The sequence below is a fragment of the Oncorhynchus nerka genome, linkage group LG14 (assembly GCF_034236695.1).
Source record: "Oncorhynchus nerka isolate Pitt River linkage group LG14, Oner_Uvic_2.0, whole genome shotgun sequence".
NCBI lineage: Eukaryota > Metazoa > Chordata > Actinopteri > Salmoniformes > Salmonidae > Oncorhynchus > Oncorhynchus nerka.
In genome coordinates, this window is record NC_088409.1 from 92,110,038 (window position 1) to 92,176,720 (window position 66,683).

General features: G+C 42.3%; 1 protein-coding gene across 1 annotated transcript; it reads left to right on the top strand.

Annotated features, from left to right (window-relative positions):
- Positions 1-45,166: 45,166 nt before the first annotated feature.
- On the top strand, positions 45,167-45,955 carry LOC135575071 (salivary glue protein Sgs-3-like). Its single transcript, XM_065027228.1, has one exon. The coding sequence runs from the start codon at positions 45,167-45,169 to the stop codon at positions 45,953-45,955; it is 789 nt and encodes a 262-aa protein (XP_064883300.1).
- The last annotated feature ends 20,728 nt before the right edge of the window (positions 45,956-66,683 follow it).

Here is a 66,683-nt window from a genome sequence, read left to right on the forward strand (position 1 = left end):
CTGTGTAGTTTCACACACTACAGAGGGTAAAGAGTGTGAGAAATGCGGGAGACAGTCAGACAGACAGGTTCTTGGTGCTATGTTGAAACTGCAGGCCCAGGGAGGAGGAAAACAGACGGGCAGACAGACAGGTTCTTGGTGCTATGTTGAAACTGCAGGCCCAGGGAGGAGGAAGACAGAGTGAAGGCACACAGCAAACCTTTTTGTTTTATTTTTACTTGTTTTCACCTACACACACACTTTTCCACAATTTTATTACCCTCTGGTCCAGTGGACCCAAACAACATGTGTTTAAGGGAGTGCACAGTGTCCACTCAATGAACGTTAGTTATTTACATTTTCTTCACAGAAAATGAGCCAAGGCCAATGAGTCTCGGGTTGAAATAATAATTTATTGAATAATTCTTATTTTAGTTTGCATTGAAAAGGGGTTCCACAGACACCGAACACCACACAAGGGTTAAAAATATATTTCATATGGATCAGATCACTCTCACCTGCACCACCCGCCTGGATCAAAGTCTTCACACCACAAATTAACCGGCTGCAAAGAGTCCAGGACCGAGTAATACATTTGGCATTCAGTCTACCCATGTAATCAACAAACAATACATCTATCAGATATTCAGAATCAAGACCATCAGAGACAGACAAGCAATTATAGGAAGAAATAACTGAACAGAACCATTCACAACCCATCATTCAAGAAAACGGTACAAGAAGCATAATAGAGCACAGAAACACCTCTGTCAATCATTCTCCAGTCAAAGCCAGACTGATGCAAATACAACCTCACTTCCCACACAACATCAACATACCTCACTTATGCTAATAACTCAAGATAACCCCATTTAACACACTGTGTATACAAAACATGAGGAACATATTACTAAAATTGAGTTTGTACCATACTTCTTATCATTCTTCTTTAGCTTGTTTAAGTTTGGTTTAATTAAAATCATGTTGAGAAATAAGTTTGCCTGTTGCGTTTTGATCCTGACCCACGAGCGCCTCCTAATGCACAAGTAAACCAAGCCTTGATTTAACCAGGACCTTACTCCTTGCCCCATGCCTGCCTCCAGAAGCTCTGAACTATCCAATCAGTTTCCCGTCCTATCTACCTACCTACAGGTTAAAGGAAATACCAGAAGCTCTAAACTATCCAATCAGTCTCCAGTCCTATCTACCTACCTACAGGTTAAAGGAAATACCAGAACCTCTGAGCTATCCAATCAGTCTCCAGTCCTATCTACCTACCCACAGGTTATAGAAATACCAGAAGCTCTGAACTATCCAATCAGTCTCCAGTCCTACCTACAGGTTACAGGAAATAAAAGAAGCTCTGAACTATCCAATCAGTCTCCAGTCCTATATACCTACCTACAGGTTACATAAAATACCAGAAGCTCTGAACTATCCAATCAGTCTCCAGTCCTACCTACAGATTACAGGAAATACCAGAAGCTCTGAGCTATCCAATCAGTCTCCAGTCCTATCTACCTACCTACAGGTTACAGAAATAGCAGAAGCTCTGAACTATCCAATCAAACCCTAGTCCTACCTACAGTCTGCAAAAACACTACAGTAAATACTTCACGTTCTGACCTTAGTTCTTTCATTTATGTCTTTGTTTTAGTATGGTCAGGGCGTGAGATGGGTGGGTTGTCTATGTTCGTTTTTCTATGTAGTGTTTTGAGTTTGGCCTGGTATGGTTCTCAATCAGAGTCAGGTGTCGTTAGTTGTCTCTGATTGAGAATCATACTTAGGTAGCCTTTTTCCACCTGTGTTGCGTGGGTGTTTATTTTCTGTTCTGTGTTTTATTTCACATTACAGGACTGTTTCGGTTTCATTTCCTTCTCTTTGTTGTTTTATTATTTAGTGTTCCCAGTTATAAATAAATATAATGAACACTTACCACGCTGCGCATTGGTCCTCCGATCCCTCTTACTACTCCTCGAGAACGAGAATCGTTACAACAATATACTACATTCCACAAAAACACTACATTACTTACATAATACATACAACAGTTTTCTTTCAATACAGTATTTATTCTATAGTTAAGTGTAAATCCTACAGTATACTACAGTAAATATTGTAATATTAACTGTTGTGTTTTTACAGACTTGTACAGTGAATTCCACAATGAAGTCCGCAAAAATAGTACAGCCAATACTATAGTATTCATACCATGGTATACTAAAGTATTTTTTTTATGTGGGATAGCCTATGTGTGTCTGAGGATATGTGGTATGTGTGTGTGAGTAATGACTTTCCTTCACTTGCCCTCGTTCCTAATGCTGACATCCACCAACCATTACTACTCTGTAATAGACATCCACCAACCATTACTACTCTGTAATAGATATGCACCAACCATTAGACATCCCCCAACCATTACTACTCTGCATTAGACATCCAACAACCATTAGACATCCACCAACCATTACTACTCTGTAATAGACATCCACCAACCATTACTACTCTGTAATAGACATCCACCAACCATTAGACATCCGCCAACCATTACTACTCTGTATTAGACATCCACCAACCATTACTACTCTGTAAGAGACATCCACCAACCATTACTACTCTGTAAGAGACATCCACCAACCATTAGACATCCACCAACCATTACTACTCTGTAATAGACATCCACCAACCATTACTACTCTGTAAGAGACATCCACCAACCATTAGACATCCACCAACCATTACTACTCTGTAATAGACATCCACCAACCATTACTACTCTGTAATATACATCCACCAACCATTACTACTCTGTAATAGACATCCACCAACCATTACTACTCTGTATTAGACATCCACTACCATTACTAATCTGTAATAGACATCCACTACCATTATTACTCTGTAATAGACATCCACTACCATTACTACTCTGCATTAGACATCCACCAACCATTAGACATTCACCAACCATTACTACTCTGTAATAGACATCCACCAACCATTAGACATCCGCCAACCATTACTACTCTGTAATAGACATCCACCAACCATTAGACATCCGCCAACCATTACTACTCTGTATTAGACATCCACCAACCATTACTACTCTGTAAGAGACATCCACCAACCATTACTACTCTGTAAGAGACATCCACCAACCATTAGACATCCGCCAACCATTACTACTCTGTAATAGACATCCACCAACCATTACTACTCTGTACGAGACATCCACCAACCATTACTACTCTGTAATAGACATCCACCAACCATTACTACTCTGTAAGAGACATCCACCAACCATTACTACTCTGTAAGAGACATCCACCAACCATTAGACATCTGCCAAACATTACTACTCTGTAATAGACATCCACCAACCATTAGACATCCACCAACCATTACTACTCTGTAATAGACATCCATCAACCATTAATACTCTGTAATAGACATCCACCAACCATTAGACATCCACCAACCATTAGACATCCCCCAACCATTACTACTCTGTAATAGACATCCACCAACCATTACTACTCTGTAATAAACATCCACCAACCATTAATACTCTGTTTTAGACATCCACCAACCATTACTACTCTGTAATAAACATCCACCAACCATTACTACTCTGTATTAGACATCCACTACCATTACTAATCTGTAATAGACATCCACTACCATTATTACTCTGTAATAGACATCCACTACCATTACTACTCTGCATTAGACATCCACCAACCATTAGACATCCACCAACCATTACTACTCTGTAATAGACATCCACCAACCATTAGACATCCGCCAACCATTACTACTCTGTAATAGACATCCACCAACCATTAGACATCCGCAAACCATTACTACTCTGTATTAGACATCCATCAACCATTACTACTCTGTAAGAGACATCCACCAACCATTACTACTCTGTAAGAGACATCCACCAACCATTAGACATCCGCCAACCATTACTACTCTGTAATAGACATCCACCAACCATTACTACTCTGTACGAGACATCCACCAACCATTACTACTCTGTAATAGACATCCACCAACCATTACTACTCTGTAAGAGACATCCACCAACCATTACTACTCTGTAAGAGACATCCACCAACCATTAGACATCTGCCAAACATTACTACTCTGTAATAGACATCCACCAACCATTAGACATCCACCAACCATTACTACTCTGTAATAGACATCCACCAACCATTAATACTCTGTAATAGACATCCACCAACCATTAGACATCCACCAACCATTACTACTCTGTAATAGACATCCACCAACCATTAATACTCTGTAATAGACATCAACCAACCATTAGACATCCACCAACCATTAGACATCCCCCAACCATTACTACTCTGTAATAGACATCCACCAACCATTACTACTCTGTAATAAACATCCACCAACCATTAATACTCTGTTTTAGACATCCACCAACCATTACTACTCTGTAATAAACATCCACCAACCATTAATACTCTGTATTAGACATCCACCAACCATTACTACTCTGTAAGAGACATCCACCAACCATTAGACATCCGACAACCATTACTACTCTGTAATATACATCCACCAACCATTACTACTCTGTAAGAGACATCCACCAACCATTAGACATCCACCAACCATTACTACTCTGTAATATACATCCACCAGCCATTACTACTCTGTAATAGACATCCACCAACCATTACTACTCTGTATTAGACATCCACTACCATTACTGATCTGTAATAGACATCCACTACCATTATTACTCTGTAATAGACATCCACTACCATTACTACTCTGTAATAGACATCCACCAACCATTAGACATCCACCAACCATTACTACTCTGTAATAGACAACCATTACTACTCTGTATTAGACATCCACCAACCATTACTACTCTGTATTAGACATCCACCAACCATTACTACTCTGTAATAGACATCCACCAACCATTACTACTCTGTAATAGACATCCACCAACCATTACTACTCTGTAATAGACATCCACCAACCATTACTAATCTGTAATAGACATCCACCAACCATTACTACTCTGTAATAGACATCCACCAACCATTAGACATCCGACAACCATTACTACTCTGTAATAGACATCCACCAACCATTACTACTCTGTAAGAGACATCCACCAACCATTAGACATCCGCCAACCATTACTACTCTGTAATAGACATCCACCAACCATTACTACTCTGTAATAGACATCCACCAACCAGTACTACTCTGTAATAGACATCCACCGACCATTACTACTCTGTAATAGACAACCATTACTACTCTGTAATAGACATCCACCAACCATTAATACTCTGTAATAGACATCCACCAACCATTACTACTCTGTAATAGACATCCACTACCATTACTACTCTGTAATAGACATCCACTACCATTACTACTCTGTAATAGACATCCACCAACCATTAGACATCCACCAATCATTAATACTGTAATAGACATCCACCAACCATTACTACTCTGTAATAAACATCCACCAACCATTACTACTCTGTAATAGACATCCACCAACCATTACTACTCTGTAATAGACATCCACCAACCATTAGACATCCACCAACCATTACTACTCTGTAATAAACATCCACCAACCATTAGACATCCGCCAACCATTACTACTCTGTAATATACATCCACCAACCATTACTACTCTGTAATAGACATCCACCAACCATTACTACTCTGTAATAGACATCCACCAACCATTAGACATCCACCAACCATTACTACACTGTAATAGACATCCACCAACCATTACTACTCTGTAATAGACATCCACTACCATTACTACTCTGTAATAGACATCCACCAACCATTAGACATCCACCAACCATTACTACTCTATAATAGACATCCACCAACCATTACTACTCTGTAATAGACATCCACCAACCATTACTACTCTGTAAGAGACATCCACCAACCATTACTACTCTGTAAGAGACATCCACCAACCATTAGACATCTGCTAAACATTACTACTCTGTAATAGACATCCACCAACCATTAGACATCCACCAACCATTACTACTCTGTAATAGACATCCACCAATCATTAATACTCTGTAATAGACATCCACCAACCATTAGACATCCACCAACCATTAGACATCCCCCAACCATTACTACTCTGTAATAGACATCCACCAACCATTACTACTATGTAATAAACATCCACCAACCATTAATACTCTGTTTTAGACATCCACCAACCATTACTACTCTGTAATAAACATCCACCAACCATTAATACTCTGTATTAGACATCCACCAACCATTACTACTCTGTAAGAGATATCCACCAACCATTAGACATCCGCCAACCATTACTACTCTGTAATAGACATCCACCAACCATTACTACTCTGTAAGAGACATCCACCAACCATTAGACATCCACCAACCATTACTACTCTGTAATAGACATCCACCAACCATTACTACTCTGTATTAGACATCCACTACCATTACTAATCTGTAATAGACATCCACTACCATTATTACTCTGTAATAGACATCCACTACCATTACTACTCTGCATTAGACATCCACCAACCATTAGACATCCACCAACCATTACTACTCTGTAATAGACATCCACCAACCATTAGACATCCACCAACCATTACTACTCTGTAATAGACAACCATTACTACTCTGTATTAGACATCCACCAACCATTACTACTCTGTATTAGACATCCACCAACCATTACTACTCTGTAATAGACATCCACCAACCATTACTACTCTGTAATAGACATCCACCAACCATTACTACTCTGTAATAGACATCCACCAACCATTACTACTCTGTAATAGACATCCACCAACCATTACTACTCTGTAATAGACATCCACCAACCATTACTACTCTGTAATAAACATCCACCAACAATTAATACTCTGTTTTAGACATCCACCAACCATTACTACTCTGTAGTAAACATCCACCAACCATTAATACTCTGTATTAGACATCCACCAACCATTACTACTCTGTAAGAGACATCCACCAACCATTAGACATCCGCCATCCATTACTACTCTGTAATAGACATCCACCAACCATTACTACTCTGTAAGAGACATCCACCAACCATTAGACATCCACCAACCATTACTACTCTGTAATAAACATCCACCAACCATTAGACATCCTCCAACCATTACTACTCTGTAATATACATCCACCAACCATTACTACTCTGTAATAGACATCCACCAACCATTACTACTCTGTAATAGACATCCACCAACCATTAGACATCCACCAACCATTACTACACTGTAATAGACATCCACCAACCATTACTACTCTGTAATAGACATCCACTACCATTACTACTCTGTAATAGACATCCACCAACCATTAGACATCCACCAACCATTACTACTCTATAATAGACATCCACCAACCATTACTACTCTGTAATAGACATCCACCAACCATTCCTACTCTGTACGAGACATCCACCAACCATTACTACTCTTTAATAGACATCCACCAACCATTACTACTCTGTAAGAGACATCCACCAACCATTTCTACTCTGTAAGAGACATCCACCAACCATTAGACATCTGCCAAACATTACTACTCTGTAATAGACATCCACCAACCATTAGACATCCACCAACCATTACTACTCTGTAATAGACATCCACCAATCATTAATACTCTGTAATAGACATCCACCAACCATTAGACATCCACCAACCATTAGACATCCCCCAACCATTACTACTCTGTAATATACATCCACCAACCATTACTACTCTGTAATAAACATCCACCAACCATTAATACTCTGTTTTAGACATCCACCAACCATTACTACTCTGTAATAAACATCCACCAACCATTAATACTCTGTATTAGACATCCACCAACCATTACTACCCTGTAAGAGACATCCACCAACCATTAGACATCAACCAACCATTACTACTCTGTAATAGACATCCACCAACCATTACTACTCTGTAAGAGACATCCACCAACCATTAGACATCCACCAACCATTACTACTCTGTAATAGACATCCACCAACCATTACTACTCTGTATTAGACATCCACTACCATTACTAATCTGTAATAGACATCCACTACCATTATTACTCTGTAATAGACATCCACTACCATTACTACTCTGCATTAGACATCCACCAACCATTAGACATCCACCAACCATTACTACTCTGTAATAGACATCCACCAACCATTAGACATCCACCAACCATTACTACTCTGTAATAGACATCCACCAACCATTACTACTCTGTATTAGACATCCACTACCATTACTAATCTGTAATAGACATCCACTACCATTATTACTCTGTAATAGACATCCACTACCATTACTACTCTGCATTAGACATCCACCAACCATTAGACATCCACTACCATTACTAATCTGTAATAGACATCCACTACCATTATTACTCTGTAATAGACATCCACTACCATTACTACTCTGCATTAGACATCCACCAACCATTAGACATCCACCAACCATTACTACTCTGTAATAGACATCCACCAACCATTAGACATCCACCAACCATTACTACTCTGTAATAGACAACCATTACTACTCTCTATTAGACATCCACCAACCATTACTACTCTGTATTAGACATCCACTACCATTACTAATCTGTAATAGACATCCACTACCATTATTACTCTGTAATAGACATCCACTACCATTACTACTCTGCATTAGACATCCACCAACCATTAGACATCCACCAACCATTACTACTCTGTAATAGACATCCACCAACCATTACTACTCTGTATTAGACATCCACTACCATTACTAATCTGTAATAGACATCCACTACCATTATTACTCTGTAATAGACATCCACTACCATTACTACTCTGCATTAGACATCCACCAACCATTAGACATCCACCAACCATTACTACTCTGTAATAGACATCCACCAACCATTAGACATCCACCAACCATTACTACTCTGTAATAGACAACCATTACTACTCTGTATTAGACATCCACCAACCATTACTACTCTGTATTAGACATCCACCAACCATTACTACTCTGTAATAGACATCCACCAGCCATTACTACTCTGTAATAGACATCCACCAACCATTACTACTCTGTAATAGACATCCACCAACCATTACTACTCTGTAATAGACATCCACCAACCATTACTACTCTGTAAGAGACATCCACCAACCATTACTACTCTGTAAGAGACATCCACCAACCATTAGACATCTGCCAAACATTACTACTCTGTAATAGACATCCACCAACCATTAGACATCCACCAACCATTACTACTCTGTAATAGACATCCACCAATCATTAATACTCTGTAATAGACATCCACCAACCATTAGACATCCACCAACCATTAGACATCCGCCCAACCATTACTACTCTGTAATATACATCCACCAACCATTACTACTCTGTAATAAACATCCACCAACCATTAATACTCTGTTTTAGACATCCACCAACCATTACTACTCTGTAATAAACATCCACCAACCATTAATACTCTGTATTAGACATCCACCAACCATTACTACCCTGTAAGAGACATCCACCAACCATTAGACATCCGCCAACCATTACTACTCTGTAATAGACATCCACCAACCATTACTACTCTGTAAGAGACATCCACCAACCATTAGACATCCACCAACCATTACTACTCTGTAATAGACATCCACCAACCATTACTACTCTGTATTAGACATCCACTACCATTACTAATCTGTAATAGACATCCACTACCATTATTACTCTGTAATAGACATCCACTACCATTACTACTCTGCATTAGACATCCACCAACCATTAGACATCCACCAACCATTACTACTCTGTAATAGACATCCACCAACCATTAGACATCCACCAACCATTACTACTCTGTAATAGACATCCACCAACCATTACTACTCTGTATTAGACATCCACTACCATTACTAATCTGTAATAGACATCCACTACCATTATTACTCTGTAATAGACATCCACTACCATTACTACTCTGCATTAGACATCCACCAACCATTAGACATCCACTACCATTACTAATCTGTAATAGACATCCACTACCATTATTACTCTGTAATAGACATCCACTACCATTACTACTCTGCATTAGACATCCACCAACCATTAGACATCCACCAACCATTACTACTCTGTAATAGACATCCACCAACCATTAGACATCCACCAACCATTACTACTCTGTAATAGACAACCATTACTACTCTCTATTAGACATCCACCAACCATTACTACTCTGTATTAGACATCCACTACCATTACTAATCTGTAATAGACATCCACTACCATTATTACTCTGTAATAGACATCCACTACCATTACTACTCTGCATTAGACATCCACCAACCATTAGACATCCACCAACCATTACTACTCTGTAATAGACATCCACCAACCATTAGACATCCACCAACCATTACTACTCTGTAATAGACAACCATTACTACTCTGTATTAGACATCCACCAACCATTACTACTCTGTATTAGACATCCACCAACCATTACTACTCTGTAATAGACATCCACCAACCATTACTACTCTGTAATAGACATCCACCAACCATTACTACTCTGTAATAGACATCCAGCAACCATTACTAATCTGTAATAGACATCCACCAACCATTAGACATCCACCAACCATTACTACTCTGTAATAGACAACCATTACTACTCTGTATTAGACATCCACCAACCATTACTACTCTGTATTAGACATCCACCAACCATTACTACTCTGTAATAGACATCCACCAGCCATTACTACTCTGTAATAGACATCCACCAACCATTACTACTCTGTAATAGACATCCACCAACCATTACTACTCTGTAATAGACATCCACCAACCATTACTACTCTGTAAGAGACATCCACCAACCATTACTACTCTGTAAGAGACATCCACCAACCATTAGACATCTGCCAAACATTACTACTCTGTAATAGACATCCACCAACCATTAGACATCCACCAACCATTACTACTCTGTAATAGACATCCACCAATCATTAATACTCTGTAATAGACATCCACCAACCATTAGACATCCACCAACCATTAGACATCCCCCAACCATTACTACTCTGTAATATACATCCACCAACCATTACTACTCTGTAATAAACATCCACCAACCATTAATACTCTGTTTTAGACATCCACCAACCATTACTACTCTGTAATAAACATCCACCAACCATTAATACTCTGTATTAGACATCCACCAACCATTACTACCCTGTAAGAGACATCCACCAACCATTAGACATCCGCCAACCATTACTACTCTGTAATAGACATCCACCAACCATTACTACTCTGTAAGAGACATCCACCAACCATTAGACATCCACCAACCATTACTACTCTGTAATAGACATCCACCAACCATTACTACTCTGTATTAGACATCCACTACCATTACTAATCTGTAATAGACATCCACTACCATTATTACTCTGTAATAGACATCCACTACCATTACTACTCTGCATTAGACATCCACCAACCATTAGACATCCACCAACCATTACTACTCTGTAATAGACATCCACCAACCATTAGACATCCACCAACCATTACTACTCTGTAATAGACATCCACCAACCATTACTACTCTGTATTAGACATCCACTACCATTACTAATCTGTAATAGACATCCACTACCATTATTACTCTGTAATAGACATCCACTACCATTACTACTCTGCATTAGACATCCACCAACCATTAGACATCCACTACCATTACTAATCTGTAATAGACATCCACTACCATTATTACTCTGTAATAGACATCCACTACCATTACTACTCTGCATTAGACATCCACCAACCATTAGACATCCACCAACCATTACTACTCTGTAATAGACATCCACCAACCATTAGACATCCACCAACCATTACTACTCTGTAATAGACAACCATTACTACTCTCTATTAGACATCCACCAACCATTACTACTCTGTATTAGACATCCACTACCATTATTACTCTGTAATAGACATCCACTACCATTACTACTCTGCATTAGACATCCACCAACCATTAGACATCCACCAACCATTACTACTCTGTAATAGACATCCACCAACCATTAGACATCCACCAACCATTACTACTCTGTAATAGACAACCATTACTACTCTGTATTAGACATCCACCAACCATTACTACTCTGTATTAGACATCCACCAACCATTACTACTCTGTAATAGACATCCACCAACCATTACTACTCTGTAATAGACATCCACCAACCATTACTACTCTGTAATAGACATCCAGCAACCATTACTAATCTGTAATAGACATCCACCATCCATTACTACTCTGTAATAGACATCCACCAACCATTAGACATCCGACAACCATTACTACTCTGTAATAGACATCCACCAACCATTACTACTCTGTAAGAGACATCCACCAACCATTAGACATCCGCCAACCATTACTACTCTGTAATAGACATCCACCAACCATTACTACTCTGTAATAGACATCCACCAACCAGTACTACTCTGTAATAGACATCCACCGACCATTACTACTCTGTAATAGACAACCATTACTACTCTGTAATAGACATCCACCAACCATTAATACTCTGTAATAGACATCCACCAACCATTACTACTCTGTAATAGACATCCACTACCATTACTACTCTGTAATAGACATCCACTACCATTACTACTCTGTAATAGACATCCACCAACCATTAGACATCCACCAACCATTACTACTCTGTAATAGACATCCACCAACCATTAGACATCCACCAACCATTAATACTGTAATAGACATCCACCAACCATTACTACTCTGTAATAAACATCCACCAACCATTACTACTCTGTAATAGACATCCACCAACCATTACTACTCTGTAATAGACATCCACCAACCATTAGACATCCACCAACCATTACTACTCTGTAATAAACATCCACCAACCATTAGACATCCGCCAACCATTACTACTCTGTAATATACATCCACCAACCATTACTACTCTGTAATAGACATCCACCAACCATTACTACTCTGTAATAGACATCCACCAACCATTAGACATCCACCAACCATTACTACACTGTAATAGACATCCACCAACCATTACTACTCTGTAATAGACATCCACTACCATTACTACTCTGTAATAGACATCCACCAACCATTAGACATCCACCAACCATTACTACTCTGTAATAGACATCCACCAACCATTACTACTCTGTATTAGACATCCACTACCATTACTAATCTGTAATAGACATCCACTACCATTATTACTCTGTAATAGACATCCACTACCATTACTACTCTGCATTAGACATCCACCAACCATTAGACATCCACCAACCATTACTACTCTGTAATAGACATCCACCAACCATTAGACATCCACCAACCATTACTACTCTGTAATAGACATCCACCAACCATTACTACTCTGTATTAGACATCCACCTACCATTACTAATCTGTAATAGACATCCACTACCATTATTACTCTGTAATAGACATCCACTACCATTACTACTCTGCATTAGACATCCACCAACCATTAGACATCCACTACCATTACTAATCTGTAATAGACATCCACTACCATTATTACTCTGTAATAGACATCCACTACCATTACTACTCTGCATTAGACATCCACCAACCATTAGACATCCACCAACCATTACTACTCTGTAATAGACATCCACCAACCATTAGACATCCACCAACCATTACTACTCTGTAATAGACAACCATTACTACTCTCTATTAGACATCCACCAACCATTACTACTCTGTATTAGACATCCACTACCATTACTAATCTGTAATAGACATCCACTACCATTATTACTCTGTAATAGACATCCACTACCATTACTACTCTGCATTAGACATCCACCAACCATTAGACATCCACCAACCATTACTACTCTGTAATAGACATCCACCAACCATTAGACATCCACCAACCATTACTACTCTGTAATAGACAACCATTACTACTCTGTATTAGACATCCACCAACCATTACTACTCTGTATTAGACATCCACCAACCATTACTACTCTGTAATAGACATCCACCAACCATTACTACTCTGTAATAGACATCCACCAACCATTACTACTCTGTAATAGACATCCACCAACCATTACTAATCTGTAATAGACATCCACCAACCATTACTACTCTGTAATAGACATCCACCAACCATTAGACATCCGACAACCATTACTACTCTGTAATAGACATCCACCAACCATTACTACTCTGTAAGAGACATCCACCAACCATTAGACATCCGCCAACCATTACTACTCTGTAATAGACATCCACCAACCATTACTACTCTGTAATAGACATCCACCAACCAGTACTACTCTGTAATAGACATCCACCAACCATTACTACTCTGTAATAGACAACCATTACTACTCTGTAATAGACATCCACCAACCATTAATACTCTGTAATAGACATCCACCAACCATTACTACTCTGTAATAGACATCCACTACCATTACTACTCTGTAATAGACATCCACTACCATTACTACTCTGTAATAGACATCCACCAACCATTAGACATCCACCAACCATTACTACTCTGTAATAGACATCCACCAACCATTAGACATCCACCAACCATTAATACTGTAATAGACATCCACCAACCATTACTACTCTGTAATAAACATCCACCAACCATTACTACTCTGTAATAGACATCCACCAACCATTACTACTCTGTAATAGACATCCACCAACCATTAGACATCCACCAACCATTACTACTCTGTAATAAACATCCACCAACCATTAGACATCCGCCAACCATTACTACTCTGTAATATACATCCACCAACCATTACTACTCTGTAATAGACATCCACCAACCATTACTACTCTGTAATAGACATCCACCAACCATTAGACATCCACCAACCATTACTACACTGTAATAGACATCCACCAACCATTACTACTCTGTAATAGACATCCACTACCATTACTACTCTGTAATAGACATCCACCAACCATTAGACATCCACCAACCATTACTACTCTATAATAGACATCCACCAACCATTACTACTCTGTAATAGACATCCACCAACCATTACTACTCTGTACGAGACATCCACCAACCATTACTACTCTGTAATAGACATCCACCAACCATTAGACATCCACCAACCATTACTACTCTGTAATAGACATCCACCAATCATTAATACTCTGTAATAGACATCCACCAACCATTAGACATCCACCAACCATTAGACATCCCCCAACCATTACTACTCTGTAATAGACATCCACCAACCATTACTACTATGTAATAAACATCCACCAACCATTAATACTCTGTTTTAGACATCCACCAACCATTACTACTCTGTAATAAACATCCACCAACCATTAATACTCTGTATTAGACATCCACCAACCATTACTACTCTGTAAGAGATATCCACCAACCATTAGACATCCGCCAACCATTACTACTCTGTAATAGACATCCACCAACCATTACTACTCTGTAAGAGACATCCACCAACCATTAGACATCCACCAACCATTACTACTCTGTAATAGACATCCACCAACCATTACTACTCTGTATTAGACATCCACTACCATTACTAATCTGTAATAGACATCCACTACCATTATTACTCTGTAATAGACATCCACTACCATTACTACTCTGCATTAGACATCCACCAACCATTAGACATCCACCAACCATTACTACTCTGTAATAGACATCCACCAACCATTAGACATCCACCAACCATTACTACTCTGTAATAGACAACCATTACTACTCTGTATTAGACATCCACCAACCATTACTACTCTGTATTAGACATCCACCAACCATTACTACTCTGTAATAGACATCCACCAACCATTACTACTCTGTAATAGACATCCACCAACCATTACTACTCTGTAATAGACAACCACCAGCCATTACTACTCTGTAATAGACATCCACCAACCATTACTACTCTGTAATAGACATCCACCAACCATTACTACTCTGTAATAGACATCCACCAACCATTACTACTCTGTAATAGACAACCACCAGCCATTACTACTCTGTAATAGACATCCACCAACCATTACTACTCTGTAATAGACATCCACCAACCATTACTACTCTGTAAGAGACATCCACCAACCATTAGACATCTGCCAAACATTACTACTCTGTAATAGACATCCACCAACCATTAGACATCCACCAACCATTACTACTCTGTAATAGACATCCACAAATCATTAATACTCTGTAATAGACATCCACCAACCATTAGACATCCACCAACCATTAGACATCCCCCAACCATTACTACTCTGTAATATACATCCACCAACCATTACTACTCTGTAATAAACATCCACCAACCATTAATACTCTGTTTTAGACATCCACCAACCATTACTACTCTGTAATAAACATCCACCAACCATTAATACTCTGTATTAGACATCCACCAACCATTACTACCCTGTAAGAGACATCCACCAACCATTAGACATCCGCCAACCATTACTACTCTGTAATAGACATCCACCAACCATTACTACTCTGTAAGAGACATCCACCAACCATTAGACATCCACCAACCATTACTACTCTGTAATAGACATCCACCAACCATTACTACTCTGTATTAGACATCCACTACCATTACTAATCTGTAATAGACATCCACTACCATTATTACTCTGTAATAGACATCCACTACCATTACTACTCTGCATTAGACATCCACCAACCATTAGACATCCACCAACCATTACTACTCTGTAATAGACATCCACCAACCATTAGACATCCACCAACCATTACTACTCTGTAATAGACAACCATTACTACTCTGTATTAGACATCCACCAACCATTACTACTCTGTATTAGACATCCACCAACCATTACTACTCTGTAATAGACATCCACCAACCATTACTACTCTGTAATAGACATCCACCAACCATTACTACTCTGTAATAGACAACCACCAGCCATTACTACTCTGTAATAGACATCCACCAACCATTACTACTCTGTAATAGACATCCACCAACCATTACTACTCTGTAATAGACAACCACCAGCCATTACTACTCTGTAATAGACATCCACCAACCATTACTACTCTGTAATAGACATCCACCAACCATTACTACTCTGTAAGAGACATCCACCAACCATTAGACATCTGCCAAACATTACTACTCTGTAATAGACATCCACCAACCATTAGACATCCACCAACCATTACTACTCTGTAATAGACATCCACCAATCATTAATACTCTGTAATAGACATCCACCAACCATTAGACATCCACCAACCATTAGACATCCCCCAACCATTACTACTCTGTAATATACATCCACCAACCATTACTACTCTGTAATAAACATCCACCAACCATTAATACTCTGTATTAGACATCCACCAACCATTACTACCCTGTAAGAGACATCCACCAACCATTAGACATCCGCCAACCATTACTACTCTGTAATAGACATCCACCAACCATTACTACTCTGTAAGAGACATCCACCAACCATTAGACATCCACCAACCATTACTACTCTGTAATAGACATCCACCAACCATTACTACTCTGTATTAGACATCCACTACCATTACTAATCTGTAATAGACATCCACTACCATTATTACTCTGTAATAGACATCCACTACCATTACTACTCTGCATTAGACATCCACCAACCATTAGACATCCACCAACCATTACTACTCTGTAATAGACATCCACCAACCATTAGACATCCACCAACCATTACTACTCTGTAATAGACAACCATTACTACTCTGTATTAGACATCCACCAACCATTACTACTCTGTATTAGACATCCACCAACCATTACTACTCTGTAATAGACATCCACCAACCATTACTACTCTGTAATAGACATCCACCAACCATTACTACTCTGTAATAGACAACCACCAGCCATTACTACTCTGTAATAGACATCCACCAACCATTACTACTCTGTAATAGACATCCACCAACCATTACTACTCTGTAATAGACAACCACCAGCCATTACTACTCTGTAATAGACATCCACCAACCATTACTACTCTGTAATAGACATCCACCAACCATTACTACTCTGTAAGAGACATCCACCAACCATTAGACATCTGCCAAACATTACTACTCTGTAATAGACATCCACCAACCATTAGACATCCACCAACCATTACTACTCTGTAATAGACATCCACCAATCATTAATACTCTGTAATAGACATCCACCAACCATTAGACATCCACCAACCATTAGACATCCCCCAACCATTACTACTCTGTAATATACATCCACCAACCATTACTACTCTGTAATAAACATCCACCAACCATTAATACTCTGTTTTAGACATCCACCAACCATTACTACTCTGTAATAAACATCCACCAACCATTAATACTCTGTATTAGACATCCACCAACCATTACTACCCTGTAAGAGACATCCACCAACCATTAGACATCCGCCAACCATTACTACTCTGTAATAGACATCCACCAACCATTACTACTCTGTAAGAGACATCCACCAACCATTAGACATCCACCAACCATTACTACTCTGTAATAGACATCCACCAACCATTACTACTATGTAATAAACATCCACCAACCATTAATACTCTGTTTTAGACATCCACCAACCATTACTACTCTGTAATAAACATCCACCAACCATTAATACTCTGTATTAGACATCCACCAACCATTACTACTCTGTAAGAGATATCCACCAACCATTAGACATCCGCCAACCATTACTACTCTGTAATAGACATCCACCAACCATTACTACTCTGTAAGAGACATCCACCAACCATTAGACATCCACCAACCATTACTACTCTGTAATAGACATCCACCAACCATTACTACTCTGTATTAGACATCCACTACCATTACTAATCTGTAATAGACATCCACTACCATTATTACTCTGTAATAGACATCCACTACCATTACTACTCTGCATTAGACATCCACCAACCATTAGACATCCACCAACCATTACTACTCTGTAATAGACATCCACCAACCATTAGACATCCACCAACCATTACTACTCTGTAATAGACACCATTACTACTCTGTATTAGACATCCACCAACCATTACTACTCTGTATTAGACATCCACCAACCATTACTACTCTGTAATAGACATCCACCAACCATTACTACTCTGTAATAGACATCCACCAACCATTACTACTCTGTAATAGACACCACCAGCCATTACTACTCTGTAATAGACATCCACCAACCATTACTACTCTGTAATAGACATCCACCAACCATTACTACTCTGTAATAGACATCCACCAACCATTACTACTCTGTAATAGACAACCACCAGCCATTACTACTCTGTAATAGACATCCACCAACCATTACTACTCTGTAATAGACATCCACCAACCATTACTACTCTGTAAGAGACATCCACCAACCATTAGACATCTGCCAAACATTACTACTCTGTAATAGACATCCACCAACCATTAGACATCCACCAACCATTACTACTCTGTAATAGACATCCACCAATCATTAATACTCTGTAATAGACATCCACCAACCATTAGACATCCACCAACCATTAGACATCCCCAACCATTACTACTCTGTAATAGACATCCACCAACCATTACTACTCTGTAATAAACATCCACCAACCATTAATACTCTGTTTTAGACATCCACCAACCATTACTACTCTGTAATAAACATCCACCAACCATTAATACTCTGTATTAGACATCCACCAACCATTACTACCCTGTAAGAGACATCCACCAACCATTAGACATCCGCCAACCATTACTACTCTGTAATAGACATCCACCAACCATTACTACTCTGTAAGAGACATCCACCAACCATTAGACATCCACCAACCATTACTACTCTGTAATAGACATCCACCAACCATTACTACTCTGTATTAGACATCCACTACCATTACTAATCTGTAATAGACATCCACTACCATTATTACTCTGTAATAGACATCCACTACCATTACTACTCTGCATTAGACATCCACCAACCATTAGACATCCACCAACCATTACTACTCTGTAATAGACATCCACCAACCATTAGACATCCACCAACCATTACTACTCTGTAATAGACATCCACCAACCATTACTACTCTGTATTAGACATCCACTACCATTACTAATCTGTAATAGACATCCACTACCATTATTACTCTGTAATAGACATCCACTACCATTACTACTCTGCATTAGACATCCACCAACCATTAGACATCCACTACCATTACTAATCTGTAATAGACATCCACTACCATTATTACTCTGTAATAGACATCCACTACCATTACTACTCTGCATTAGACATCCACCAACCATTAGACATCCACCAACCATTACTACTCTGTAATAGACATCCACCAACCATTAGACATCCACCAACCATTACTACTCTGTAATAGACAACCATTACTACTCTGTATTAGACATCCACCAACCATTACTACTCTGTATTAGACATCCACTACCATTACTAATCTGTAATAGACATCCACTACCATTATTACTCTGTAATAGACATCCACTACCATTACTACTCTGCATTAGACATCCACCAACCATTAGACATCCACCAACCATTACTACTCTGTAATAGACATCCACCAACCATTAGACATCCACCAACCATTACTACTCTGTAATAGACAACCATTACTACTCTGTATTAGACATCCACCAACCATTACTACTCTGTATTAGACATCCACCAACCATTACTACTCTGTAATAGACATCCACCAACCATTACTACTCTGTAATAGACATCCACCAACCATTACTACTCTGTAATAGACATCCACCAACCATTACTAATCTGTAATAGACATCCACCAACCATTACTACTCTGTAATAGACATCCACCAACCATTAGACATCCACAACCATTACTACTCTGTAATAGACATCCACCAACCATTACTACTCTGTAAGAGACATCCACCAACCATTAGACATCCGCCAACCATTACTACTCTGTAATAGACATCCACCAACCATTACTACTCTGTAATAGACATCCACCAACCAGTACTACTCTGTAATAGACATCCACCGACCATTACTACTCTGTAATAGACAACCATTACTACTCTGTAATAGACATCCACCAACCATTAATACTCTGTAATAGACATCCACCAACCATTACTACTCTGTAATAGACATCCACTACCATTACTACTCTGTAATAGACATCCACTACCATTACTACTCTGTAGTAGACATCCACCAACCATTAGACATCCACCAACCATTACTACTCTGTAATAGACATCCACCAACCATTAGACATCCACCAACCATTAATACTGTAATAGACATCCACCAACCATTACTACTCTGTAATAAACATCCACCAACCATTACTACTCTGTAATAGACATCCACCAACCATTACTACTCTGTAATAGACATCCACCAACCATTAGACATCCACCAACCATTACTACTCTGTAATAAACATCCACCAACCATTAGACATCCGCCAACCATTACTACTCTGTAATAGACATCCACCAACCATTACTACTCTGTAATAGACATCCACCAACCATTAGACATCCACCAACCATTACTACTCTGTAATAGACATCCACCAACCATTACTACTCTGTAATAGACATCCACCAACCATTAGACATCCACCAACCATTACTACACTGTAATAGACATCCACCAACCATTACTACTCTGTAATAGACATCCACTACCATTACTACTCTGTAATAGACATCCACCAACCATTAGACATCCACCAACCATTACTACTCTGTATTAGACATCCACCAACCATTACTACTCTGTACGAGACATCCACCAACCATTACTACTCTGTAATAGACATCCACCAACCATTAGACATCCACCAACCATTACTACTCTGTAATAGACATCCACCAATCATTAATACTCTGTAATAGACATCCACCAACCATTAGACATCCACCAACCATTAGACATCCCCCAACCATTACTACTCTGTAATAGACATCCACCAACCATTACTACTATGTAATAAACATCCACCAACCATTAATACTCTGTTTTAGACATCCACCAACCATTACTACTCTGTAATAAACATCCACCAACCATTAATACTCTGTATTAGACATCCACCAACCATTACTACTCTGTAAGAGATATCCACCAACCATTAGACATCCGCCAACCATTACTACTCTGTAATAGACATCCACCAACCATTACTACTCTGTAAGAGACATCCACCAACCATTAGACATCCACCAACCATTACTACTCTGTAATAGACATCCACCAACCATTACTACTCTGTATTAGACATCCACTACCATTACTAATCTGTAATAGACATCCACTACCATTATTACTCTGTAATAGACATCCACTACCATTACTACTCTGCATTAGACATCCACCAACCATTAGACATCCACCAACCATTACTACTCTGTAATAGACATCCACCAACCATTAGACATCCACCAACCATTACTACTCTGTAATAGACAACCATTACTACTCTGTATTAGACATCCACCAACCATTACTACTCTGTATTAGACATCCACCAACCATTACTACTCTGTAATAGACATCCACCAACCATTACTACTCTGTAATAGACATCCACCAACCATTACTACTCTGTAATAGACAACCACCAGCCATTACTACTCTGTAATAGACATCCACCAACCATTACTACTCTGTAATAGACATCCACCAACCATTACTACTCTGTAATAGACATCCACCAACCATTACTACTCTGTAATAGACATCCACCAACCATTACTACTCTGTAATAAACATCCACCAACCATTAATACTCTGTTTTAGACATCCACCAACCATTACTACTCTGTAGTAAACATCCACCAACCATTAATACTCTGTATTAGACATCCACCAACCATTACTACTCTGTAAGAGACATCCACCAACCATTACTACTCTGTAATAGACATCCACCAACCATTACTACTCTGTAATAAACATCCACCAACCATTAATACTCTGTTTTAGACATCCACCAACCATTACTACTCTGTAGTAAACATCCACCAACCATTAATACTCTGTATTAGACATCCACCAACCATTACTACTCTGTAAGAGACATCCACCAACCATTAGACATCCGCCAACCATTACTACTCTGTAATAGACATCCACCAACCATTACTACTCTGTAAGAGACATCCACCAACCATTAGACATCCACCAACCATTACTACTCTGTAATAAACATCCACCAACCATTAGACATCCGCCAACCATTACTACTCTGTATTATACATCCACCAACCATTACTACTCTGTAATAGACATCCACCAACCATTACTACTCTGTAATAGACATCCACCAACCATTAGACATCCACCAACCATTACTACACTGTAATAGACATCCACCAACCATTACAACTCTGTAATAGACATCCACTACCATTACTACTCTGTAATAGACATCCACCAACCATTAGACATCCACCAACCATTACTACTCTATAATAGACATCCACCAACCATTACTACTCTGTAATAGACATCCACCAACCATTACTACTCTGTACGAGACATCCACCAACCATTACTACTCTGTAATAGACATCCACCAACCATTACTACTCTGTAAGAGACATCCACCAACCATTTCTACTCTGTAAGAGACATCCACCAACCATTAGACATCTGCCAAACATTACTACTCTGTAATAGACATCCACCAACCATTAGACATCCACCAACCATTACTACTCTGTAATAGACATCCACCAATCATTAATACTCTGTAATAGACATCCACCAACCATTAGACATCCACCAACCATTAGACATCCCCCAACCATTACTACTATGTAATAGACATCCACCAACCATCACTACTCTGTAATAAACATCCACCAACCATTAATACTCTGTTTTAGACATCCACCAACCATTACTACTCTGTAATAAACATCCACCAACCATTAATACTCTGTATTAGACATCCACCAACCATTACTACTCTGTAAGAGACATCCACCAACCATTAGACATCCGCCAACCATTACTACTCTGTAATAGACATCCACCAACCATTACTACTCTGTAAGAGACATCCACCATCCATTAGACATCCACCAACCATTACTACTCTGTAATAGACATCCACCAACCATTACTACTCTGTAATAGACATCCACCAACCATTACTACTCTGTATTAGACATCCACTACCATTACTAATCTGTAATAGACATCCACTACCATTATTACTCTGTAATAGACATCCACTACCATTACTACTCTGCATTAGACATCCACCAACCATTAGACATCCACCAACCATTACTACTCTGTAATAGACATCCACCAACCATTAGACATCCACCAACCATTACTACTCTGTAATAGACAACCATTACTACTCTGTATTAGACATCCACCAACCATTACTACTCTGTATTAGACATCCACCAACCATTACTACTCTGTAATAGACATCCACCAGCCATTACTACTCTGTAATAGACATCCACCAACCATTACTACTCTGTAATAGACATCCACCAACCATTACTACTCTGTAATAGACATCCACCAACCATTACTACTCTGTAAGAGACATCCACCAACCATTACTACTCTGTAAGAGACATCCACCAACCATTAGACATCTGCCAAACATTACTACTCTGTAATAGACATCCACCAACCATTAGACATCCACCAACCATTAGACATCCACCAACCATTACTACTCTGTAAGAGACATCCACCAACCATTACTACTCTGTAAGAGACATCCACCAACCATTAGACATCTGCCAAACATTACTACTCTGTAATAGACATCCACCAACCATTAGACATCCACCAACCATTAGACATCCACCAACCATTAGACATCCCCCAACCATTACTACTATGTAATAGACATCCACCAACCATCACTACTCTGTAATAAACATCCACCAACCATTAATACTCTGTTTTAGACATCCACCAACCATTACTACTCTGTAATAAACATCCACCAACCATTAATACTCTGTATTAGACATCCACCAACCATTACTACTCTGTAAGAGACATCCACCAACCATTAGACATCCGCCAACCATTACTACTCTGTAATAGACATCCACCAACCATTACTACTCTGTAAGAGACATCCACCATCCATTAGACATCCACCAACCATTACTACTCTGTAATAGACATCCACCAACCATTACTACTCTGTAATAGACATCCACCAACCATTACTACTCTGTATTAGACATCCACTACCATTACTAATCTGTAATAGACATCCACTACCATTATTACTCTGTAATAGACATCCACTACCATTACTACTCTGCATTAGACATCCACCAACCATTAGACATCCACCAACCATTACTACTCTGTAATAGACATCCACCAACCATTAGACATCCACCAACCATTACTACTCTGTAATAGACAACCATTACTACTCTGTATTAGACATCCACCAACCATTACTACTCTGTATTAGACATCCACCAACCATTACTACTCTGTAATAGACATCCACCAGCCATTACTACTCTGTAATAGACATCCACCAACCATTACTACTCTGTAATAGACATCCACCAACCATTACTACTCTGTAATAGACATCCACCAACCATTACTACTCTGTAAGAGACATCCACCAACCATTACTACTCTGTAAGAGACATCCACCAACCATTAGACATCTGCCAAACATTACTACTCTGTAATAGACATCCACCAACCATTAGACATCCACCAAGCATTAGACATCCCCCAACCATTACTACTCTGTAATAGACATCCACCAACCATTACTACTCTGTAATAAACATCCACCAACCATTAATACTCTGTTTTAGACATCCACCAACCATTACTACTCTGTAATAAACATCCACCAACCATTAATACTCTGTATTAGACATCCACCAACCATTACTACCCTGTAAGAGACATCCACCAACCATTAGACATCCGCCAACCATTACTACTCTGTAATAGACATCCACCAACCATTACTACTCTGTAAGAGACATCCACCAACCATTAGACATCCACCAACCATTACTACTCTGTAATAGACATCCACCAACCATTACTACTCTGTATTAGACATCCACTACCATTACTAATCTGTAATAGACATCCACTACCATTATTACTCTGTAATAGACATCCACTACCATTACTACTCTGCATTAGACATCCACCAACCATTAGACATCCACCAACCATTACTACTCTGTAATAGACATCCACCAACCATTAGACATCCACCAACCATTACTACTCTGTAATAGACATCCACCAACCATTACTACTCTGTATTAGACATCCACTACCATTACTAATCTGTAATAGACATCCACTACCATTATTACTCTGTAATAGACATCCACTACCATTACTACTCTGCATTAGACATCCACCAACCATTAGACATCCACTACCATTACTAATCTGTAATAGACATCCACTACCATTATTACTCTGTAATAGACATCCACTACCATTACTACTCTGCATTAGACATCCACCAACCATTAGACATCCACCAACCATTACTACTCTGTAATAGACATCCACCAACCATTAGACATCCACCAACCATTACTACTCTGTAATAGACAACCATTACTACTCTGTATTAGACATCCACCAACCATTACTACTCTGTATTAGACATCCACTACCATTACTAATCTGTAATAGACATCCACTACCATTATTACTCTGTAATAGACATCCACTACCATTACTACTCTGCATTAGACATCCACCAACCATTAGACATCCACCAACCATTACTACTCTGTAATATACATCCACCAACCATTAGACATCCACCAACCATTACTACTCTGTAATAGACAACCATTACTACTCTGTATTAGACAACCACCAACCATTACTACTCTGTATTAGACATCCACCAACCATTACTACTCTGTAATAGACATCCACCAACCATTACTACTCTGTAATAGACATCCACCAACCATTACTACTCTGTAATAGACATCCACCAACCATTAGACATCCACCAACCATTACTACTCTGTAATAGACATCCACCAACCATTACTACTCTGTATTAGACATCCACTACCATTACTAATCTGTAATAGACATCCACTACCATTATTACTCTGTAATAGACATCCACTACCATTACTACTCTGCATTAGACATCCACCAACCATTAGACATCCACTACCATTACTAATCTGTAATAGACATCCACTACCATTATTACTCTGTAATAGACATCCACTACCATTACTACTCTGCATTAGACATCCACCAACCATTAGACATCCACCAACCATTACTACTCTGTAATAGACATCCACCAACCATTAGACATCCACCAACCATTACTACTCTGTAATAGACAACCATTACTACTCTGTATTAGACATCCACCAACCATTACTACTCTGTATTAGACATCCACTACCATTACTAATCTGTAATAGACATCCACTACCATTATTACTCTGTAATAGACATCCACTACCATTACTACTCTGCATTAGACATCCACCAACCATTAGACATCCACCAACCATTACTACTCTGTAATATACATCCACCAACCATTAGACATCCACCAACCATTACTACTCTGTAATAGACAACCATTACTACTCTGTATTAGACAACCACCAACCATTACTACTCTGTATTAGACATCCACCAACCATTACTACTCTGTAATAGACATCCACCAACCATTACTACTCTGTAATAGACATCCACCAACCATTACTACTCTGTAATAGACATCCACCAGCCATTACTACTCTGTAATAGACATCCACCAACCATTACTACTCTGTAATAGACATCCACCAACCATTACTACTCTGTAATAGACATCCACCAACCATTACTACTCTGTAATAGACATCCACCAACCATTACTACTCTGTAATAGACATCCACCAACCATTACTACTCTGTATTAGACAACCATTACTACTCTGTAATAGACATCCACCAACCATTACTACTCTGTAATAGACAACCATTACTACTCTGTAATAGACAACCATTACTACTCTGTATTAGACAACCATTACTACTCTGTAATAGACATCCACCAACCATTACTACTCTGTAATAGACATCTACTACCATTACTACTCTGTAATAGACATCCACCAACCATTACTACTCTGTAATAGACATCTACTACCATTACTACTCTGTAATAGACATCCACCAACCATTACTACTCTGTAATAGACATCCACTACCATTACTACTCTGTAATAGACATCCACCAACCATTACTACTCTGTAATAGACATCCACCAAGCATTACTACTCTGTAATAGACATCCACCAACCATTAGACATCCGCCAACCATTACTACTCTGTAATAGACATCCACCAACCATTAGACATCCACCAACCATTAGACATCCCCCAACCATTAGACATCCCCCAACCATTAGTACTCTGTAATAGACATCCACCAACCATTACTACTCTGTAATAGACATCCACCAACCATTACTACTCTGTAATAGACATCCACCAACCATTAGACATCCACCAACCATTACTACTCTGTAATAGACATCCACCAACCATTACTACTCTGTATTAGACATCCACTACCATTACTAATCTGTAATAGACATCCACTACTATTATTACTCTGTAATAGACATCCACTACCATTACTACTCTGCATTAGACATCCACCAACCATTAGACATCCACCAACCATTACTACTCTGTAATAGACATCCACCAACCATTAGACATCCACCAACCATTACTACTCTGTAATAGACAACCATTACTACTCTGTATTAGACATCCACCAACCATTACTACTCTGTAATAGACATCCACCAACCATTACTACTCTGTAATAGACATCCACCAGCCATTACTACTCTGTAATAGACATCCACCAACCATTACTACTCTGTAATAGACATCCACCAGCCATTACTACTCTGTAATAGACATCCACCAACCATTACTACTCTGTAATAGACATCCACCAACCATTACTACTCTGTAATAGACATCCACCAACCATTACTACTCTGTATTAGACAACCATTACTACTCTGTAATAGACATCCACCAACCATTACTACTCTGTAATAGACAACCATTACTACTCTGTAATAGACAACCATTACTACTCTGTATTAGACAACCATTACTACTCTGTAATAGACATCCACCAACCATTACTACTCTGTAATAGACATCCACTACCATTACTACTCTGTAATAGACATCCACCAACCATTACTACTCTGTAATAGACATCCACTACCATTACTACTCTGTAATAGACATCCACCAACCATTACTACTCTGTAATAGACATCCACTACCATTACTACTCTGTAATAGACATCCACCAACCATTACTACTATGTATTAGACATCCACCAACCATTACTACTCTGTAATAGACATCCACCAACAATTACTACTCTGTAATAGACATCCACCAACAATTACTACTCTGTAATAGACAACCATTACTACTCTGTATTAGACAACCATTACTACTCTGTAATAGAAAACCATTACTACTCTGTAATAGACATCCACCAACCATTACTACTCTGTAATAGACAACCATTACTACTCTGTATTAGACAACCATTACTACTCTGTAGTAGACATCCACCAACCATTACTACTCTGTAATAGACATCGACCAACCATTACTACTCTGTAATACACATCCACCAACCATTACTACTCTGTAATAGACATCCACCAACCATTACTACTCTGTAATAGACATCCACCAACCATTACTACTCTGTAATAGACATCCACCAACCATTACTACTCTGTAATAGACATCCACCAACAATTACTACTCTGTAATAGACATCCACTACCATTACTACTCTGTAATAGACATCCACCAACCATTACTACTCTGTAATAGACAACCATTACTACTCTGTAATAGACATCCACCAACCATTACTACTCTATAATAGACATCCACCAACCATTACTACTCTGTAATAGACATCCACCAACAATTACTACTCTGTAATAGACATCCACTACCATTACTACTCTGTATTAGACATCCACTACCATTACTACTCTGTATTAGACAACCATTACTACTCTGTAATAGACATCCACCAACCATTACTACTCTGTAATAGACATCCACCAACAATTACTACTCTGTAATAGACATCCACCAACCATTACTACTCTGTAATAGACAACCATTACTACTCTGTAATAGACATCCACCAACAATTACTACTCTGTAATAGACAACCATTACTACTCTGTAATAGACATCCACCAACCATTACTACGCTGTAATAGACATCCACCAACCATTACTACTCTGTAATAGACAACCATTACTACTCTTTAATAGACATCCACCAACCATTACTACTCTGTAATAGACATCCACCAACCATTACTACTCTGTAATAGACATCCACCAACCATTACTACTCTGTAATAGACATCTACTACCATTACTACTCTGTAATAGACATCCACCAACCATTACTACTCTGTAATAGACATCTACTACCATTACTACTCTGTAATAGACATCCACCAACCATTACTACTCTGTAATAGACATCCACCAACAATTACTACTCTGTAATAGACATCCACCAACCATTACTACTCTGTAATAGACAACCATTACTACTCTGTAATAGACATCCACCAACAATTACTACTCTGTAATAGACAACCATTACTACTCTGTAATAGACATCCACCAACCATTACTACGCTGTAATAGACATCCACCAACCATTACTACTCTGTAATAGACAACCATTACTACTCTTTAATAGACATCCACCAACCATTACTACTCTGTAATAGACATCCACCAACCATTACTACTCTGTAATAGACATCCACCAACCATTACTACTCTGTAATAGACATCTACTACCATTACTACTCTGTAATAGACATCCACCAACCATTACTACTCTGTAATAGACATCTACTACCATTACTACTCTGTAATAGACATCCACCAACCATTACTACTCTGTAATAGACATCCACTACCATTACTACTCTGTAATAGACATCCACCAACCATTACTACTCTGTAATAGACATCCACCAAGCATTACTACTCTGTAATAGACATCCACCAACCATTACTACTCTATAATAGACATCCACCAACCATTACTACTCTGTAATAGACATCCACCAACAATTACTACTCTGTAATAGACATCCACTACCATTACTACTCTGTATTAGACATCCACTACCATTACTACTCTGTATTAGACAACCATTACTACTCTGTAATAGACATCCACCAACCATTACTACTCTATAATAGACATCCACCAACCATTACTACTCTGTAATAGACATCCACCAACAATTACTACTCTGTAATAGACATCCACCAACCATTACTACTCTGTAATAGACAACCATTACTACTCTGTAATAGACATCCACCAACAATTACTACTCTGTAATAGACAACCATTACTACTCTGTAATAGACATCCACCAACCATTACTACGCTGTAATAGACATCCACCAACCATTACTACTCTGTAATAGACAACCATTACTACTCTTTAATAGACATCCACCAACCATTACTACTCTGTAATAGACATCCACCAACCATTACTACTCTGTAATAGACATCCACCAACCATTACTACTCTGTAATAGACATCTACTACCATTACTACTCTGTAATAGACATCCACCAACCATTACTACTCTGTAATAGACATCTACTACCATTACTACTCTGTAATAGACATCCACCAACCATTACTACTCTGTAATAGACATCCACTACCATTACTACTCTGTAATAGACATCCACCAACCATTACTACTCTGTAATAGACATCCACCAACATTACTACTCTGTAATAGACATCCACCAACCATTACTACTCTATAATAGACATCCACCAACCATTACTACTCTGTAATAGACATCCACCAACCATTACTACTCTGTAATAGACATCCACCAACCATTACTACTCTGTAATAGACATCCACTACCATTACTACTCTGTATTAGACAACCATTACTACTCTGTAATAGACATCCACCAACCATTACTACTCTATAATAGACATCCACCAACCATTACTACTCTGTAATAGACATCCACCAACCATTACTACTCTGTAATAGACATCCACCAACCATTACTACTCTGTAATAGACAACCATTACTACTCTGTAATAGACATCCACCAACAATTACTACTCTGTAATAGACAACCATTACTACTCTGTAATAGACATCCACCAACCATTACTACTCTGTAATAGACATCCACCAACCATTACTACTCTGTAATAGACAACCATTACTACTCTTTAATAGACATCCACCAACCATTACTACTCTGTAATAGACATCCACCAACCATTACTACTCTGTAATAGACATCCACCAACCATTACTACTCTGTAATAGACATCTACTACCATTACTACTCTGTAATAGACATCCACCAACCATTACTACTCTGTAATAGACATCTACTACCATTACTACTCTGTAATAGACATCCACCAACCATTACTACTCTGTAATAGACATCCACTACCATTACTACTCTGTAATAGACATCCACCAACCATTACTACTCTGTAATAGACATCCACCAACCATTAGACATCCGCCAACCATTACTACTCTGTAATAGACATCCACCAACCATTAGACATCCACCAACCATTAGACGTCCCCCAACCATTAGACATCCCCCAACCATTAGTACTCTGTAATAGACATCCACCAACCATTACTACTCTGTAATAGACATCCACCAACCATTACTACTCTGTAATAGACATCCACCAACCATTAATACTCTGTAATAGACATCCACCAACCATTAGACATCCACCAACCATTAGACATCCCCCAACCATTACTACTCTGTAATAGACATCCACCAACCATTACTACTCTGTAATAAACATCCACCAACCATTAATACTCTGTTTTAGACATCCACCAACCATTACTACTCTGTAATAAACATCCACCAACCATTAATACTCTGTATTAGACATCCACCAACCATTACTACTCTGTAAGAGACATCCACCAACCATTAGACATCCGCCAACCATTACTACTCTGTAATAGACATCCACCAACCATTACTACTCTGTAAGAGACATCCACCAACCATTAGACATCCACCAACCATTACTACTCTGTAATAGACATCCACCAACCATTACTACTCTGTATTAGACATCCACTACCATTACTAATCTGTAATAGACATCCACTACTATTATTACTCTGTAATAGACATCCACTACCATTACTACTCTGCATTAGACATCCACCAACCATTAGACATCCACCAACCATTACTACTCTGTAATAGACATCCACCAACCATTAGACATCCACCAACCATTACTACTCTGTAATAGACAACCATTACTACTCTGTAATAGACATCCACCAACAATTACTACTCTGTAATAGACAACCATTACTACTCTGTAATAGACATCCACCAACCATTACTACGCTGTAATAGACATCCACCAACCATTACTACTCTGTAATAGACAACCATTACTACTCTTTAATAGACATCCACCAACCATTACTACTCTGTAATAGACATCCACCAACCATTACTACTCTGTAATAGACATCCACCAACCATTACTACTCTGTAATAGACATCTACTACCATTACTACTCTGTAATAGACATCCACCAACCATTACTACTCTGTAATAGACATCTACTACCATTACTACTCTGTAATAGACATCCACCAACCATTACTACTCTGTAATAGACATCCACTACCATTACTACTCTGTAATAGACATCCACCAACCATTACTACTCTGTAATAGACATCCACCAACCATTAGACATCCGCCAACCATTACTACTCTGTAATAGACATCCACCAACCATTAGACATCCACCAACCATTAGACGAAATATTCCCCAACCATTAGACATCCCCCAACCATTAGTACTCTGTAATAGACATCCACCAACCATTACTACTCTGTAATAGACATCCACCAACCATTACTAGTTTTTCTGTAATAGACATCCACCAACCATTAATACTCTGTAATAGACATCCACCAACCATTAGACATCCACCAACCATTAGACATCCCCCAACCATTACTATTCTGTAATAGACATCCACCAACCATTACTACTCTGTAATAAACATCCATGTAAACCATTAATTTTACTCTGTTTTAGACATCCACCAACCATTACTACTCTGTAATAAACATCCACCAACCATTAATACTCTGTATTAGACATCCACCAACCATTACTACTCTGTAAGAGACATCCACCAACCATTAGACATCCGTCAACCATTACTACTCTTAATAGACATCCACCAACCATTACTACTCTGTAAGAGACATCCACCAACCATTAGACATCCACCAACCATTACTACTCTGTAATAGACATCCACCAACCATTACTACTCTGTATTAGACATCCACTACCATTACTAATCTGTAATAGACATCCACTACTATTATTACTCTGTAATAGACATCCACTACCATTACTACTCTGCATTAGACATCCACCAACCATTAGACATCCACCAACCATTACTACTCTGTAATAGACATCCACCAACCATTAGACATCCACCAACCATTACTACTCTGTAATAGACAACCATTACTACTCTGTATTAGACATCCACCAACCATTACTACTCTGTAATAGACATCCACCAACCATTACTACTCTGTAATAGACATCCACCAGCCATTACTACTCTGTAATAGACATCCACCAACCATTACTACTCTGTAATAGACATCCACCAGCCATTACTACTCTGTAATAGACATCCACCAACCATTACTACTCTGTAATAGACATCCACCAACCATTACTACTCTGTAATAGACATCCACCAACCATTACTACTCTGTATTAGACAACCATTACTACTCTGTAATAGACATCCACCAACCATTACTACTCTGTAATAGACAACCATTACTACTCTGTAATAGACAACCATTACTACTCTGTATTAGACAACCATTACTACTCTGTAATAGACATCCACCAACCATTACTACTCTGTAATAGAAAACCATTACTACTCTGTAATAGACATCCACCAACCATTACTACTCTGTAATAGACAACCATTACTACTCTGTATTAGACAACCATTACTACTCTGTAGTAGACATCCACCAACCATTACTACTCTGTAATAGACATCGACCAACCATTACTACTCTGTAATAGACATCCACCAACCATTACTACTATGTAATAGACATCCACCAACCATTACTACTCTGTAATAGACATCCACCAACCATTACTACTCTGTAATAGACATCCACCAACCATTACTACTCTGTAATAGACATCCACCAACAATTACTACTCTGTAATAGACATCCACTACCATTACTACTCTGTATTAGACATCCACTACCATTACTACTCTGTATTAGACAACCATTACTACTCTGTAATAGACATCCACCAACCATTACTACTCTATAATAGACATCCACCAACCATTACTACTCTGTAATAGACATCCACCAACAATTACTACTCTGTAATAGACATCCACTACCATTACTACTCTGTATTAGACATCCACTACCATTACTACTCTGTATTAGACAACCATTACTACTCTGTAATAGACATCCACCAACCATTACTACTCTATAATAGACATCCACCAACCATTACTACTCTGTAATAGACATCCACCAACAATTACTACTCTGTAATAGACATCCACCAACCATTACTACTCTGTAATAGACAACCATTACTACTCTGTAATAGACATCCACCAACAATTACTACTCTGTAATAGACAACCATTACTACTCTGTAATAGACATCCACCAACCATTACTACGCTGTAATAGACATCCACCAACCATTACTACTCTGTAATAGACAACCATTACTACTCTGTAATAGACATCCACCAACCATTACTACTCTGTAATAGACATCCACCAACCATTACTACTCTGTAATAGACATCCACCAACCATTACTACTCTGTAATAGACATCCACCAACCATTAGACATCCACCAACCATTAGACATCCCCCAACCATTAGACATCCCCCAACCATTACTACTCTGTAATAGACATCCACCAACCATTACTACTCTGTAATAGACATCCACCAACCATTACTACTCTGTAATAGACATCCACCAACCATTACTACTCTGTAATAGACATCCACCAACCATTACTACTCTGTAATAGACATCCACCAACCATTAGACATCCGCCAACCATTACTACTCTGTATTAGACATACACCAACCATTACTGCTCTGTATTTAATATAAGCCAACCATTAATATTTTGCACATGAAATATTCCCAACCATTCCAGTTTTCAGGAGCAGCCAAGGTTAAGAGCCATGCCAGAGGGGAAGACCAAAACTGTCCCATCAGGGATTCAATCTTCCTATCCTCTAACCTCTCCACTTCTATCCCTCATGCCATCCTCACCTCTCTTTGTGGTCTGCAGTTTTTATGTAAAGCTTTGCAATGAACCGAATGACATAGTTGAGAGGATGGAGAATGGAGAGAAAGGGGAAAGAGGATGGACGTTGACTAGACTAGAACTAAAAGGACATAAGAAGAAAACAACTAGATTAAGCTAAGAAAACATTTTTATTTATTTAAATAATATATTTTTCATATAGAGTTTTTGCCTCTAGTGAGACAGAAAAATGCTTTAATGTAAAGCAAGAGGATTTTTTTCAACGGGAAATCTGAATAACGTAATCTGTAGATCTTAAATGAAACAAGTCGCGAGAACAGGGGAAGTGGGACTTGAACCAGTGACCTTCGGTTGGCACACTATGGTGTGGCTAAAGAGATCATATCATAAGGCAGCGTCGTAGAGAGCTGTGACGACTCTTGATCCTGCAATACTTCCAAATATAATTCTCTATAAGGATTAGATCACATAAACTACAGTGCAATGTGATTGGACAGTTTCATTCTCTTCAGTCTCCTGAATGCTTCTATACATAACTGATATTTGGTCATTTGGTATTTTATCAGGATCCCCATTAGCTGTTGCAGAAGCAGCAGCTACTCTTCCTGGGGTCCAACACAAAACATGAACCATGAAACATAATACAGAACATCAATAGACAAGAACAGCTCAAGGACAGAACTACATACTGTACACGTAGCCTAGATATCAACGCATACACACACATTATCTAGGTCAAAGAGGAGAGAGGTGTTGTGTTGCTTTACCTGTTTTTTTTAAACTAAGTTTGCTGTTTATTTGAGCAATATGAGATGGAAGTAAGTTCCATGCAATAAGGGCTCTATATAATACTGTACGCTTTCTTGAATTTGTTCTGGATTTTGGGAACTGTGAAATGACCCCTGGTGGCATATCTGGTGGGATAAGTGTGTGTGTCAGAGCTGTGTGTAAGTTGACCTTGCAAACAAATTGGGATTTTCAACACATTAATGTTTCTTATCAAAAGAAGAAGTGATGCAGTCTCTCCTCAACTCTGAGCCAAGAGAGACTGGCATGTATAGTATTTACATCAGCCCTCGTGTTACAATGAAGAACATAATGTGTCGCTCTGTTCTGGGCCAGCTGCAGCTTAACTAGGTCTTTCCTTGCCACACTGGACCACACGACTGGACAATATTCTCGATTAGACTAAACTAGAGCCTGCAGAACTTGCTTTTTGGAGTGTGGTGTCAAGGAAAATGTACTGTGTGGAAACGTGTGCTCTGTGGACTAAAGGATGGCTTTGGAAGCTTCCTCAGGGAAAATAGTCTGATTGAAAGAGGGAATGAGTCTGGATGTTATGACACTGCCGTATATTTTAGTTTCTATGACAGGGGTAGGCAGCCCTGGTTCTGGAATGCTGCAGGTACTGTAGTATTTTGTTCAAACCTAGGCACCTCTCCTGACCAACTGAGTTAATTGGTCAGTCCATACATTGTCTAAATTCAACACACCTGGTCTTCCGGGTCTGTTAAATCAGAAACAGTATGTAGTCCTCCAGGACCAGGGTTGGCCCTACCTGTCACGCCCTGGCCTTGGTTATCTTTGTTTTCTTTATTATTGTGGTTAGGCCAGGGTTGGCCCTACCTGTCACGCCCTGGCCTTTGTTATCTTTGTTTTCTTTATTATTGTGGTTAGGCCAGGGTTGGCCCTACCTGTCACGCCCTGGCCTTTGTTATCTTTGTTTTCTTTATTATTGTGGTTAGGCCAGGGTTGGCCCTACCTGTCACGCCCTGGCCTTGGTTATCTTTGTTTTCTTTATTATTTTGGTTAGGCCAGGGTTGGCCCTACCTGTCACGCCCTGGCCTTTGTTATCTTTGTTTTCTTTATTATTGTGGTTAGGCCAGGGTTGGCCCTACCTGTCACGCCCTGGCCTTGGTTATCTTTGTTTTCTTTATTATTTTGGTTAGGCCAGGGTTGGCCCTACCTGTCACGCCCTGGCCTTGGTTATCTTTGTTTTCTTTATTATTTTGGTTAGGTGACACTACCGCTGGTCTCTATGATAGATACTGAGTTAATGGTGACATTTGATTTACTGTCTATATGATAGGTACTGAATGAACACTGACATTTCCTTTACTGTCTATATGATAGGTACTGAGTGAACACTGAGTATTTTCATCTCATTCCGACTATCTGACTGTAAAGTAGTGTATGATGTTAAACCATTCTGAAGGCTCAGTGTCCATTGACAGAAGGAAATATGCTTGAAATTGCCCCCCTGCCTGGCATTTGAGTGTGTCTGAATTTGTGTGAATGTGTGCCCTGCTCGAGTGTCCTCCTGTGCCACAATATCCAGGTCTCGTATCTCAGGGAATGAATTGACTAAGCTAACCTGGTCTGGAGTCTCCAGTGGATGGCGTGACTAAGCTAACCTGGTCTGGAGTCTCCAGTGGATGGCGTGACTAAACTAACCTGGTCTAGAGTCTCCAGTGGATGGTGTGACTAAACTAACCTGATCGGGAATCTCCAGGGCAGAATACAAAGTACTGGATCCTAGACCCTGGACCTCTGGACTCCAGTCTGTGGAGATGTTCTGTCCAGGTTGGGCCCAAGGCTGTGGTTTTCCAAAGCTCCACTGAACATGACACGACCCAGATTGTGAACTCATGGGCTGAGTTGGCAGTTTGTCGCCCCTATCTGACCTGGATGTTCAGAGTGTGTGTGTGTGACTGGTGAGGGAGTGGAGGAGGGGGGTTCCATTGGGGGATCAACAGCAGTGGCTGATCTAAGGACTCTGCTCAGCAGATGAGTTTTGGCTCTGGGTAGCAGATAGCGATGCCTGGAGGGACACAAACACAAGCACACATCAACATAAACATAAACATACACACACAAATACAGGTGAGCCAAACATGATTTAGAACCTATGAGTAAAGTGTCAATTAGGAAAAGTGTCAATTGTAAAAACATTTCCCATCTGGGCTGACAAATAGATCATCTCATTTTAATAAATCAGTAAACCAATACAATCAATCTATCAAATCTACCAATCACATGATGTCTTTGACTGTAAAAACCGTAATCACCTAATTTCCATGTGATTACTGACAACACAGTAAATATAAATCCAGGCACAGGTAAGAATTAAGCAAAAAACAGCATTGCCACACGCCAGATATATAGGAATCAGCATATCTAATAACTGTCTCCTCAAGATGTAGTGTAACCAGATGTCTCATTAATAACTGTCTCATCAAGATGTATTGTAACCAGATGTCTCATTAATAACTGTCTCATCATGATGTAGTGTAACCAGATGTCTCAATAATAACTGTCTCATCATGATGTATTGTAACCAGATGACTCATTAATAACTGTCTCATCATGATGTTGTGTAACCAGATGTCTCATTAATAACTGTCTCGTCATGATGTAGTGTAACCAGATGACTCATTAATAACTGTCTCGTCATGATGTATTGTAACCAGATGACTCATTAATAACTGTCTCATCATGATGTAGTGTAACCAATCTTTAGACCTCCAGCCTTCTCTTATGCACAGCCAAGTCACAGCCAGAGACAATAAGAATGCCTCATTATCTCCACATGGCTTTCACATGTTTGATCTGTGTGATCAAATCGCATACAGATATTTAGCAGGTGTTATTGTAGCGAAACGCTTGTGTTCTTGGCTCCAACAGTGCTGCAAAAATATCTAACATTCCACAACGATAAAAACACACCTCAAATTTAAATAATGGAATTATGAAATATAGAAACATTAGGATGAGCAATGTCAGAGTCTGAAGTATAAATGTATATATATGATTGGATGTTACATTTGGGGTTGTAGACATCCTGGATGTGTTGGGCAGGTCGTACCACCCTCTGGAGAGCCCTACGGTTGCCGTAGCAGCCTGTGATACAGCCCGAGGTTGAAGAGGGGCTGTTGTGCCTTTTTCACCACACTGTCTGATTGGGTGGAACATTTCAGATTGTCAGTCGTGTGTACGCCGAGGACCTCGAAGCTTTTCACCTTCCCCACTGCGATTCCGTCGATGTGGATGGGGGCGTGCTCTCTCTACTGTCTCCTGAAGTCCACGATCAGCCCCTTCGTTTGGTTGACGTTCAGGGAATCATACTGGTTTCAGCAAGTACGGCAGCCAAATGTGTTCTAAGTGCTGGTAGAGAATGTGAGAGTGAGCGTGACCATAGAGTGTGTGTAACGGGGCTATTATGGCAAGGACAATGCTTGATAATGAGAGAATAATAACTCTTGGCATTATGTCTGCTTTGCATTCCAACAAGCGAGTGTGTGATGAGTGTTCTTTTTGTGTGTGTGTGTGTGAATGTAAATGTGTTGGAATAATTGCAGATGTTCCCTCTGGCATGAAGCTGTGAAAAAGAGAGTGAATGGGTGAAAGAGAAAGACAGACAGAGGTGGAGAGACAAAGAGAGAGAGAGAGAGAGAGAGAGAGAGGGGTGGCGAAGCAGAGAGAGAGTGAGGTGGAGAGGCAGAGAGAGAGAGAGAGAGAGAGAGATGTACAGAGAGATAGAGAGAAGAGGAGAGGCAGAGAGAGAGAGAAAGAGAGAGAGGGGGAGAGGTGAAGAGGCAGATAGAAATCGAAAGGTGGAGAAGCAGAGAGGGGGAGAGAGAGAGAGAGAGAGAGAGAGAGAGAGAGAGAGAGAGAGAGAGAGAGAGAGACAGTGGTGGAGAGGCGGAGAGAGAACGCAGAGCAGACTAGAATGCTATTTTGCCCTAAACGGAGTACACAGTGGTAGAATACGCAACCACTTTGACTGACCCAAACATAAGGAAAGCTTTGACTATGTACAGACTCATTGAGCATAGTCTTGCTATTGAGAAAGGCAGCCGTAGGCAGACATGGCTCTCAAGAGAGACAGGCTTTGTGCACACTGCCCACAAAATGAGACAGAGAGAGAGAGAGAGAGAGAGAGAGAGAGAGGCAGAGGCAGAGGCAGAGGAAGAGAGAGGTGACTGAAGCGTTAACTTCTATATATAAACAATCACATGTCATTTTAGATATTCAGTCCTTGCATCCACAGCTCTGTCTATGAATTTGAGAGTGGTTACGCTTTTACAAAATAGAGTTGGGGTGACCACTTCATTATTGTTTCAATTAAAGATTTTAGCTTCATAAGCATTGATTGCAAAGCCTCCTGCCTGGCAGCACTCATACAATAATTGTTTGCTTTGCATGTGTGTGTGTGTGTGTGTGTGTGTGTGTGTGTGTGTGTGTGTGTGTGTGTGTGTGTGTCAGCAGCCTCCAGTGGTCGATTCCCTTCACTAGATTGCAATACAGTATAACCATTGTTGGGGAAGCTACCCAGAAAATATAGTTTACCAAAGCTACCAATTACTTCTCACTGAAAGAAGTTAAGATAAGATTCAAATATTTTCACTTTGAATTTTTTATTTTATATATCCTTTATTTAACTATTAAGAATACATTTTTATTTACAATGATGGCCAACCCCTGTCAAACCACAACCCGGATGACGCTGGGCCAATTGTAAATATGAATTTGTTCTTAATTGACTTGCCTAGTTAAATAAAGGTAAAAAATTAAAATAAAATTGTGGGATTCCCAATCACGGCCGGTGGTGATACAGCCTAAAATCAAACCAGGGTCTGTAGTGATGCCTCTAGCATTGAGATGCAGTGCCTTAGTCTGCTGCGCCACTTGGGAGCCCCACACATACACTGTTGTTCACTACACGTTTAGAAAAAAAGGTTTTATCTAGAACCTAAAAGAGTTATTTGGCTGTCCCCATAGGAGAACCCTTTGAAGAACCCCTTTCGGTTCCAAGTAGAATCCTTTTGCATTCCATATAAAACCCTTTCAACCGAGGGTTCTACATGGAACTCAAAAGGGTTCTACCAAAAGGATGTTCCTATGGGGACAGCCAAAGGAGCCGTTTGGAACCCTTGTTTGAAAGAGTGTAAATCCAAACTACTTCTTGAAAAAGTATCATATCTAAATCAGAAAGGTCATGGACTACAAATTGCAAGAATAGAGATCACTCGGGAGTCAGATGTTAGCATAATGTCTGTCACGTTGTTTTTCCTACCTGACTGTTCCTTGAGGATTCCACTCAATTAGCTTCCCATCAAATCAACTGTACAGTGAAATGCTTACTTACAAGCCCCCAACCACCAAAGAAGTTTCAAAAAATATGGACAAGAATAAGAGATAAAAGTAACAAGTAATTAAAGAGCAGTAGTAAAACAACAATAGCGAGACTATGTACTGTGGGGAACCGGTACAGAGTTAATTAGTTGAGGTAGTATGTATTCGGTAGAGTTATTGAAGTGACTATGCATAGATGGTATTAAACAGAGAGTAGCAGCAGTGTAAAGAGGGGGAGAGGGAGGGGGTCAATGCAAATAGTCTGGGGAGCCATTTGATTAGCTGTTCAGAAGTCTTGTGGCTTGGGGGTAGAAGCTGTTTTATAAGCCTCTTGGACCTAAACTTGGTGCTCCGGTACCGCTTGCCGTGCGGTAGCAGAGAGAACAGCCGTTGACTAGGGTGGCTGGAGTCTTTGAAAATTTTTACGGCCTTCCTCTGACACCGCCTGGTATAGAGGTCCTGGATGGCAGGAAGCTTGGCCCCAGTGATGTACTGAGCCGTACGCACTACACTCTGTAGTGCCTTGCGGTCGGAGTCCGAGCAGTTTCCGTACCAGGGAGTGATGCGACCAGCTCTCGATGGAGCTGTAGAACCTTTTTGAGGTTCTGAGGACACATGCCAAAATCATACATGGATTCACACGCTACAACGGTACACTAGCAGGTTGTAACTGGAGACAGTATCTCTCTGTGTTTCAGTCAATGGTAAATTGATTCCACTCCATTGACTTGTCTGTATATTGCTTCTTCTACACAAATCATTCCTTTCCTTTCTCTTTTACGAGTGTATCTAAGGGTATAGATTGATAGAATCGGTGAGCATTTGTATCGGCGCTATGTTATCAACAGTCATTTATTTGATGTGCATGCTACTCCTATTGCCTTCTCATAAGTATGGCAATCACACACTACTGTACGTTCTCTTGTGTCGAATTCCACTAACGCTCAGTGCTTTTCATAATCCACCCTGCCACACTAAAACACACCATGTATAGCCGTATTCCCAAGATGCCCAATGTCATGTTACTGTACTGATAAAAGTTAATGAGTTTCCATTGAATGGTTTTCTCCAGCCTGACTGTGGTACACTCTGAAAGGCATGTACTATATTTCATGACAGTCACATACTGATTACTGCCTCTCCTCCCAAATGACCCACTTTGTGGTCACATCCCCTGAGCACTAATGTCACGTTCATGTCATCAGTGACGTCTGTTCTTCACATATTATACTCTATGACCTGGGCAGCCTGTAGCACCACACATTTCTACCATATTCTCTTGTCGTGAGTCTTGTTTTGGAGGCAAAACTGAGCCATGTCCCCTTAGATAGGCCAGCTGCAAAGTCATAATTGGCTACATTGTACCTTAATTCACCAATCAGGTAGAAGGGAGGAACAAAAACCCACAGACACGTGGAATGATACATGTGCATTAGGGTTAGCAGTGTGGTTAAGGTTAGGGTTAGGTTGAAAATCTCTGTAGCTGTGCCAGCTATTGACCACTCTGCAGAGCTGCTTCCAGAACAAGATTCAACAAATGTTAACAAAGCACATCAGTAACAGTATGCATGCATTACACATGCAATATGTGTTGTGTGTGTGTGTGTGTGTGTGTGTGTGTGTGTGTGTGTGTGTGTGTGTGTGTGTGTGTGTGTGTGTGCGTGTGTGCGTGTGTGCGTGTGTGCGTGTGTGTGTGTGTTGTGTGTGTGTGTGTGTGTATGTTGGTGTGTTTGTGTGTGCGTGCGTGCGTGCGTGTGTGCGTGTGTGCATGTGTGCGTGTGTGTGTGTGTTGTGTGTGTGTGTATGTTGGTGTGTTTGTGTGCATGCATGCATGTGTGCGTGCAGGTATTGCAGAGCACTCTAACGTCAGGTTAATTTGCCGTTCCACATCCCCACCTCCCTCCACTCTGTCCCTGTCATCAAATCTTTATGTGACATTTTCACACCTCCCCAGTCTCTGACATACACTCACACACACACACACACACACACACACACACACACACACACACACACACACACACACACACACACACACACACACACACACACCATCTGCATTGTTTGCTGTTTGGGGTTTTATACTGGGTTTCTGTATAAGCACTCTGTGACATCTGCTGATGTGAAAAGGGCTTTATAAATACATTTTATTGATTGATTTTATTATGTGTGTGGTTGATGCAGCCGCACAACACGTAGACTTAGTGCACCAACCACGCCCAACCCAAACCAACCACGCCCAACATAAACCAGCCACGCCCAACACAAACCAACCACGCCCAACACATACCAACCACGCAAAACATAAACCAACCACGCCCAACACAAAACAACCACGCCCAACACAAAATAACCACGCCCAACATATACCAACCACGGCCAACAGAAACCAACCACACCCAACACAAAACAACCACGCCCAACACAAAACAACCACGCCCAACACAAAACAACCACGCCCAACACAAAACAACCTCGCCCAACACAAACCAACCACGCCCAACACAAACCAACCTCGCCCAACACAAACCAACCTCGCCCAACACAAACCAACCACGCCCAACACAAACCAACCTCGCCCAACACAAACCAACCTCGCCCAACACAAACCAACCACGCCCACCACAAACCAACCTCGCCCAACACAAACCAGCCACGCCCAACACAAACCAACCTCGCCCTACACAAATCAACCACGCCCAACACAAACCAACCACGCCCAACACAAACCAACCACGCCTAACACAAACCAACCACACCCAACACAAACCAACCACGCCCAACACAAACCAACCACACCCAACACAAACCAACCACGCCCAACACAAACCAACCACACCCAACACAAACCAACCACACCCAACACAAACCAACCACACCCAACACAAACCAACCACACCCAACACAAACCAACCACGACCGACACAAACCAACCACACCCAACACAAGAGTAGATGTTGCGCTGTGTTCAAACTATCAGCATTCTTCAATAGCAGGAAAGAAAAATTACGTAAACAGACAAAACATTATAACATGTGTCAAGTGTTGACTATATCTATATACAGTGTGTAGTGTTGACTATATCTATATACAGTGTGTAGTGTTGACTATATCTATATACAGTGTGTAGTGTTGACTATATCTATATACAGTGTGTAATGTTGACTATATCTATATACAGTGTGTAGTGTTGACTATATCTATATACAGTGTGTAGTGTTGACTATATCTATATACAGTGTGTAGTGTTGACTATATCTATATACAGTGTGTAGTGTTGACTATATCTATATACAGTGTGTAGTGTTGACTATATCTATATACAGTGTGTAGTGTTGACTATATCTATATACAGTGTGTAATGTTGACTATATCTATATACAGTGTGTAGTGTTGACTATATCTATATACAGTGTGTAGTGTTGACTATATCTATATACAGTGTGTAATGATGACTATATCTATATACAGTGTGTAGTGTTGACTATATCTATATACAGTGTGTAGTGTTGACTATATCTATATACAGTGTGTAATTTCAGAATGTGAAACTGATTTCTCTTTCAGCTTATAGAATTAATGTTTTCTGATAAAGTTCAATCAAATATCTTAAGATTATTCTATGAGTTTGCACATCAGCTTCAGCAGTTGACGCACCTCTCCGATGGATGAAGGGTCTATATATCTTTTACCGGAGGCTGCCTCTGCATATGTAAGCTGGCAGTGAGGCTGAGGTATAGTCTGGGGTAACCTCCTGTTGGACTCTATTTGTCCTACCCCTAGAGTACTGTCTTGGGCTGTGAAGGGATGTGTGGAGCTGAGCTGAGCTGTGTCCGGCAACCTCTCGGCTGAGCTTGCTGGTTCTGGCACCACTGGACTGAGTTGGGTTGGTCCTGGTACCGGGTTGGCTGAGCTTGGTTGGTTCTGGCACCGCCGGTCTGAGCTGGTCTGTCCTTTGTCCTTTGGTTTTTTAGCTAACAGCAGGTAGCCAGTAGCTAGAAACTCTCTTAGTAATTCAAAAGCAATGTGTAAACAACTGTTAGCTTGTTAGCGTGTTAGCTATCCAGTTGAGTGGTCAGGAAAAAAAATGTTTTCTGATGTATTCTCTTCTCTGGTTTGAAATTCTTAGCCCTTCTTATTTTATCTTCCACTCGACTATTTTTCTGAAACGTACTCTTCCTCTAAATCATTTGAAATATTATATAGTACTAGATATTAGCAGCTCATACATTTTACCAACCCTTCATGGAACATGGATCCCTCCCTCCCTCCCTCCCTCCTCCCCCTCCCTCCCTCCCTCCCTTCTCTCCTCTGGCTAAACTGAACCTCTTCTCTGTCCCAATCCTTTAACAGAGCCTTATCTCAGACTCTCCTCTGGCTAAACTGAACCTCTTCTCTGTCCCAACCCTTTAACAGAGCCTTCTCTTCAGGACCCTTCTCTACATGGTTCTCTCCTACCGTTTCACAGGGGACATTCTGACTTTGTTTTTAATTTCAAAACGTTGCCTCGGACCGAAGAGATCAACCGGAGCCCATTTCCATGTGACCTTCCCAAACAGGGGGCCCAGGGAGACAGGCTCCTGATTAAATCGTTATCATTCCCTGGAAACGCAGAGCACGATTGAATGAAGCTGTGTCTACAGTGTGTTCATGACACAGACATCTACACTCACTCTATTAGATACCCAGCTTCAGGTAGAGGTTGGCCTTTAACTCAGATCAGATTACCTTCCTTTAATCTGAATGTAACCACTGAGTGGTTGGTGGACAACTTCCTGCTACCGAGGGCAACTGCATCCTACTCCCTTGGCCCTTGGATAACCAATTTAGTAAACATGTTTCACAATAATTGGTGTGGAGCAATGTTGTACTTAAATACAAAATGCCCTCGTACCTCCATTCCATCTCTCCAGTTCTGGTAGACATTGGAACTGTAGAATAAGGAAGTTACCCCCAGTAGGTAATATAATAACAGACCCAGACATCTGACTGGGAGATATCAATCAAAGTTAACAAAGGAAGAATTAACATCTGGAGGCTGCTGTCACTGATGTGTAGGCTTCACCTCCCCTAAAGCAGATTGCCAGTGCCTTTGTCGCTGCCTCTCTATCCCTCTCTTTATCTGTCGCTCCTGCTCTCTCTCTCTGTCGCTCCTGATCTCTCTCTGTCGCTCCTGCTCTCTATCTCTTTATCTGTCGCTCCTGCTCTCTCTCTCTCTCTGTCGCTCCTGCTCTCTCCCTGTCGCTCCTGCTCTCTCCCTGTCGCTCCTGCTCTCTATCTCTTTATCTGTCGCTCCTGATCTCTCTCTCTCTGTCGCTCCTGCTCTCTCTCTGTCGCTCCTGCTCTCTATCTCTTTATCTGTCGCTCCTGATCTCTCTCTCTTTATCTGTCGCTCCTGCTCTCTCTCTCTGTCGCTCCTGATCTCTCTCTCTTTATCTGTCGCTCCTACTCTCTCTCTCTGTCGCTCCTGCTCTCTCTCTCTGTCGCTCCTGCTCTCTCTCTGTCGCTCCTGCTCTCTCTCTGTCGCTCCTGCTCTCTCTCTGTCGCTCCTGCTCTCTCTCTGTCGCTCCTGCTCTCTCTCTCTGTCGCTCCTGCTCTCTCTCTCTGTCGCTCCTGATCTATCTCTCTTTATCTGTCGCTCCTGATCTCTCTCTCTCTTTATCTGTCGCTCCTGATCTCTCTCTCTCTGTCGCTCCTGCTCTCTCTCTCTGTCGCTCCTGCTCTCTCCCTGTCGCTCCTGCTCTCTCTCTCTCGCTCCTGCTCTCTCTCTGTCGCTCCTGCTCTCTCTCTGTCGCTCCTGCTCTCTATCTCTTTATCTGTCGCTCCTGCTCTCTCTCTTTATCTGTCGCTCCTGATCTCTCTCTGTCGCTCCTGCTCTCTCTCTCTGTCGCTCCTGCTCTCTCTCTCTGTCGCTCCTGATCTCTATCTCTTTATCTGTCGCTCCTGATCTCTCTCTCTCTGTCGCTCCTGCTCTCTATCTCTTTATCTGTCACTCCTGATCTCTCTCTGTCGCTCCTGCTCTCTCTCTCTGTCGCTCCTGCTCTCTCTCTCTCTCTGTTGCTCCTGCTCTCTCTCTCTGACGCTCCTGCTCTCTCTCTCTCTCTGTCGCTCCTGTTCTCTCTCTATTTATCTGTCGCTCCTGCTCTCTCTCTCTTTATCTGTCGCTCCTGCTCTCTCTCTCTGTCGCTCCTGCTCTCTCTCTCTGTCGCTCCTGTTCTCTCTCTCTTTATCTGTCGCTCCTGCTCTGTCTCTCTTTATCTGTCGCTCCTGCTCTCTCTCTCTGTCGCTCCTGCTCTCTCTCTCTGCCGCTCCTGCTCTCTCTCTCTCTCTGTCGCTCCTGCTCTCTCTCTCTGTCGCTCCTGTTCTCTCTCTCTTTATCTGTCGCTCCTGCTCTCTCTCTCTTTATCTGTCGCTCCTGTTCTCTCTCTCTTTATCTGTCGCTCCTGCTCTCTCTCTCTCTGTCGCTCCTGCTCTCTCTCTCTGTCGCTCCTGCTCTCTCTCTCTGTCGCTCCTGCTCTCTCTCTCTCTCTGTCGCTCCTGCTCTCTCTCTCTGTCGCTCCTGCTCTCTCTCTCTCTGTCGCTCATGCTCTCTCTCTCTTTATCTGTGAATCCCTCGTTCTTTCTTCAGTCATACACATTGGATGAAAATGTGTCTGAACTTCCCAGCACACGATTACAGTATTGTTATTGTGATTTTCCTTTATGATCCTAACGTCATATGGCTTCTGAGGCTTGCAGATGAAATACACCCACTGGGTGGGTTGATGTAGAGCACAGTTGATTGAAGACAGCAATTTTGGTTGTTGAAAGTCATAGTAGAAGGTAATGTACACATTAGTCAGTATAGAAAGGTCTGGAACACCTAGTCACTGAACATAATATAGAAAGGTCTGGAACACCTAGTCACTGAACATAATATAGAAAGGTCTGGAACACCTAGTCACTGAACATAATATAGAAAGGTCTGGAACACCTAGTCACTGAACATAATATAGAAAGGTCTGGAACACCTAGTCACTGAACATAATATAGAAAGGTCTGGAACACCTAGTCACTGAACATAATATAGCAAGGTCTGGAACACCTAGTCACTGAACATAATATAGAAAGGTCTGGAACACCTAGTCACTAAACATAATATAGAAAGGTCTGGAACACCTAGTCACTGAACATAATATAGAAAGGTTTGGAACACCTAGTCACTGAACCTAATATAGAAAGGTCTGGAACACCTAGTCACTGAACATAATATAGAAAGGTCTGGAACACCTAGTCACTGAACCTAATATAGAAATGTCTGGAACACCTAGTCACTGAACATAATATAGAAAGGTCTGGAACACCTAGTCACTGAACATAATATAGAAAGGTCTGGAACACCTAGTCACTGAACATAATATAGCAAGGTCTTGAACACCTAGTCACTGAACATTATACAGCAAGGTCTGTAACACATTTACATTTAAGTCATTTAGCAGACGCTCTTATCCAGAGCGACTTACAAATTGGTGCATTCACCTTATGACATCCAGTGGAGCAGCCACTTTACAATAGTGCATCTAAATCTTTTAAGGGGGTGAGAAGGATTACTTTATCCTATCCTAGGTATTCCTTAAAGAGGTGGGGTTTCAGGTGTCTCCGGAAGGTGGTGATTGACTCCGCTGTCCTGACGTCGTGAGGGAGTTTGTTCCACCATTGGGGGGCCAGAGCAGCGAACAGTTTTGACTGGGCTGAGCGGGAACTGTACTTCCTCAGTGGCAGGGAGGCGAGCAGGCCAGAGGTGGATGAACGCAGTGCCCTTGTTTGGGTGTAGGGCCTGATCAGAGCCTGGAGGTACTGAGGTGCCGTTCCCCTCACAGCTCCGTAGGCAAGCACCATGGTCTTGTAGCGGATGCGAGCTTCAACTGGAAGCCAGTGGAGAGCGGAGGAGCGGGGTGACGTGAGAGAACTTGGGAAGGTTGAACACCAGACGGGCTGCGGCGTTCTGGATGAGTTGTAGGGGTTTAATGGCACAGGCAGGGAGCCCAGCCAACAGCGAGTTGCAGTAATCCAGACGGGAGATGACAAGTGCCTGGATTAGGACCTGCGCCGCTTCCTGTGTGAGGCAGGGTCGTACTCTGCGGATGTTGTAGAGCATGAACCTACAGGAACGGGCCACCGCCTTGATGTTAGTTGAGAACGACAGGGTGTTGTCCAGGATCACGCCAAGGTTCTTAGCGCTCTGGGAGGAGGACACAGTGGAGTTGTCAACCGTGATGGCGAGATCATGGAACGGGCAGTCCTTCCCCGGGAGGAAGAGCAGCTCCGTCTTGCCGAGGTTCAGCTTGAGGTGGTGATCCGTCATCCACACTGATATGTCTGCCAGACATGCAGAGATGCGATTCGCCACCTGGTCATCAGAAGGGGGAAAGGAGAAGATTAATTGTGTGTCGTCTGCTTAGCAATGATAGGAGAGACCATGTGAGGTTATGACAGAGCCAAGTGACTTGGTGTATAGCGAGAATAGAAGAGGGCCTAGAACAGAGCCCTGGGGGACACCAGTGGTGAGAGCACGTGGTGAGGAGACGGATTCTCGCCACGCCACCTGGTAGGAGCGACCTGTCAGGTAGGACGCAATCCAAGCGTGGGCCACGCCGGAGATGCCCAACTCGGAGAGGGTGGAGAGGAGGATCTGATGGTTCACAGTATCGAAGGCAGCCGATAGGTCTTGAAGGATGAGAGCAGAGGAGAGAGAGTTAGCTTTAGCAGTGCGGAGCGCCTCCGTGATACAGAGAAGATCAGTCTCAGTTGAATGACTAGTCTTGAAACCTGACTGATTTGGATCAAGAAGGTCATTCTGAGAGAGATAGCGGGAGAGCTGGCCAAGGACGGCACATTCAAGGGTTTTGGAGAGAAAAGAAAGAAGGGATACTGGTCTGTAGTTGTTGACATCGGAGGGATCGAGTGTAGGTTTTTTCAGAAGGGGTGCAACTCTCGCTCTCTTGAAGACGGAAGGGACGTAGCCAGCGGTCAGGGATGAGTTGATGAGCGAGGTGAGGTAAGGGAGAAGGTCTCCGGAAATGGTCTGGAGAAGAGAGGAGGGGATAGGGTCAAGCGGGCAGGTTGTTGGGCGGCCGGCCGTCACAAGACGCGAGATTTCATCTGGAGAGAGAGGGGAGAAAGAGGTCAGAGCACAGGGTAGGGCAGTGTGAGCAGAACCAGCGGTGTCGTTTGACTTAGCAAACGAGGATCGGATGTCGTCGACCTTCTTTTCAAAATGGTTGACGAAGTCATCTGCAGAGAGGGGGAGGAGGGGGAGGGGGAGGGGGATTCAGGAGGGAGGAGAAGGTGGCAAAGAGCTTCCTAGGGTTAGAGGCAGATGCTTGGAATTTAGAGTGGTAGAAAGTGGCTTTAGCAGCAGCGACAGAAGAGGAAAATGTAGAGAGGAGGGAGTGAAAGGATGCCAGGTCCGCAGGGAGGCGAGTTTTCCTCCATTTCCGCTCGGCTGCCCGGAGCCCTGTTCTGTGAGCTCGCAATGAGTCGTCGAGCCACGGAGCGGGAGGGGAGGACCGAGCCGGCCTGGAGGATAGGGGACATAGAGAGTCAAAGGATGCAGAAAGGGAGGAGAGGAGGGTTGAGGAGGCAGAATCAGGAGATAGGTTGGAGAAGGTTTGAGCAGAGGGAAGAGATGATAGGATGGAAGAGGAGAGAGTAGCGGGGGAGAGAGAGCGAAGGTTGGGACGGCGCGATACCATCCGAGTAGGGGCAGTGTGGGAAGTGTTGGATGAGAGCGAGAGGGAAAAGGATACAAGGTAGTGGTCGGAGACTTGGAGGGGAGTTGCAATGAGGTTAGTGGAAGAACAGCATCTAGTAAAGATGAGGTCGAGCGTATTGCCTGCCTTGTGAGTAGGGGGGAAGGTGAGAGGGAGAGGTCAAAAGAGGAGAGGAGTGGAAAGAAGGAGGCAGAGAGGAATGAGTCAAAGGTAGACGTGGGGAGGTTAAAGTCGCCCAGAACTGTGAGAGGTGAGCCGTCCTCAGGAAAGGAGCTTATCAAGGCATCAAGCTCATTGATGAACTCTCCGAGGGAACCTGGAGGGCGATAAATGATAAGGATGTTAAGCTTGAAAGGGCTGGTAACTGTGACAGCATGGAATTCAAAGGAGGCGATAGACAGATGGGTAAGGGGAGAAAGAGAGAATGACCACTTGGGAGAGATGAGGATCCCGGTGCCACCACCCCGCTGACCAGAAGCTCTCGGGTGTGCGAGAACACGTGGGCGGACGAAGAGAGAGCAGTAGGAGTAGCAGTGTTATCTGTGGTGATCCATGTTTCCGTCAGTGCCAAGAAGTCGAGGGACTGGAGGGAGGCATAGGCTGAGATGAACTCTGCCTTGTTGGCCGCAGATCGGCAGTTCCAGAGGCTACCGGAGACCTGGAACTCCACGTGGGTCGTGCGCGCTGGGACCACCAGATTAGGGTGGCCGCGGCCACGCGGTGTGGAGCGTTTGTATGGTCTGTGCAGAGAGGAGAGAACAGGGATAGACAGACACATAGTTGACAGGCTACAGAAGAGGCTACGCTAATGCAAAGGAGATTGGAATGACAAGTGGACTACACGTCTCGAATGTTCAGAAAGTTGAGCTTACGTAGCAAGAATCTTATTGACTAAAATGATTAAAAATGATACAGTACTGCTGAAGTAGGCTAGCTGGCAGTGGCTGCGTTGTTGACTTTAACACCTAGTCACTGAACATAATATAGAAAGGTCTGTAACACCTAGTCACTGAACATAATATAGAAAGTTCTGTAACACCTAGTCACTGAACCTAATATAGAAAGGTCTGTACCACCTAGTCACTGAACCTAATATAGAAAGGTCTGGAACACCTAGTCACTGAACATAATATAGAAAGGTCTGTAACACCTAGTCACTGAACATTATACAGCAAGGTCTGGAACACCTAGTCACTGAACATTATACAGCAAGGTCTGGAACACCTAGTCACTGAACATTATACAGCAAGGTCTGGAACACCTAGTCACTGAACATTATACAGCAAGGTCTGTAACACCTAGTCACTGAACATAATATAGAAAGGTCTGTAACACCTAGTCACTGAACATTATACAGCAAGGTCTGTAACACCTAGTCACTGAACATTATACAGCAAGGTCTGTAACACCTAGTCACTGAACATAATATAGAAAGGTCTGGAACACCTAGTCACTGAACATAATACAGCAAGGTCTGGAACACCTAGTCACTGAACATAATATAGAAAGGTCTGGAACACCTAGTCACTGAACATAATACAGCAAGGTCTGGAACACCTAGTCACTGAACATCATACAGCAAGGTCTGGAACACCTAGTCACTGAACCTAATATAGCAAGGTCTGTAATAGCTAGTCACTGAACATTATACAGCAAGGTCTGTAACACCTAGTCACTGAACATTATACAGCAAGGTCTGGAACACCTAGTCACTGAACATTATACAGCAAGGTCTGTAACACCTAGTCACTGAACATTATACAGCAAGGTCTGGAACACCTAGTCACTGAACATTATACAGCAAGGTCTGTAACACCTAGTCACTGAACATTATACAGCAAGGTCTGTAACACCTAGTCACTGAACATTATACAGCAAGGTCTGGAACACCTAGTCACTGAACATAATATAGAAAGGTCTGGAACACCTAGTCACTGAACATTTATGTCTCACTATATCTCTCCATCTGTCATTTTATCCTTTAGACTAATTTTCTTCGGCAGGTGAATTCATTTGTTTATAATAAAATAATTACAATTCCCCCATTTATTTGTATCTCCATATATCTCTCCACTATCTATGCCTCCCTCTCATTTCCTCCTCTCCTCCTCTCCCTCCATCTTTCTTTCCATCTTTCTCTCTCTCCTCTATCTCATTTTCCTACACATCATTTACATGTATAGTATTCATATCCTGTTTTTTTTCTCCATCGGAGGTGTCTCCTCCAAGCTAAATCACCAGAGGAAGAAGGGGAAGATGCTAGAGGCGAGAACGTTTCATCCTTACATCCTGTGCTCTTCTCTTAATTAAGATAAACTCAAGTTTCACTTTCCTGAAACTCTTCCACTCTGACCAAAAAATTCAAAGAGAAACCTTTTGATTGTAGTCACTAAAGTGTGTCCCATGTTGCAGAAAGAAAACGGGCTGTTTTTAGGACTCAGTTTGATAATGTAAGGTGGATATGTATTATTTACTGAAGACATAATTATTCAGTCAAATGAGCAGATTCACCTTAGTGGCTTGGTACCATGTGTATCGTGTTTGTTACCTATAATTGCTTATTTCTTCTGATAGAAAACGCATAACAGTAGTCCAACAATTTTTACCTGATACCTAAAATGTCGACACACATTTTTATACATTTTGACCTTTGCTCTTCTTTGTGGAGAAAACTGTGTGTGTATACCTGAATGTGTTTGTGTTTAACTGTGTGTATGCATGGATGTTCACCTTTGTGTGTGTGTGCATGCTTACCTGAATAGGAAGTCTGGCTCTGGGGAATTTTGGCACCTTGTTATTTTACCACACAAGAGAACATTGGGCCTTCATGAGTACATGGCATTTTGTCAGCCACATATGTGTAACGTAGATACAGTGAGTCTGGAAGCAAGTGCAGTGTGACTTTAATGATAACGAACATGGAACAAATACAAAACAGAAGAAACGTCTAACAAGGAAAACAGAAACAATACGACCTGATGACTGACAGAGCAGAGTGTTAGATAAATGTTAAGTAAACAAGTTAGTAATGAAGTCCAGGTGTGACTGATGATGGGGAGTAGTAATGGTTGCCAGGTGTGACTGATGATGGGGAGTAATAATGGTTGCCAGGTGTGACTGATGATGGGGAGTAATAATGGTTGCCAGGTGTGACTGATGATGGGGAGTAATAATGGTGCCAGGTGTGACTGATGATGGTAATTGCCAGGTGTGACTGATGATGGGGAGTAATAATGGTTGCCAGGTGTGACTGATGATGGGGAGTAATAATGGTTGCCAGGTGTGACTGATGATGGGCAGTAATAATGGTTGCCAGGTGTGACTGATGATGGGGAGTAATAATGGTTGCCAGGTGTGACTGATGATGGGGATGGTTGCCAGGTGTGACTGATGATGGTGGCCAGGTGTGACTGATGATGGGGAGTAATAATGGTTGCCAGGTGTGACTGATGATGGGGAGTAGTAATGGTTGCCAGGTGTGACTGATGATGATGGGGAGTAGTAATGGTTGCCAGGTGTGACTGATGATGGGGAGTAATAATGGTTGCCAGTGTGACTGATGATGGGGAGTAATAATGGTGTGACTGATGATGGGGAGTAATAATGGTTGCCAGGTGTGACTGATGATGGGAGTAATAATGGTTGCCAGGTGTGACTGAGGATGGGGAGTAATAATGTTTGCCGGGTGTGACTGATGATGGGGAGTAATAATGGTTGCCAGGTGTGACTGATGATGGGGAGTAATAATGGTGGCCAGGTGTGACTGAGGATGGGGATTATTAATGGTTGCCAGGTGTGACTGATGATGATGGGGCCAGGTGTGACTGATGATGGGGAGTAATAATGGTTGCCAGGTGTGACTGATGATGGGGAGTGATAATGGTTGCCAGGTGTGACTGATGATGGGGAGTAATAATGGTTGCCAGGTGTGACTGATGATGGGGAGTAATAATGGTTGCCAGGTGTGACTGATGATGGGGAGTAATAATGGTGGCCAGGTGTGACTGATGATGGGCAGTAATAATGGTTGCCAGGTGTGACTGATGATGGGGAGTAATAATGGTTGCCAGGTGTGACTGATGATGGGGAGTAATAATGGTTGCCAGGTGTGACTGATGATGGGGAGTAATAATGGTTGCCAGGTGTGACTGATGATGGGGAGTAATAATGGTTGCCAGGTGTGACTGATGATGGGGAGTAATAATGGTTGCCAGGTGTGACTGATGATGGGGAGTAATAATGGTTGCCAGGTGTGACTGATGATGGGGAGTAATAATGGTTGCCAGGTGTGACTGATGATGGGGAGTAATAATGGTTGCCAGGTGTGACTGATGATGGGGAGTAATAATGGTTGCCAGGTGTGACTGATGATGATGGGAGTAATAATGGTTGCCAGGTGTGACTGATGATGGGGAGTAATAATGGTTGCCAGGTGTGACTGATGATGGGGAGTAATAATGGTTGCCAGGTGTGACTGATGATGGGGAGTAGTAATGGTTGCCAGGTGTGACTGATGATGGGGAGTAATAATGGTTGCCAGGTGTGACTGATGATGGGGAGTAATAATGGTTGCCAGGTGTGACTGATGATGGGGAGTATTAATGGTTGCCAGGTGTGACTGATGATGGGGAGTAATAATGGTTGCCAGGTGTGACTGATGATGGGGAGTAATAATGGTTGCCAGGTGTGACTGAAGATGGGGAGTAATAATGGTTGCCAGGTGTGACTGATGATGGGGAGTAATAATGGTGGCCAGGTGTGACTGATGATGGGGAGTATTAATGGTTGCCAGGTGTGACTGAAGATGGGGAGTATTAATGGTTGCCAGGTGTGACTGAAGATGGGGAGTAATAATGGTTGCCAGGTGTGACTGATGATGGGGAGTAATAATGGTTGCCAGGTGTGACTGATGATGGGGAGTATTAATGGTTGCCAGGTGTGACTGATGATGGGGAGTAATAATGGTTGCCAGGTGTGACTGATGATGGGGAGTGATAATGGTTGCCAGTTGTGACTGATGATGGGGAGTATTAATGGTTGCCAGGTGTGACTGATGATGGGGAGTAATAATGGTGGCCAGGTGTGACTGAGGATGGGGATTATTAATGGTTGCCAGGTGTGACTGATGATGGGGAGTAGTAATGGTGGCCAGGTGTGACTGATGATGGGCAGTAATAATGGTTGCCAGGTGTGACTGATGATGGGGAGTAATAATGGTTGCCAGGTGTGACTGATGATGGGGAGTAATAATGGTTGCCAGGTGTGACTGATGATGGGGAGTAATAATGGTTGCCAGGTGTGACTGATGATGGGGAGTAATAATGGTTGCCAGGTGTGACTGATGATGGGGAGTAATAATGGTTGCCAGGTGTGACTGATGATGGGCAGTAATAATGGTTGCCAGGTGTGACTGATGATGGGGAGTAATAATGGTTGCCAGGTGTGCATAAAGGTGGGTTGTCGGGTCCGGTGGTTAGTAGACCGTCGACGTCGAGCACCGGAGCGGGAGTAGTTGTGACAGTGACCCCCCTCCCAACACGCAGCTCCAGCCACAGGACGACGCCGGGGTGAGGGTTCCCCCCCCTTCGGCAAAGGTGGAAATCTCGGATGATGTTGGGATCTAGAATGTCGTCTCCCGGAACCCAACACCACTCTTCTGGACCATACCACTCCCAGTCCACCAGGTACTGGAGCTGACCCCCACAATGTCGGGAGTCCAGTATGGCATGATGTCTAGCTCGATGTCCAGGGGAGGTGAAGAAGGAGGCATCAGCCAGGGGACCAGGAACCACCGGCCTAAGGAGGGAAACATGAAAAGAGGGTGAGATCCGGTAGTTAGTGCGGGGCTTGAATCGGTATGTTACCTCATTGATCCTCCAGAGGACTTTGAATGGATCCACAAATTGGGGGCTCAGCTTCCAGCAGGGCAGGTGGAGCGGGAGGTTCACATGATCACCAAGATGGAACACAGGAGCTTCACTGTGGTGACGGTCTGCTTGTTCTTTCTGGCGGCGAACAGAGCCAGAACCACTTGTCCACCGCAGGAGCTTTGGTCTTGTTCGGGGCCCATGGAGCCAGGGCCGGCTGGTACCCCATGACGCACTGGAAGGGAGACAGCCCGGTGAAGGAGTGATGAAGTGAATTCTGGTCGTAACCGGTAACCGGAAGTGTGGATGACCGTGACCGCCAGCTTCTCCTTGAAGACTTTCCAAACACTTGACGTGAATTGGGGGCCACGGAAGAAGACGATGTCATAGTGCCAGAAGACCTGCTGGAATAGTGCCTCAGTGTCCTGGAGAGCGTTAGGTAGACCAGAGAGATCAGTAAAATGGCAGGGTTTTGAGAATCTGTCAACAACAACCAAAATAGTGGTAAAACCAGGGCCGCTGATGCACGGGTAGGGGAAGTAGTTTCCCTGCTGGAGCGTGCCGGGGAGTCTTGGATTGAGTACATACTGAACATGAATTGACATAGTGGGCGACGTCCTGCGCCAACGTGGGCCACCAGTATTTATCAGAAAGGGATTGGATGGTGTGGGTGATACCTGGGTGTCCAGCGGTGAGGGATGTGTGTGCTCAGGTCAACAGCTGATCTCTCACCTCCGTGGGGAAGTAGATATGCATGGTGGAAGTCCACATCTACCTCCCAAAACACGATGCCAATGATGCGGGAAGACCAATTGACGGGCTGGAGGACACTCACAGGACCCTCCATCGAGGTGGAACCACAGGGTGCAGGTCCTCTGACATCCTGGTCCCCAGGCGGTGATTGTCATCTTAGACCAGGATATGGTGAGGTTATGAAGTTGGAGCCACGGGAGGCCAAGCCGAGGTTGACTTTGTGAACAGGTACGGTGATAAGGAAGGGAAGGCTTTCTTGGTGCTGTGACGTGCATAATTGTGCCTGATCCCAATGGTTGTTTATCCATAGCTTGGACAATACAAGGAGAGGATAGCGGGTACACAGTGATATTCAGGAGTAGACGAGGGCCTGATTGATCAAATTCCCCGTGGCACCGGAGTCCACTATAGCCATAAACAAAACACCTGAGGGACAGCCAGACAGTGACATAGAAACCAGGAATGTTTTTGTGTGAAACGATGATGAATGAATACTCAGGCCTACCCTGGGGCACGGATCACTGGGCTGGACTATGGGTTGGAATGCACTGGACACGGGCTGTAGCTGGTGCCCCTCCTGGCTGAAATAGGGATACAACCCCAGCCGTCTCCGGTGACATCGCTCTGCCGCTGAGAGACGTGTGCCCCCTATCTCCATAGGTTCAGGCTCTGCCTTAGGAAGGCCAAAGGAGGAGGGTGAGGGATGAGGGGGCCGCCAAAGCTCCCTAATAACGTTGTTAGGATAGGGTATGTTAGGATAAGAATAGGGTAGGAAAGGATAGAGTAGGGTGGGGTAGGATACGATAGGGTAGGGTAGGATCGGATAGGATAGGGTAGGGTAGGATGTAATACGGTAGAGTAGGGTGGGGTAGGATAGGATAGGGTAGGATAGGGTATGATGGGATAGGATAAGATAGGTAAGGATTGGGTCGGAGAGGATAAGGAGTATGGTATGATAGAGTAGGGTAGGACAGGGTAGAATAAGATAGGATTGGGTAGGATAGGACAGGAAAGGATAGGGTTGGGTAGGATATGATAGGACAGGGTAGGATAGGATAGGGTTGGATAGGGTCGGGTATGGAAGGATATAATATAGTAGGGTAGGGTTGGATAGAATAGAATAGGGTAAGGTAGTGTAGGACAGGACAGGACAGGGCAGAGTAGGGACGGATATGACAGAATAGGCTAGGGTAAGACAGGATAAGGTAGAATAGGGTAGAAACTGAAAGTGAATCTGAAAGTGTGTAAGACTGGGATTTGACAAGCAATCCTCTGAGCTGTAGGTTAACATCATATTCAACACCCTGATCGGCATGAGCCTCCTAGATGGGAGCAGACACATTGTGCGGTAGGAATGACACATAATGCCGACATTTCAACATTTCACATATGCAGAAATACTCTGTAATCCACTAGAGTCTGGCTGGGGCCGTCTCCACCTTTTGATGTCCTCTTTTTCTTTTTCCTCACTCTCCTTTTCTGATTCTACCTTTCTTCCTCATGTCATCCATGTTCCTTTCCTCTCTGCCTTCTCCCTTTCTGTATGTCTGTAGCACTACTGTAGTAGTGGTGGTGTCTCTGTAGGACTGGTCCGTATGGCACTGTCTGAGCACCATCTGCTGTGGGAAGGCAGTGGCCATGTTGGCTCTGGTGTGGAGGTGGTGGCTCTGTTTCGGGCGCCAGTTTCCACTCAGATAAAGGCACCACAGCGTAACCAAAGCCACAGGGGTGTTCCAACTATCTAATTTACTGTTCATTCACTCTATTCCTCTTTTACACCTTCTTCTAAAACTCACCACTATGTGCTTCACTCTTATTTAGGAAGCACTCTTGCACTTGTCATTGTCTATTGAGACACAAGGCAGATTAATCTCTCTGATTAAGTGACAGTGTTTTTCTATGGTGTGATGACTAATCTTCTGGTGAAGTACGCTACTTCCTTCTGAGCAACACAGCCAGTAACGGGCATTTAGCAGAGAGCAACTTTTAGCACCAACATTAGTCACCGTATGCAGTCTTAGCTGGTCATTTAAGGCCAATTACATCCACTCTGTAGGAGGCAGGGCCGCAAGTAGTTCAACTTTACCAACAAAGACATGATTAACTAATACAAGAGAGACCTCTCACAATGAGAGACGGGAGAGAAATAAAGGGAAACGAAAGTAGAATGAGTGAAACACAGTAAAATGGAGGATTATACTGTGTGTGCTGTCAGCAAAATGTTTGATTTGGTTTAGCTGTGGCCACTTAAGCCTGGTGTTTGCCCTATTGTTTCAATAAGCCTCATCCTAATCCTAGCTGCAGAGGAGAGAGAGGTGAAAGAGAGGAGAGACGCAGGGGAGAGACCGAGACAGGAGCCTCTCTTCCCTGTATTAGGCCAGAGAGGAGATGAGTGTAAAGGAGGAGTCTCTCATACCTCTATTAGGCCAGAGAGGAGATGAGTGTAAAGGAGGAGTCTCTCATCCCTCTATTAGGCCAGAGAGGAGATGAGTATAAAGGAGGAGTCTCTCATCCCTCTATTAGGCCAGAGAGGAGATGAGTGTAAAGGAGGAGTCTCCCATCCCTCTATTAGGCCAGATAGGAGATGAGTGTAAAGGAGGAGTCTCTCATCCCTCTATTAGGCCAGAGAGGAGATGAGTGTAAAGGAGGAGTCTCCCATCCCTCTATTAGGCCAGATAGGAGATGAGTGTAAAGGAGGAGTCTCTCATCCCTCTATTAGGCCAGAGAGGAGATGAGTGTAAAGGAGGAGTCTCTCATCCCTCTATTAGGCCAGAGAGGAGATGAGTGTAAAGGAGGAGTCTCTCATCCCTCTATTAGGCCAGAGAGGAGATGAGTGTAAAGGAGGAGTCTCTCATCCCTCTATTAGGCCAGAGAGGAGATGAGTGTAAAGGAGGAGTCTCTCATACCTATATTAGGCCAGAGAGGAGATGAGTGTAAAGGAGGAGTCTCTCATCCCTCTATTAGGCCAGAGAGGAGATGAGTGTAAAGGAGGAGTCTCTCATCCCTCTATTAGGCCAGAGAGGAGATGAGTGTAAAGGAGGAGTCTCTCATCCCTCTATTATGCCAGAGAGGAGATGAGTGTAAAGGAGGAGTCTCTCATCCCTCTATTAGGCCAGAGAGGAGATGAGTGTAAAGGAGGAGTCTCTCATCCCTCTATTAGGCCAGAGAGGAGATGAGTGTAAAGGAGGAGTCTCTCATCCCTCTATTAGGCCAGAGAGGAGATGAGTGTAAAGGAGGAGTCTCTCATCCCTCTATTAGGCCAGAGAGGAGATGAGTGTAAAGGAGGAGTCTCTCATCCCTCTATTAGGCCAGAGAGGATATGAGTGTAAAGGAGGAGTCTCTCATCCCTCTATTAGGCCAGAGAGGAATTGAGTGTAAAGGAGGAGTCTCTCATCCCTCTATTAGGCCAGAGAGGAGATGAGTGTAAAGGAGGAGTCTCTCATCCCTCTATTAGGCCAGAGAGGAGATGAGTGTAAAGGAGGAGTCTCTCATACCTATATTAGGCCAGAGAGGAGATGAGTGTAAAGGAGGAGTCTCTCATCCCTCTATTAGGCCAGAGAGGAGATGAGTGTAAAGGAGGAGTCTCTCATCCCTCTATTATGCCAGAGAGGAGATTAGTGTAAAGGAGGAGTCTCTCATCCCTCTATTATGCCAGAGAGGAGATGAGTGTAAAGGAGGAGTCTCTCATCCCTCTATTATGCCAGAGAGGAGATGAGTGTAAAGGAGGAGTCTCTCATCCCTCTATTAGGCCAGAGAGGAGATGAGTGTAAAGGAGGAGTCTCTCATCCCTCTATTATGCCAGAGAGGAGATGAGTGTAAAGGAGGAGTCTCTCATCCCTCTATTAGGCCAGAGAGGAGATGAGTGTAAAGGAGGAGTCTCTCATCCCTCTATTAGGCCAGAGAGGAGATGAGTGTAAAGGAGGAGTCTCTCATACATATATTAGGCCAGAGAGGAGATGAGTGTAAAGGAGGAGTCTCTCATCCCTCTATTATGCCAGAGAGGAGATGAGTGTAAAGGAGGAGTCTCTCATCCCTCTATTATGCCAGAGAGGAGATGAGTGTAAAGGAGGAGTCTCTCATACCTCTATTAGGCCAGAGAGTAGATAAGTGTAAAGCCATCAATTACCACATAACTACCTTAACCTTGTCTCTGTCTTCCTCCATCCCAGCTACAGTTGTTCCCTTCTATCTATCTCTGTTTCTCTCTCTCTCTCTCAGTGCATTCTGGGAGTTTTTGGGAGTTTGAGTGTTTGGTGTGGAGGGCTCTGTCCTAACTTATTTTCTTGATTCTGTTCTTGGTCTTTCCTTTCTATTCTTATTTTCTATGGTTGAGGGTTAATGCACTATTTGTTTAAGCGGTATCCAGAGTTTTATTCAACTTTAGGGTGGGAGAGGACAGAGTTTTAGTGTCCTTGGGTTTGGAAGGTGTGGTGTGTAGTGGCTTCTCAGCCTAGCGCGGGGGAGACGCTGTCATTACGGCATGGATTCGGGTGTGTTCCTGAGAATGGAGTTAAAGTGGATGAGGTTCTGCTCGCGGTCGGGGGAACAGGTAGGAATGTATACATTTCGCATCCAGAATGAACAAAGCTGTGGTCGTGTTCATGAGCAAAAGAGCAAATTTGGTGGGTAGGCTCATTGCTAGTGGAATATTTGTAAGGGGTGTGTTGGTGCCAATCTCCCCTCTTTCTACCCATTCGACAAGGGTGGTAGTTGCAAATCTGCCCCAGTTTATTACGGATGACCAAATCAGGAAAGAGCTGAGTCGTTTTGGTAAGTTTGCTCGCAGTTTTTGTGTACCGTCGGCAGGATGTCAGGCAGATACTGTGTTCATGTTTCTGAATAACAATGAGCAGCAGCTAAATGTGCATTTTAATGTGAGGCATGGGGAGGGGCTCTACGCAGGGGGAGGGGCTCTACGCAGGGGGAGGGGCTCTACGCAGGGGGAGGGGCTCTACGCAGGGGGAGGGGCTCTACGCAGGGTTTGCCAGCACAGATAGTCTACTGTGTTTTGAGTGTGGGGATTTGGGGCATAAGAGCTTTGCGTGCCCACATAAGGGTCGTAGACAAAGTGAGGGTACAAGCGCCAGTGGGGTAAATCGAGGTCAACGTGCAGGGGGCAATGAGATGCAGGCAGCAGAGGCTGGACCTAGTCGTGCCAGAGATTGTGGTGTAGATGAGGCTGTGACAAGTCAGGCTATAGATGGTGGGGACTTGTCAAGATGTCGACTTGTCAAGAGGTTCTAATTTGAACTTCGGACTGGTCTCTTTAGATCAAGAAAAGGCTTTTGATAGAGTGGACCATGAGTATCTGTTTAATGTGAAGTCTGTGTTTGGGTTTGGGTTTGGGAAAAAAAATTTGACCTGTGTGAAACTTTGTAGGCTATATTCGGCCTTGACGCAGGATGGTAAGTTGGTGGTTGAAGATATCCATCTAGTGGTGTGGGGGCTGTGCTTTGGCAAAGTGGGTGGGGCTATATCCTGCCTGTTTGGCCCTGTCCGAGGGTATCATCGGCTGGGGCTACAGTGTCTCCTGACCCCTCCTGTGTCAGCCTCCAGTATTTATGCTGCAGTAGTTTGTGTCGGGGGGCTAGGGTCAGTTTGTTATATCTGGAGTACTTCTCCTGTCCTATCCGGTGTCCTGTGTGAATTTAAGTAGGCTCTCGCTAATTCTCTCTTTCTCTCTCTCGGAGGACCTAAGCCCTAGGACCTAAGCCCTAGGACCATGCCTCAGTACTACCTGGCATGATGGATCCTTGCTGTCCCCAGTCCAGCTGGCCGTGCTGCTGCTCCAGTTTCAACTGTCCTTCCTGTGGCTATGGTACCCTGACCAGGTCTGGGACAGGACGTGCTACCTGTCCCAGACCTGCTGTTTTCAACTCTCTAGAGACAGCAGGAGCAGTAGAGATACTCTCAATGATCGGCTATGAAAAGTCAACTGACATTTAGTCCTGAGGTGCTGACTTGTTGCACCCTCGACAGCTACTGTGAATATTATAATTTGACCATGCTGGTCATTTATGAACATTTGAACATCTTGGCCATGTTCTGTTATAATCTCCACCCGGCACAGCCAGAATACGACTGGCCACCCCTCATAGCCTGGTTCTTCTCTAGGTTTCTTCCTAGGTTTTGGCCTTTCTAGGGAGTTTTTCCTAGTCATCGTGCTTCTACACCTGCATTGCTTGCTGTTTGGGGTTTTAGGCTGGGTTTCTGTACAGCACTTTGATATATCAGCTGATAAGAAGGGTTATATAAATACATTTGATTTGATTTTTGATTTGAAGATGTTGTATGCTGGAGCGCCATGTATGGTCAAAGTGGGAGGGGGGCTCAGTAGGCCAGTCTGGGTCAGGCGGGGCATTAGACAAGGGGCTGTCACAGGCAGTGGTGTCAATACTGCTGTACCATACTTATGTCGGCTAGAGGGAACTAGCATGCGCGCTGCTGAGGAGAGCTGGCAGATTAGGGTTGGACTGGCAGCTGTTCCTCATGAAGCTGGAGAGACTGAGTACAGCAGGTCTCTCAGACTTTTAATCTGCGGTGCTGAGGGCCTGGCAGCTATTAAGGCCCACACGAGAAAGGGGTGTGGAGCCTGAGGTGTGGGTGTGGGAGGAGCCTATCTTCCACAACCCAGCCAATCCTTTGAGATCTGTTCAGTCGGCCACCCTGCAGAGGTGACTGACGCCAGCGGGTTTACTAAGGCTGGGTCCTGTGACTGCTGGGATAGGAGGGGTGGAAAACATCTCTTAGGCTGCTGGAGAGATTCTTGGGGGAGGTCCAGGAGGCACTGTTTGAGATGGTAAGGGGGATGTTTGAGCGACCAAAGGGGGAGGGGTCACCAATGTTTGCGCCAATGCAGGTGGCAGCAGAGACTGGGGACTGGCAAGAGGGTCTGGAGGACTTGATAGATTTGAATAGTTTTAGAAATGTCAGAGTGTTTTATATCCAATGCTACCAATTATATGCATACCCTAGCTTCTGGGCCTGAGTAACAGGCAGTTTACTTTGGGCACGTCAGTCATCCCAACTTCCGAATACTGCCCCCTAGCCTAGAGGTTTTTGGTTATTGTGATGTGTGGTGTTGTGTTGTATCTCTCACTCTCTCTCTTTCTTTCTCTCTCTCTCTTTCTCTCTATCTCTTTCTCATTGTCTTCATTTAATTTCTTCCAACTAATAGAATCCACCTATCTTTTTGTCTGCCAACTATGTGAATCCATCATACAATCTTTCACTCCTTTTGACTCCCCTTTCTGCAATCACTTCTTCCTTGTTCTCTGTAATCAGACTGACTTAAAGCTATTTCCTGTCTG

Coding starts and splice junctions, on each gene's coding strand:
- LOC135575071 (XM_065027228.1), top strand. CDS start 45,167: ATGTGTGTGGTTGATGCAGCCGCACAACACGTAGACTTAGTGCACCAA.